Here is a 72,089-nt window from a genome sequence, read left to right as displayed (position 1 = left end):
AAGGTTTTCTCATAGGATCAATCAGTGCTTCTGGAATGGCTGCCAGGACTGAGCCAAAGCACATGTTCAGTATTGAAAGAGGGATGGGGCAAAGGGAGAAACATTTTCAATGGTATCTAATGATGGCTGTCAGCAATTTCTTGATGATTTTTTAAGAGGTCAAAAGTGTTCATTGCTTGGAGAAAGACTTTCTTTGCCTCCGGCTGCAAATAATCCCATGGCTTGTATGACTTTCTAGCATTGCTTCATTTGCCCATTCACATTACCAAGTTAGAGCACTATGATTCCACTTTAACTGCCATTGTAAGCAAGCAGGAAAAATCTTTTTTATTCCAGCAGGCCTTTGAGAATGTTTTTGTTTTCCCCAGAGGAAATAAAGCTTGTATAATTAGTTGGACTTTTCTTTCTTGCAATCAGATTCCATTTTTTCTAATACTATGGTAACTCAAAATCAAATCTGGGTTGTTGTAGGGTTTTTTGGGCTATATGGCCATATTCTAGAGGCATTCTCTCCTGATGTTTCGCCTGCATCTATGGCAAGCATCCTCAGAGGTTGTGAGGTCTGTTGGAACTAGGAAAAGGGGTTTATATATCTGTGGAAAAACCAGGGTGGGACAAAGGACTCTTGTCTGTTGGAGCTAGATGTGAATGCTTCAACTGACCACCTTGATTAGCATTTGATAGCCTGGCAGTGTCTGGAGCAATCTTTTGTTGAGAGGTTATTAGATGTCCCTGATTGTTTTCCCTCTGCTGTTTTGCTGTTTTAATTTTAGAGTTTTTTAATACTGGTAGCCAGATTTTGTTCATCTTCATGGTTTTACGCACTCAGGAATTGATTTCATTTTACTTGAGATCCCCTTATCTTTTTCTGTCGGAGCCTGGCAGAACACCGAAGGCATTGTTTGGCCTGTCTGTTTGGACTAATTTCCTCTCGCCTATCTATTTGCTCAATAAGTCTCGCAGCTGGGCCAGGTGCCCAGTTGTTTTCAAGCCCCAAATCCTGGGAACCCTCTGGTAGCAATTCAGGGAGTACACTATCATCCCCACACCCTTCAGGGACATTCTCATGGGAAACTACACTTTACACAGGGATCTCCTGATCCTTCTCTGCATCAGTATCATTGACCAAACCATTGCCATCTTGAAAGTCATTGGCATCACTTCTCACATCCAAAGCACCCTGATCCTGAAACACAATCACAGGCTGAACTCCAACATCATCCCTCCCACCTATCTAATTGCTCATTAAGTTTTGCAGCTGGGCCAGGTGCCCAGTTGTTTTCAAGCCCCGAATCCTGGGAACCCTCTGGTAGCAATTCAGGGAGTACACTATCATCCCCACACCCTCCAGGGACATTCTCATGGGAAACTACACTTTGCACAGGGATCTCCTGATCCTTCTCTGCATCAGTATCATTGACCAAACCATTGCCATCTTGAAATTCATTGGCATCACTTCCCACATCCAAAGCACCCTGATCCTGAAACACAGTCACAGGCTGAACTCCAACATCACCCCTCTCGCCTATCTATTTGCTCATTAAGTTTTGCAGTTGGGCCAGGTGCCCAGTTGTTTTCAAGCCCCAAATCCTGGGAACCCTCTGGTAGCAATTCAGAGAGTACATTATCATAATCACACTCTTCAGGGACATTCTCATGGGAAACTACACTTTGCACAGGGGTCTCCTGGTCCTTCTCTGCATCAGCATCATTGACCAAACCATTGCCATCTTGAAATTCATTGTCATCACTTCCCACATCCAAAGCACCCTGATCCTGACACACAGTCACAGGCTGAACTCCAACATCACCCCTCTCGCCTATCTATTTGCTCATTAAGTTTTGCAGTTGGGCCAGGTGCCCAGTTGTTTTCAAGCCCCAAATCCTGGGAACCCTCTGGTAGCAATTCAGAGAGTACATTATCATAATCACACTCTTCAGGGACATTCTCATGGGAAACTACACTTTGCACAGGGGTCTCCTGGTCCTTCTCTGCATCAGCATCATTGACCAAACCATTGCCATCTTGAAATTCATTGTCATCACTTCCCACATCCAAAGCACCCTGATCCTGACACACAGTCACAGGCTGAACTCCAACATCACCCCTCTCGCCTATCTATTTGCTCATTAAGTTTTGCAGCTGGGCCAGGTGCCCAGTTGTTTTCAAGCCCCGAATCCTGGGAAACCTCTGGTAGCAATTCAGGGAGTACACTATCATCCCCACACCCTCCAGGGACATTCTCATGGGAAACTACACTTTGCACAAGGTCGCCTGGTCCTCCTCTGTATCAGTATCATTGACCAAACCATTGCCATCTTGAAATTCATTGGCATCACTTCCCACATCCAAAGCACCCTGATCCTGAAACACAATCACAGGCTGAACTCCAACATCACCCTTCCCGCCTATCTATTGCTCATTAAGTTTTGCAGCTGGACCAGGTGCCCAGTTGTTTTCAAGCCCCAAATCCTGGGAAACCTCTGGTAGCAATTCAGGGAGTACACTATCATCATCACACTCTTCAGGGACATTCTCATGGGAAACTACACTTTGCACAGGGGTCTCCTGGTCCTTCTCTGCATCAGCATCATTGACCAAACCATTGCCATCTTGAAATTCATTGGCATCACTTCCCACACCCAAAGCACCCTGATCCTGACACACAGTCACAGGCTGAACTCCAACATCACCCCTCTCGCCTATCTATTTGCTCATTAAGTTTTGCAGCTGGGCCAGGTGCCCAGTTGTTTTCAAGCCCCGAATCCTGGGAAACCTCTGGTAGCAATTCAGGGAGTACACTATCATCCTCACACCCTCCAGGGACATTCTCATGGGAAACTACACTTTGCACAAGGTCGCCTGGTCCTCCTCTGTATCAGTATCATTGACCAAACCATTGCCATCTTGAAATTCATTGGCATCACTTCCCACACCCAAAGCACCCTGATCCTGAAACACAATCACAGGCTGAACTCCAACATCACCCTTCCCGCCTATCTATTGCTCATTAAGTTTTGCAGCTGGACCAGGTGCCCAGTTGTTTTCAAGCCCCAAATCCTGGGAAACCTCTGGTAGCAATTCAGGGAGTACACTATCATCATCACACTCTTCAGGGACATTCTCATGGGAAACTACACTTTGCACAGGGGTCTCCTGGTCCTTCTCTGCATCAGCATCATTGACCAAACCATTGCCATCTTGAAATTCATTGGCATCACTTCCCACATCCAAAGCACCCTGATCCTGACACACAGTCACAGGCTGAACTCCAACATCACCCCTCTCGCCTATCTATTTGCTCATTAAGTTTTGCAGCTGGGCCAGGTGCCCAGTTGTTTTCAAGCCCCGAATCCTGGGAAACCTCTGGTAGCAATTCAGGGAGTACACTATCATCCTCACACCCTCCAGGGACATTCTCATGGGAAACTACACTTTGCACAAGGTCTCCTGGTCCTCCTCTGTATCAGTATCATTGACCAAACCATTGCCATCTTGAAATTCATTGGCATCACTTCCCACATCCAAAGCACCCTGATCCTGAAACACAATCACAGGCTGAACTCCAACATCACCCCTCCCGCCTATCTATTGCTCATTACGTTTTGCAGCTGGGCCAGGTGCCCAGTTGTTTTCAAGCCCCAAATCCTGGGAACCCTCTGGTAGCAATTCAGGGAGTACACTATCATCCCCACACCCTTCAGGGACATTCTCATGTGAAACTACACTTTGCACAGGGGTCTCCTGGTCCTTCTCTGCATCAGTATCATTGACCAAACCATTGCCATCTTGAAATTCATTGGCATCACTTTCCACATCCAAAGCACCCTGATCCTGAAACACAATCACAGGCTGAACTCCAACATCACCCCTCTCGCCTATCTATTTGCTCATTAAGTTTTGCAGCTGGGCCAGGTGCCCAGTTGTTTTCAAGCCCCAAATCCTGGGAAACCTCTGGTAGCAATTCAGGGAGTACACTATCATCCTCACACCCTCCAGGGACATTCTCATGGGAAACTACACTTTGCACAAGGTCTCCTGGTCCTCCTCTGTATCAGTATCATTGACCAAACCATTGCCATCTTGAAATTCATTGGCATCACTTCCCACATCCAAAGCACCCTGATCCTGAAACACAATCACAGGCTGAACTCCAACATCACCCCTCCCGCCTATCTATTTGCTCATTAAGTTTTGCAGCTGGGCCAGGTGCCCAGTTGTTTTCAAGCCCCAAATCCTGGGAACCCCCTGGTAGCAATTCAGGGAGTACACTATCATCCCCACACCCTTCAGGGACATTCTCATGTGAAACTACACTTTGCACAGGGGTCTCCTGGTCCTTCTCTGCATCAATATCATTGACCAAACCATTGCCATCTTGAAATTCATTGGCATCACTTCCCACATCCAAAGCACCCTGATCCTGAAACACAATCACAGGCTGAACTCCAACATCACCCCTCTCTGCAACTGCAGGGGAACATGATGTAGAAAAGCTTTCATTACACGCGAAATGAATGTGCAGGGACCATCAACGAGCTTTTATTGTTACTGCTACATTTTTGCATAAACAGCTGGAGAGCTTGTAAAGAGAGGAAAGCGGAGTTTATTGTAGCACAAAGGTAACCTATTTACCTTTTGACTTCTCGCAAACTTTTATGGAAACGAAGCGGTTTAGGGGAATTCCTTCTCTCCCTCACCTTTCCCGTAAGGAAAACACAGGACTGGAGAAAGGCAATGGCTCTGGTTGACCCTGGCTTTTGGACCATCCATGAGTTGGGAAGCCCAGAGGTGCACGGCGTGCGTTGCAACGTTGGCTGGAAGGAACGCATGCGGTGTGAAGGGGAGACACACATCACAAGCACTCGGGGACACGTGGTGGACATGCGCTGGGGACTGTGGTCGGCGCAGGGCGGCTGCAACACGGAGTGAGAAGCTGCATAAGGCAGAAACTGCCAGGTGCAGAGAAATATTTATGGCTAAGTTAATTCCCCAAGACATTTCAAACATATATGTTCCTCCTCGGAGGGGAAATAAAGACACAAAAGCAGTCTTCTGGGCTGGACGCTGCTCTTCCAGACCACATCAAAAGTAAAGAGCATCTCAAGGTGCATCAATTGCTCTTCTATACAAAGTGTCTTTACAACAGGTATGGACAAACTTTGGCCCTCAAGGTGTTTTGGACTTCGACTCCCACAATTCCTAACAGGCTCAGGCCCTTTCCTTTTCCCCCTCAGCTGCTTAAGCATGGAGAGCTGAAGTTTGCTGATATATGTAAAGAAAGGAGCCACAGAATCAGCTTCAGAGATGTTGCCAAAACTACAACTCCTAAATGTAAAGGTCTATTTTCCCCAAACCCCACCAGTGTTCATGTTTGGGCATATTGAGTATCCCTGCCAAGTTTGGTCCAGATCCATCATTGTTTGAGTCCACAGTGCTCTCTGGGTGTAGGTGAACTACAACTCCAAAACTCAAGGTCAATGCCCTCCAAACCCTTCCAGGGTTTTCTTTTTGTCATGGGAGTTCTGTGTGCCAAGTTTGGTTCAATTCCATTGTTGGTGGAGTTCAGAATGCTCATTGATTGTAGGTGAACTATAAATCCCAGCAACTACAACTCTCAAATATCAGGTTCTATTTACCCAAATTTCACCAGTGTTCATGTTTGGGCATATTGAATATCCATGCCAAATTTGGTCCAGAATCATCATTGTTTCAATCCACACTGCTCTCTCAACAAAGTTGAACTACAACTCCAAAACTCAAGGTCAATGCCCCCCAAATCCTTCCAGGATTTTCTATTGGTCATGGGAGTTCTGTGTGCCAAGTCTGGTTCGACAGTGGTGTTCAGAATGCTCTTTGAGTGTAGGTGAACTATAAATCCCAGCAACTACAACTCCCAAATGACAACATCAATCCCCTGTTCCAATCCCACCAGTATTCAAACTTTTAGCATACCGGGTATTTGTGCCAAATGGGGTCCAGTGAATGAAAACACATCCTGCATATCGGATATTTACATTACGATTCATAACAGGAGCAAAATTACAGTTATAAAGTAACAACAAAAATAATGTCATGGATTGGGGTCACCACAACATGAGGAACTGCATTAAGGAGTCTCAACATTAGAATCCTAGAGTTGGAAGAGACCTCATGGGTCATCCAGTCCAACCCCATTCTGCCAAGAAGCAGGAAATTGCATTCAAAGCACCCCCAACAGATGGCCATCCAGACTCTGCTTAAAAGCCTCCAAAGAAGGAGCCTCCACCACACTCCAGGGCAGAGAGTTCCTCTGCTGAACGGCTCTCACAGTCAGGAAGTTCTTCCTAATGTTCGGATGGATTTTTCTTTCTTGTAGTTTGTAGCCATTGCTCCAATGTGTCCTATTCTCCAGGGCAGCAGAAAACAAGCTTGCTCCCTCCTCCCTACGTTAGAAACCTTTAAAAAGAGTCTCAAGACCTGGCTCTGCCGTTGTGCTTTCGGAGAGTAGCCACATAATTTTATGCTATTGCTCCCTCAACGTTCTTGTCCCAGGAGCCCCCCCCCCCCCCCCAATGTACAAAGGTTTCCTTATTTTTCCTGTCTCTCTGAGTTCTCCCTTAGAATTAGTTCTCTCCCCTTATCTCACCTGGAGTTTTTAAATTATTTTATGTACATGAGGCCCACTCTCTGTCATGTCATGTTTGGTTTCTATGTTCTGTGTATATTGTTTTATATGTCTTGATGTTTTATTATACCTTAATTTTATGTTGATTATTTTACTGCAATTTGTATTTTTACATTGTTGTTTGTTGTTCGGGCTTGGCCCCATGTAAGCCGCTCCGAGTCCCCGTTGGGGAGATGGTGGCGGGGTAGAAATAAAGTTTATTACACTCATTATTATTATTACTTCCTCTCACATATTTATACATGGCTATTATGTCTCCTCTCAGCCTTCTTTTCTTCAGGCTAAACATGCCCAGTTCTTTAAGCCGCTCCTCATAGGGCTTGTTAGTAAGGTTGAGATCCACTGATCTGGAGGAAGGCTACATAAAAGGACATGGGGGTCCAGATTCAGCTCACAGGCCTTGTGCCCTAGGACTTCCAGCATAACTCGATGGCCAACTTTATGGAGAAAACGTTTTAATCCAATCCACTGATACCCAAATGCACAAATGTCAAGCCCACAAATGTGGAGCTGCAACTGTAATGACTTCCACATACTGAGCAGGCAAGAACATTCCTGGTGTCCCATGTTGAGGAAAAGCGAGAGCGGCATCTGAACAACCGAGGAGGTACGTGGAGCATTTTAAATCTCCCATCACCTCGCAGCCCCGTAATTCTTTTTGCCAGGCCCATCAATAAAGGCTCCCAAGATGTCTACCCGGGCGCATGGCAAAACATTTCTCCTTTTAATAAGCACCGGAGCATGGCAGGCTCTTCCTCCTCGCTCCATTACATCACCATTATCAAAGTCGAAAGGAAATTAATTTTGTTTTCCAAAGGCTTGGCGATGGGGCCTGCTCTGCACTTGGCCTGACATCTGCTGTTTTCCTTCGTAGGTCATTCTCCAACGCCGGCTTTTTCCTCCTGACTTTCTTCTCATAACAGTTGATCATGCGGCGCTGTTTGCCAGGGAAATAAAACGTGCGGGGAGATTTCTCACCGGCCCTGTAAAAAACGTGCAAAGCTCACTCTAAAGCTGATAGTCATCGTCTATATTTCACTCTCAAAATAGTTTCGCTGCTTTCCAAAGGAAAAAAGAAGAAGACGGGAAAGGAGGAGGTGGAGGCCGGGGATGACTTCTCACCAAAGTCTGTCAAGCGCCCATAACCTCTCCTGCTCTTTGCTTGAAATTTATTACCCTCTCTGCTGCATTTTGTTTTAACAGATGGGCCTTTATCAGCAGGTTCTGTGGGCAGCCGACCAGTTTCCTCCAGGAATGGGGGAGTGCCTCTATTTACTTGGGCTCTTATCTCTGCACTCCAAGCTCTGTCCGGACCACAACATTCTCGGGAGTTTCATTCTCCTTTATTGATACAGGCGATAAAACACAGAGGATCTTCTGTTCTCCCAAATGCATCCACGGCGGCTTCTCAATAGCCTTCCTTGCATGTGTGGAGGGCCAACGGAGGAGGCGGTAGATGTCACCTCTCGATAGGCCTCTGTTCAGCTCCAGCAAACAGAGAGAATGCCCTCTTGGGGGATCTTGAAAGGAGAGCCACCTTCAAGCTGTCCGCGGTGTCGATGTTTAGCAAATTGTTGGTATGGGTCTCAGTTTTCCCCCTTACCAACCGACCAGCCATTGGAAGGGAGGAAACGGCACACAGCACCCTTGTTGCAACTGCTCCACCAGCTTACAGCAGAGATTTAAAATTGTATGTTCCCAGTTTGCTACCGGGCACAATTCAAAGTGCTGGCTTTAGCCTAAAAAGCCCTAAACCAGTGTTTTTCAACCTGGGGGTTGGAACCCCTGGAGGGGTCATGACGGGGTGTCAGAGGAGTCACCAAAAACCACCAGAAAACACAGTATTTTCTATTGGTCATGGATGAAAAGTAATGTCTCCACCTTCGTAACTCCTCAACCATGGCAGTACTGGTATGCAGCAGGTACTGGCTTGTTCAGTAGACTCTCCTCTACAGGTGGAGGCATTACTTTTCATTCAAGCCTTGTCATTAGCTCCAAGAACCTTTCATATTAAGAATGGATTTCTTTTGTCTTCAATAAATATATTATTTTTGATCCTATGAAGTTGTGGATCTGCAATCCTGTTCCATCCTGTTGAATGGAAACCAACCTTTACTCTTTAAACATAAGTTTCTGCTGGTGATGAACTGTGTTTCTGGCACTCTGCTATATATTTTTGTGGAATCACCACCAAGTGAGGGTTATTTTGAGACTAACAGCTCCTGATTCCCAACAATTTGGAAAAGTGGAAGGCAGCAAGGAAAGAGAAAGACTACCTTACCAATGGATTGGTTCAACTTAAGCCAAGTCCTACAGGGAAAACCAGCTGATCCCTAATCCATCTAAAACACAGACATGTGCTTTTCATCTCAAGAACAGACAAGCATCCCGAGCTCTGAGGATCACGTGGGAAGGAACCCCACTGGACCATTGCAGCACACCCAAATACCTGGGAGTCACTCTGGACCGTGCCCTGACCTACAAGAAGCAATGACTGAATATCAAGCAAAAAGTGGGTGCTAGAAACAATATCATACGAAAGCTTACTGGCACAACCTGGGGATCACAACCAGACACAGTGAAGACAACTGCCCTTGCACTATGCTACTCTGCTGCTGAGTATGCATGCCCAGTGTGGAACGCATCGCACCATGCTAAAACAGTGGACGTGGCTCTTAATGAGACATGCCGCATTATCACGGGGTGTCTGCGCCATACACCACTGGAGAAATTATACTGCTTAGCCGGTATTGCATCACCTGACATCCACCGGGAAGTAGCAGCCAATAGTGAAAGGACCAAGGCAGAGACATCTCCAGCTCATCCCTTGTTTGGGCAGCAGCCAGCACGTCAACAACTTAAAACAATAAATAGTTTTCTAAGATCTACAGAGACACTCGCTGGAACACCTCAGCAAGCGAGAGTCCAAAAGTGGCAGGCTCAAACCCAGAGCCTCAATCAATGGCTAATACCCAATGAGAGACTCTCCCCTGGGCACACAGAAAACTGGGCAACTTGGAAGCCCCTGAACAGACTGCGCTCTGGCACCATGAGATGCAGAGCCAAGCTTCAGAAATGGGGCCACAAAGTGGAATCCAGGACATGCAAGTGTGGAGAAGAGCAAACCACAGACCACCTGCTGCAATGCAACCTGAGCACAAGGGAGGACCTTCTTGCGGCAACACCACAAGCACTCCAAGTGGCCAGATACTGGTCAAAGGACATTTAATCAACTACCAAGCTTGCAAACTCTGTGCCTTTTGTATGTTTGTTTGTTCTGTCAAAAACGTAATACAACTGTTCGGTTGCCTGACACGATAAATAAATAAATAGCCAAGTCCTGAGTTTTCAAGACCTGATGGATGTCTTTCCCTCTTGGACGTCTCCTGCTCATAAGGTCGCCATGAGTTGAGCCAACTTGACAGCCAAGAACCACAACAGGTGTGAGCAAACGGCAGAAACCTGATGCCCACTAACCAGGTGGATTTGGTGGGAGAGCTACAAGGAAATCCCTCCCTTTGGTGTCATTCTTGCAAAAGGTCTTGCTTGCCGTTTCTCAGATGTGAAGGCAACCCCACCCTGAAGCCACTGGAGAACGGAGCAAACAGGCGGAGAAATGAGGCTGCAAATCCCATCCCATCCAGCCTGGCCTTTGGCGTTGCTATGGAATGAGCGCATGCAGGAAACCCGGGTGCAGCAACAAGCATCTCACAACTGTTTCTAGGCTGGGTTTTACATCATACGCCGAGCGTATCAGGCTTCTTGGGAGTGTCCCCCAGCTGCAGAGCTTTCCTCCCATCTCCAGCCCCTTCGAGGGGTCCCCAGCCTTCTTTGTGTTACACTCCGCTCAGGACCATATGCCCTTCTGAAGTGCGGCCATGCTTCAATTACTTCATCTGCGTATAAATTTCATAGTTATTTGAAACACATGCAAAAAAACGCAGATACCAATGTACTCTAAAATTGATTAAATATCTGCCTCATTAAAGTATAAAACCTGCAGCATAAGAGGCCTCACTGGAGTCTTCACTTTGCATTAAGGCTGCTAACCTTGGCCAAGGAAAAGGCTGTTCTCATTTGGCTCACGTTTAAGGGTGCCACATCTGTGCTGGAGCGCCTGGACGGGTTCCATGAGAAGCCGCATTGCAAGAAAGCTTGAGCGGAGTCACCACTGGCCCTATTCTCTCCTTTTGGCAGGGGTCTCCTCGGGAAAGATAGCGTGGATCCAGACCATTGTGCAATCCTGTGGCAGAAGATTTACTGACTGGCACATAAAGCAAATGAGTCAGCCCTTCACGATCACCAAGAATAGAGCAAGCATGGGCCAACTTCAGGGTTCAATATTGTCTCCCATGTTGTTTAACATCTACATGAAGCCACTGGGGGAGATCATCCAGAGTTTTGGGGTGCGATGTCACCTGAACACAGATGATGTCCAACTCTATCACTCCTTGCCACCTGCTACTAAGGAGGCTGTTCAGGTACTGAACTGATGCTTGGCTGCTGTGACGATCTGGATGAGGGCAAACAAATTGAAACTGAATCCAGACAAGACAGAGGTCCTCCTGGTCAGTCGCAAGACCAAACAGGGCATAGGGTTACAGCCTGTGTTGGATGGGGTCACACTCCCCCTGAAGACGCAGGTTCACAGTTTGGGGTTGATCCTGGACTCACCACTGAGCCTTGAACCCCAGGTTTCGGCGGTGACCAGGGTAGCATTCGCACCGTTAAAACTTGTGCGCCAGCTGCACCCATACCTTGGGAAGTCTGACTTGGCCACAGTAGTCCACACTCTGGTTACATACCATATAGACTACTGCAACGTGCTCTACATGGGGTTGCCTTTGAAGACTGTCCGGAAGCTTCAAATGGTCCAACGAATGGCAGCCAGATTATTAACGGGAGCGGCACTCAGGGAGCGTACAACTCCTCTGTTGTGCTGCCAGTTTGTCACTGGGTACAATTCAAAGTGCTGGCTTTAGCCTATAAAGCCCTAAATGGTTCTGGCCCAACTTACATATCTGAATGCATCTCCCCTTATGAACCATCTAGGACAGGGGTCCTCAAACTACGGCCCAGGGGCCAGATCTGGCCCACTGAAGGCATTTATACGGCCCCCAAGGAGGAGGCCTCCCTCTCAGGGGAATCAGTCTTGGCTCTGTTAATGCAGAGCTCATTTCATTCTTTCTGTCCCCCTCACGTTCTATCTCTCTCTCCCTGTTTCAGTCTCTCCCCCTTTCCACTCTCTTTCTCTTTCACCCTTCTCGCTTTCTCCCTCTTTTCTCTCTCCTTTTCTCCTCTTCTTTTTTTATATCCCTGTCTTCTTCTCCTTCTCCTTCGTCGTCCTCCTCCTCCTCCTCGGAGATGAGAGACAGGGCCTTCTCGGTGGTGGCCCCTCAGATGTGGAATGTCTTCCCTCGGGATATTAGATTGCCCACCTCCCTTTTAACAAAGTCAAGTCATGGCTTTTGAACAAGCATTTGCAAAAGCAGAGTAACTGATACAGGAAAATGGAACGACTAGACAATGAGTCCGGACAACGTTTTTAACAAGGAGACACTATTTATATCTTATTGATTTGTTTAGTTTTTATTATATGTTATTTTTTAATTGTATTTATGACATTGTAAGCATTGGAGCCCTTGGTGGCGCAGTGGGTTAAACCCCTGTGTTGGCAGGACTGAAGACCGACAGGTCGCAGGTTCAAATCCAGGGAAAGCACGGATGAGCTCCCTCTATTAGCTCCAGCTCCTCACGCGGGGACATGTGAGAAGCCTCCCACAAGGATGTTAAAACATCACAACATCCGGGCATCCTCTGGGCAACATCCTTGCAGACGGCCAATTCTCTCACACCAGAAGCGACTTGCAGTTTCTCAAGTTGCTCCTGACACGACCAAAAAGATTGTAAGAATTGAATTTTGCCCTGTTAACTGCCTTGAATCGCCTGCGGGCTGAGAAAGGTACAAATACAGTAAATAAATAAACAAACAAACAAAGAAACTTTGAGGTTCTTGTAGGTTTTTTCGGGCTATAGGGCCATGTTCTAGAGGCATTTCTCCTGACGTTTCGCCTGCATCTATGGCAAGCATCCTCAGAGGTAGTGAGGTCTGTTGGAAATAGGAAAATGGGTTTACATATCTGTAAGAAACTTTGACTCTCCAAGTGTTTTGGACTTCAATTCCCACCATTCCTAACAGCCAGTAGGAGTTGAAGTCCAAAACACTTGGAGGGCCGAAGTTGGCCCATGCCTGCTCTAGGTCTTCCAGAATGACTGGAGGAAATTGCAGAAAAACTAAAGGGTAGCTTGGAAGTTTTGAAAGTACAGCCAGGATGGAAAGGGATCTTTGTTATCCCTGCTCTGAATAAACGTAAATCTCAGCTCTTCTCTGGAAACCCCAAAATGAATTCTAAATTAACTTCCCTTGAATCAAACTCCAGTTTCCCTGGAGCCTGGGTCCCTCAATAAAGTCCAGCCCGGAAGCGGTGATGGAAACCACAAGGAAGAGCAAAAGAGTTGCAAAATTAAATGGCCATTTCTTTTGCATGTGAAATTCGGTGTAAAAAACCTTTCCCTATAAATAGTTGCCCGTAAACACAACTGCAGGCAACGTATTTGGTAAATGCCAAGGTCAAAGGCCTTCCAATGTTTACAGCCTTGTAAACTCAAAGGCAAGTAAATTTATGGTTTGAATGGGTTTCTGAGTATTGGCCCACCAGTGTACGTTGCATGAGGGGCCTCATCAATTCCCTCTGCAGCTTTCCCAGGGTTGGAGGACCACCATTTGCTTGTAATTTGAGGTTTAACCTTTTGAATCCATTTCACCAAAAAGGAGTGAGTGCTTTACTATGTCAGTTGTTACTGCTAGGACTTACAGTTGGCCCTCCACATTTGCAGATTTGACTTTTGTGAATTGGCATTTGCAGGTGCATTTATTTATGAATTTGATTTAAAATGTCATCTCCAGGAATCTCTGGGTCTTCCAGTGCAGTTCTATTGTCAAGGTCCACTGCAAAATGAAGAGCCAGTTTGGGGGTCCTCCTGGACTCAGCGCTGACACGTAATGCTCAAGTGTCGGCAGTAGCCGGGAGAGACTTTGCACAGTTAAAGCTTGTGCACCATCTGCGACCGTACCTCGAGAAGTCTGACTTGAACATGGTGTTCCATGCCTTAGTTACCTCAAGACTAGACTACTGTAATGCACTCTACATAGGGCTGCCCTTGAAGATGTTTCAGAAACTACAGCTGGTGCAAAGGTCGGTGGCCAGATTGCTAACTGGAGCTAGTTACAGGAAGCGGTCAATCCCCCTGTTCAAAGAGCTCCACTGGCTACCAATAAGTTTCCAGTCCCAATTCAAGGTGCGGGCTATTACCTATAAAGCTCTAAACAGTTCAGGGCCTGCCTATCTTCGTGACCGTATCCTCCCCTGTGAGCCCACACAATCCTTAAGATCTTCCGGGGATGCTCTTCTCTCCCTCCCACCCCCATCTCAGGCGCAAACGAGAGAAAGGGCATTCTCGGTGATGGCCCCTCATCTCTGAAACTCCCTCCCCAGTGAGATTAGGTTGACACCCTCCCTATCCACACTCCGTAAGGAACTAAAAATGTGGATGTTTCGTTGTGCATTCGACTGACAAGTCCTTTGACAGATGATCTCTAACCATGACCTGAATTCAAATTCCTATATTTGATTGCTACATTTTAAAGTTAAGCTGAAATTATCCTGTTTAATTGCTCTAAAACTATGCTACTATACGTTCTATCCACCTTGACCAGCCTATCCTTTAACTTATTTCGCATATTGCCACCCCCCAAAAAAAGAGTCTGTTGTTGCTTATGATGTTGTTTATTATTGTTTATGCTGTTTTATGCTATTTTAATATGTTATTTCTGTTTTTAGTTGTATGTTGCCTTGGGCATGGCCCCATGTAAGTCACCCCAAATCCCCTCGGGGAGATGGAGGCGGGGTAGAAAAATAAAGTTCTTCTTCTTCTTCTTCTTCTCCTTCTCCTCCTCCTCCTCCTCCTCCTCCTCCTCCTCCTCCTCCTCCTCCTCCTCCTCCTCTTCCTCCTCCTTCTTCTTCCTAGAGAGATTATTTCCTTAGGAATCTCTAGATCCCTCTTATGGTTCTATGGTCAACCTTTGGCAGAAGTTGACCATAGAACTGTGATGAAAGACTTAGGACCCCCATCCCATGGTGAAATTGCACACATTTCTAAACTCATGATATCCCATGCTTCCCATCCCATGATACTCCCCAGCTTCATCTGTCTCCAGGCATATCATCAGTGTTTTCTTTGTTGTGGGATGGGGAAATCACCTGAATTCATGAGCTTCCGCGGTGTTCCCGTTTTTGTCATCGGAATGACACGTACTTGTGGCCATTTCCAGGTCCTTGTTTTCTCTTTTTGCATGCTGCCACCCATAATTGATGTTCCGGTCAGCAGGGAAGAAAACCATCGTCACCTACATTCTTTGTATATATAGGAAAGGGGAAATGCCACTATTCTACCAACTCAAATGATCAACATGTGTAATATGTCATCTATTTCCCTTTCATCAGTGACGAGTGGGAGCCTCCGGTGATGCAGTGGGTTAAACCCCTATGCAGGCAGGACTGGAGACCAACAGGTCACAGGTTTGAATCTGGGGAGAGTGCGGATGAGCTCCCTCTATCAGCTCCAGCTCCTCATGCGGAGACATGAGAGAAGCCTCCCACAAGGATGATAACACATCAAACCATCCAGGCATCCCAAGGACAACATCCTTGCAGATGGCCAATTCTCTCACACCAGAAGCGACTTGCAGTTTCTCAAGTCGCTCCTCACATGACCAAAAAACCCCAAAAACAACGAAGTGACGAGTGATTTTGCATAGAGGTATGGGCACATACGGTGGTTATGTTTGGAAACATGCCACCAAAATCTCGCTGACTCTTCTCCATGAGAAAATGTGTACAGGCAACTCCCAAGTTACAAACAACCGACTTACAAATGAATCCTAGTTAAAAACAGGGATGAGACAAAAGGAAGTGAAAAAAATCTATCCCTCAGAAGGGAAATTCACTCCTCAAAGAGTTTTCATGGAGAAAGGGGATCTCCATTGAAGCTTTAACATCAATTCTTATTCCCACAACATGCCAAATTTTTCAAAATCCAGTTATGACAGGGACAGAAAGTGAGGGGAAATCTTCTGAACAGGGGCACAGACAGCAAAACAAAGGCATATGTATGTATGTATGTATGTATGTATGTATATTATTATTATTATTTCCCCCTCACTAAGTGGCTGAGGGGGAAAAGCAAAGGACCTGGGGCTGTTAGGAATTGTGGGAGTTGAAGTCCAAAACACTCAGGGGGCCAAAATTTGCCCATGCCTGCTATACATAGTGCTAGAAAAACAAAAACAAAAATTTCAGAGACAGAAGGAGAAGAGCAGAGTCTTCAATGATGCACATGCTCAAATGTGTGCTAAGATTAGAGAAAATCAGGTCTCCCTCAAACAGTGGCCCCTAAAAATTGGAAACAGTTCTAAAACTCTTTTTGGAAACACAATGTGGACTTGGAAGCCAAACATATAAATTAAATCTGCAAATCAAAGCAGAAACTTGCAGGTGGTTCTCTGACGCTTCCTGGAGGAAACTAGTATTGCCAACCGATACGTACAGATTGCACCTCTTCATAGAGAAATGTTTGCGATCGCTGGAGCAAAATCTAATCTTTCCTCTGGTATTTTAATAGGAGGTCAAGGAATGCGTTTCCTGATTTAATCCAGACCAAATTCTGAATAAGTCGCTGTTTGGAGAAATTAATCCCTATCACTTTTAGCTGTCTCGGGTTCTAACAAGTCAATGCGGAAAGCACACTGCAGAAAGCCTAAAAAGACAGAATCCAGGTTGCCTTCAGTTCCACCTTTCCTTACTTTGAGAAAGAACCTCCTGCTGTGGAAACCTTGTACGGTGCTAGTCGGCCACATACCACATCAATGGGGCAATATGTCTGTTCTGGTTTTTAGTCTGAACATTAACGTTGCTACCTGATGCACAGACTTTTATTCACCCCCTTTAGCTTAAAGAAATAGGTTCATCACATTGGACAGCTCCCTTGAAGTTCACAGTAAAACCCAGAACAGATTCCCAGATCATGCTGAGGAATGAGACAGCTTCCTGTTTTTTATTTACTAGCGGTCCCTGCCATGCATTGCTGTGGCCCAGTCTGGTGATCTGGAAAATAAAGTAATGAGAAAGCGTTGGTTTCTAAGATATGTAATTTCTTTATGCTTGTGGGTAAACAGTATTTCTTGTTTCTTTGTCAGCATTGATGTAGAGATTGTCTGTTTTCCCTACTCTGGAACATGCAACATATAATTGTTCTTCTTTAAGGGCCACTTTCAAATCTATGATACTATATCTGTCATATGCATATGTGTATGTGTGAATCATATATATCTATATCTATGGCTGTATTGCTATTTGTCAGGAGGGCTTTGATTATGTTTTCTTGCCCTGGTGAAGGGAGTTGGACTGGATGGCCTAAAGGCAGCATTTTTCAACCTGGGGGTAGGGACCCCTGGGGGGGGGTGAAAGGGGGGTGTCTGAGAGGTCACCAAAGACCATCAGAAAACACAGTATTTCCTGTTGGTCATGAGGGGGTTGTGTGGGAAGTTTGGCCCAATTCTATCATTGGTGGGGTTCAGAATGCTCTTTGATTATAGATGAACTATAAATCCCAGCAACCACAACTCCAAATGTCAAGGTCTATTTCCCCAAACTCCACCAGAGTTCACATTTGGGCATATTGAGTATCTGTGCCAAGTTTGGTGCAAATCCATCATTGTTTGAGTCCAGTGCTCTCTGGATGTAGGTGAACTACAACTCCAAAACTTAAGGTAAATGCCCACCAAACCCTTCCAGTAATTTTCTGTTGGTCATGGGATTTCTGTGTGCCAAGTTTGGTTCAATTCCATCATTGGTGGAGTTCAGAATGCTCTTTGATTGTAGGTTTACTATAAATCCCAGCAACTATTACTCCCAAATGAGAAAATCATTTTTTTTAGTGATGGTCACTCTTTGGGTTAGTAGGTGTCTTGTGGACAAATTTGGTGACAATTAGTCCAGTGGTTTTTGAGTTATGATGTTACTCAAAACGAACAGAGCATTTTTATATAGATGTATTTATTATTTATTTACTTACTTACTTCATGTATACCCCACCTTTCTCCACCTCAGGGGACTCAATGCGGTTTACAACTTGCTCCAGAGACTTTTAATGGAAGAATTTATTCAAACTGCAAGAAAGGAGATTCCACATGAACAATTGGGAAGAATGTTATGGAAGCAAGAGTGTGGAATATGCTGCTAGGGAGTGTTGTGGAATCATCTTCTTTGGAGTTTTTTAAACAAAGACTGGATGGCCATCTGTCAGGTGGTCTCTGGTTGCGTCTTTTGGTCTCACGGAAAGCAATTGCACTGGATTGCCCTTAGGGTCTCTTCTAGCTCTATGATTCCATGTTTCCCAGTGACACTGACATTGCAAGTCATTTCTGGTCGCTTGATCTACAGATCTACAGAGACACTCACTGGAACACCTCAGCAAGTAAGAGTCTAAAAGTGGCAGGTTAAAACGCAGCAGCTCAATCAATTGCTGATACCAAATGAGAGACTCCCTCCTGGGCACACAGAAGACTGGGTGACTTGGAAGGCACTGAACAGACTGCGCTCTGGCACCACGAGATGCAGAGCCAACCTTAAGAAATTGGGCCACAAAGTGGAATCCACGTCATGCGAGTGTGGAGAAAAGCAAACCCCAGACCACCTATTACAATGCAACCTGAGCCCTGCCACATGTACAATGGTGGACCTTCTTATAGCAACACCAGAGGCACTCCAAGTGGCCAGCTTTTGTTGTTCATTCGTTCAGTCGTCTCCGACTCTTCGTGACCTCATGGACCAGCCCACGCCAGAGCTCCCTGTCGGCCGTTACCACCCCCAGCTCCCTCAAGGTCAGTCCAGTCACTTCAAGGATGCCATCCATCCATCTTGCCCTTGGTCGGCCCCTCTTTCTTTTGCCTTCCACTTTCCCCAGCATAATCGTCTTCTCTAGGTTTTCCTGTCTCCTCATGATGTGGCCAAAGTACTTCAACTTTGTCTCTAGTATCTTTCCCTCCAGTGAGCAGTCGGGCTTTATTTCCTGGAGGATGGACTGGTTAGATCTTCTCGCAGTCCAAGGCACTCTCAGCACTTTCCTCCAACACCACAGCTCAAAAGCATCGATCTTCCTTTGCTCAGCCTTCCCTAAGGTCCAGCTCTCACATCCGTAGGTTACTACAGGGAAGACCATGGCTTTGACTAGGCGGATCTTTGTTGTTAGTCTGATGTCTCTACTCTTCACTATTTTATCGAGACTGGACATTGCTCTCCTCCCAAGAAGTAAGCGTCTTCTGATTTCCTGGCTACAGTCTGCATCTGCAGTAATCTTTGCCCCTAGAAATACAAAGTCTGTCACGGCCTCCACGGTTTCTCCTTCTATTTTCCAGTTGTCAATCATTCTTGTTGCCATAATCTTGGTTTTTTTGACGTTTAGCTGCAACCCGGCTTTTGCGCTTTCTTCTTTCACCTTGATTAGAAGGCTCCTCAGCTCCTCCTCGCTTTCGGCCATCAGGGTGGTGTCATCTGCATATCTGAGGTTGTTAATGTTTCTTCCAGCAATTTTCACCCCAGCCTTGCATTCATCAAGCCCCGCACATCGCATGATGTGTTCTGCATACAAGTTGAATAGGTTGGGTGAGAGGATGCAGCCTTGCCGTACGCCTTTCCCAATCTTGAACCAGTCTGTTGTTCCATGGTCAGTTCTGACTGTTGCTACTTGGTCCTTGTACAGATTCCTCAGGAGAGAGACAAGGTGGCTTGGGATGCCCATCCCACTAAGAACTTGCCACAATTTATTATGATCCACACAGTCAAAGGCTTTAGAATAGTCAATGAAGCAGAAGTAGATGTTTTTCTGAAACTCCCTGCCTTTCTCCATTATCCAGTGGATATTGGCAATCTGGTCTCTCGTTCCTCTGCCTTTTCTGAACCCAGCTTGAACATCTGGCAACTCTCGCTCCATGTATTGCTGGAGTCTTCCTTGAAGGATCTTGAGCATTACCTTACTGGCATGAGAAATAAGGGCCACTGTACGGAAGTTTGAGCAGTCTTTCGCATTTCCCTTTTTTGGTATGGGGATATAAGTTGATTTTTTCCAGTCTGATGGCCATTCTTGTGTTTTCCATATTTGCTGGCAAATGGCATGCATCACCTTGACAGCATCATCTTTTAAGATTTTAAACAGTTCAGCTGGGATCCCGTCGTCTCCTGCTGCCTTGTTGTTAGCAATGCTTCTTAAGGCCCATTCAACCTCACTCCTCAGGATGTCTGGTTCTAATTCATTCACCACACTGTCAAAACTATCCTCAATATTATTATCCTTCCTATACAGATTTTCTGTATAGTCTCGCCACCGTCTCTTGATCTCTTCAGCTTCTGTTAGGTCCCTGCCATCTTTGTTTCTTATCATACCAATTTTTGCCTGAAATTTACCTCCAATGTTTCTAATTTTCTGGAAGAGGTCTCTTGTCCTTCCTATTCTGTTGTCTTCTTCCACTTCCATGCATTGCTTATTTAAAAATAGTTCCTTATCTCTTCTGGCTAACCTCTGGAATTGCGCATTTAACTGGGCATATCTCCCCTTACTATCACGGTTTCCTTTTGCTTTCCTCCTTTCTTGGGCTACTTCCAGTGTCTCGGCAGACAACCATTTTGCCTTCTTGTTTTTCTTTTTCTTTGGGACGTACTTTGTTGCCGCCTCCTGAACAATGTCGCGGACTTCTGTCCATAGTTCTTCTGGGACTCTGTTTACTAAATCTAGTCCTTCAAATCTGTTCTTCACTTCCACTGTATATTAGCTAGGAATGTTAGTGAGATCATATCTAACTGGTCTGTGTATTTTCCCTGATCTCTTTAGTTTTATTCTAAATTGAGCAATAAGAAGTTCGTGATCTGAGCTACAGTCAGCCCCAGGTCTTGTTTTCACCGACTGGATGGATGTCCGCCACCTTTGGCTGCAAAGGATGTAGTCAATCTGATTTCGGTGTTGACCATCTGGTGAGGTCCATGTATAAAGCCGTCTTTTAGGTTGTTGGAAGAGATTATTCGTTATACACAGTGAGTTTTCCTGGCAAAATTCTATCAGCCTGCGTCCCGCTTCATTTTGTTCTCCCAGACCATGCTTGCCTGTGATCCCTGTTGTCATTTGACTTCCCACCTTGGCATTCCAGTCTCCTGTAATGAAAATAATGTCTCTTTTTGGTGTATTATCCAGTAGGTCCTGCAGATCCTCATAGAACTGATCTACTTCTGCTTCTTCAGCAGCTGTGGTTGGGGCGTATATTTGGATCACTGTAATGTTGAAAGGCTTTCCTTGCACTCGAATTGAGATCATTCTGTCATTTTTTGGGTTGTATCCAAGCACCGCTTTAGCAAATTTCTTATTAATTATGAAGGCTACTCCATTTCTTCGATGTTCCTCTTGTCCGCAGTAGTAGATCTGGTGGTCATCTGATGTGAAGTGGCCCATTCCAGTCCATTTCAGTTCGCTGACCCCCAGAATGTCTATCTTTAGTCTTGACATCTCACCAATAACAACATCCAATTTGCCCTGGCTCATAGATCTTACATTCCAGGTTCCTATGGTGTGTTGATCTTTAGAGCATCGGATTCGTCGTTCGCCTCCAGTACCGTCGGCCGCTAGCCTTCCTTTCGGCTTTGAGCTAGCTGCGTCATCACATCTGGGGCTAGTTGAACTTATCCTCTGCTCCTCCCCAGTAGCATTTTGGCCATCTTCCGACCTGGGAGTCCCATCTTCCAATGGCATACCGACATATCTCTGGTTGTACTGGTCCATTTAGTTTTCTTGGCAAGGATACTGGAGTGGTTTGCCATTGCCTTCCCCAGCTACTGGACATTTAATAGAATGCCAAGTTTGCAAACTTTGTGGTTTTTTTTAAATACAACTGTTTGGTTCGCTCCTGATACAATAAATAAATACTGACATTGCACCCCACTGTCCATTCCAGATATTTCCAGTGAATGTTCTAGGCCAGGGCATCTCAATTGTTTGATATGGTGAACCAGTATCTTCTCTCCCCCTTACAATGAGTCCCCCTTGTGGGGAGAAGGGCGGGATAGAAATATACGAAATAAATAAAATATTTGCATCCATTGACTGCAATTATTCCTTCCCCCCCCCCTCCCCCGGAAGCTTTCCTGGACCATTGATTGGCTCATGCACCAGTAACAGAACATCATCATCATATTTAATTACTTATAATCGCCCTCCATCCGAGATGCTCTAGGCAATTTACAAGCTAAATTGTAAAAGATAAAAATACATACATACAGAAATTAATAATTAACATAGATCAAATGCTCTAGTGAAAAGCCAGGTCTTAAGTGCTAGAATAAAAGGCTCTAATGCAGCAATCCTTGTAGTCCCATTGTCATATGATCACATGAAGGGACTATAGATGCTGCATTTACAGCACAAAGCTCATTTCTTTTCATTTGTGTCTTTGCACTTTTCCAAAGGGATTTTGCAAGAAGTAAAGTGTGGCAAAGTACAACTGCAGCCAGGGTCCCACTTGAGCTATTTAATCCAGCTTGGCAAACCTGCAAATACAAATTGTCCCTTCCTTGGCATGAAATCTGGACCTGCTTCAAGCCCCGTCCACGCTGCTGTATAAAATCCCATGTTATCGGCTTTGAACTGGTTTATATGTCAGTGTGGACCCATTGTGGATTATCTGCCTTGATATTCTGGGTTATATGGCTGGGTGGAAGAGCCCCAACTTACATCAAGAATTGCACCCGTGAAAAAAGGCCTTGTTTGGTTGTCTGTTGTGTTTGCTGGGCAGCATGTCTTGCTCTGCAGGTACAAGCATTCCTGGGGGATACGAGCAGAAGTCGAGGTAATCAACATATTTGTTTCATTACGACCTCTTTAAACACGTAAAAAATTTCTTTATTAAAAAAAGGAAAAACCCAGCCCAACCAACTGTAAGCTGACCTCCAGCCAAAGTACACATTAATTATCCAGCTTAAGTCAGGCGGATGCTCAAGGAAAAGGGAGATAAAGTTACCCTCAGCTGGATACTTTGTAGTTAGCACAAATGTAATATAAAGCGTACCAGAGTTTGTCAAGTGTCTGTCTGGATTTTCAGTTTTCATTAGTGCTCTAATTAAAACCACATTTCGCGACTATATTACCTATAACAAGAAAGGAATGAGGAATGAGGTTGTCAAGGTCAGCCACTCGCTGCTCTTTAGGCTGAGGATCTGCAGGCCACGGGGCTGGGCTTCGGGGGAAGGCAAGCAGGCCACGAAAAGAAAGCCCTTGTGCTGGTCAAAAAGGACGGAGCCCTGAGCTCACTTCCTTCCAGTCACCCACAGAACATGTTTATCAGAACGGCCAAGGTGAAAGAGGTGGAGGCGGACAGCCGCCGACAGGCGGAAACGGAGGGCTTCCTGGACCCACGTCTTATGACCCTTGGGCTCAACAAGGAGGAACAGACCGGGCTTGCTTTGGGCTGGTCTTACTAGGAGCTTGGCCCTACAACTCATTTTGGATCAGCAATGAAAGTTGTAGACAACAGGGCATTGTCACTGCTGGAGAAAAAGAAGGAGATGTATACCACTGGCTGTTAGGAATTGTGGGAGTTGAAGTCAAAAAAACTGGGAGGGCCCAAGTTGGTCCATGGCTGATCTACACTGTATTATTACACTATGTGACACTATTTTTGTTTATGGGTTATAAATGGCATTTCCAAATTGGTTCTATCATACAAACATATGAAACTGCAAAAACTTTGTTTGTGCAAGACAGCCATCCTGCTGTAGCACATTTTGCTCTAGTTTTTCAATGAATCTCAATCAATTCAACATAGTTTGTGGCGGTCACAAAAATGAAATTTCTGGAGTAGAACAGCTACTTTTAAAGTAAGGACTGCACAATTAAACAGGAAATGACACTTTCAAGCCAGGAACAAAACTATACTATGTAACAATTTTTTTTTCAAATTTTGTTACATAGTATAGTAATAGCAGTAGTAGTTATAATCATCATCATTTGTGGCTGTTTCTTTCCATTCTCCCTTTTCTTCATACACTTTATCCCCTTCTTTCTCTTCTTTGTTTCTTTCCTTCTTCCCTTTGCATTTCCTCAGGCCCAAACAGGTTTAAACCCACAATGATCTGAAATTATCATTATTATTTGTAATACCAATAGTAGTATATTTATTTATATACCATTTTGATTTCTCTAAAAGAGACTGAAGCAATTTAAGTTGGACAATGAAGAGTCTTGTGTGCCACATTTGGTCCAGAACCATCAAGTCATGTAGGAGCTTTTGTGATACAAACCAAACAATGAACATACATACATGCATGCATACATAAATACATACAGATTTTTAAAACTTATCCTCAATTATTCCTCTATTTTTAAAATGAAACAAACTAGTACCATTTTAAAAAATGCATGGAATCTAGATTTTTGGGAAATGTGAATTCTCATGAAAAGTATAGCAAGTTGCATGGGATGACATACCTTATTCACACATTTAATGTTGCAAGGACTGTGAGAAAGAAAGAAAATTTTGTAACAGATGAAATACATGCCAATGGGGGGAAAATCCATAATGGGCCGAGACGTGATTGTAGATCACTTCCTTGATAAGAATCTTTGTTTTCTAAACCTTCTGATACTTCCCTTTGGCTCCTAAAAGAAACAATCTTGAGATAGTAATGAGATTTAAGATAGGAATGGGTCCTGGTGACAGCAATCCTGGCAGAACCATCCTGAGGGAATAAAGGCACATATTTACCAAGGGATGTACTACTACCATCCTTTGGGATTTAAGGTTTGAGAATCAAAGCTGTGCTATGAAATATGTAGGTGGAGAAGGATATTATTCCCACTACATCAAAGAATTCTTTGCACAGCCCAGCTAAAGATTAAGCACTTTCTCAAATGGATTACAATGAGAATGGTCCCAACTTCTTGTTGTCTGTCTTCTTCTTATCCAACTTTAGATTGGCTCACCAAAAATAGTCTAAATCTTTATTCATTTGGAAGTCATCACTTGGACCAACAAAGAATATCAAACACATATAAAACACTGTGAATGTAGCATTTGATTTTGAACACATTTTCCTTCTGTAACAACATGCTGGCCAAAAGAATGGATGAAAGAACAATGTTTCTAAAACCTTAATTAATTTATTTATTTACTTATATAAATGTAAATAGAGGAATAGCAGAAAAGGTACTATTGTATCGCTTCCAAGTTTGGGTCTGGTCCTAGACTTTAAAGAAAATGGCATTTGATTGAAAAGCTGAAGAATGATGCTGAAATGTTTGTTTGAGATGTCAGTCTCTTTTAAAACCACTATTTTAGAAGGAACTTACATTTATAAAGCAAAGGTGCCCTCTAGTGTTAAAGGAATATTGTTGCTTCTGGAATCAGTCCCCACTGGGTGCATCCACTCTGCAAAATTAATGCAGTTTGATGCCACTTAGAATCATAGAATCAAAGAGTTGGAAGAGACCTCATGGGCCATCCAGTCCAACCCCCTGCCAAGAAGCAGGAATGTTGCATTCAAATCACCCCTGACAGATGCCCATCCAGCCTCTGTTTAAAAGCTTCCAAAGAAGGAGCCTCCACCACACTCCGGGGCAGAGAGTTCCACTGCTGAACGACTCACAGTCAGGAAGTTCTTCCTCATGTTTAAATGGAATCTCCTTTCTTATAGTTTGAAGCCATTGTTCCATTGCGTCCTAGTCTCCAGGGAAGCAGAAAACAAGCTTTCTTCCTCCTCCCTGTGGCTTCCTCTCACATATTTATACATGGCTATCATTATAATTGCCATGGCTTTATAATATGGAAGCATAAGGAGTTGTAGTTTTACAAGGTTATTTTGGGATGGATAGACAGAAAATAGACACAGAGAGGGGGGGAATTATATTACTTTTAGCACTGAGTTAGTATTTCCATATAATGTTATAATGCTCTTCAGAATAACTGATACTTATGTCTGCATCCAGGATTTATGCCTGAGTTGACATGTCATGCAGAGGATTGTGTTTCTAATTTAAATACCCATTATCAGCCTGTCTGGAAATAAATGTGCGCCTAAGATTTGTTCACTCACCCTGTGCCTTTCAGACACATATTTTTCCACTTCACTAGTTGTGATCTCTTGCACCAAATGCACAATGATCAGAAATGCAATCCATCAGACTATTAATATCTCATTCTCTCTCTTTCTAGATACACACACACACACCTCTGAAAGCAAACCATAGGCTTGTTAGGCAGGAAATCATAGTCCCAGGGATTCTGTCCCTGTATGTTCTCATAATGAAAACTGGAGTAGGATATTTTTTTTGTTTGGTGGGTATAAAAATGTTTTGGAAGAGAGGTTTATTTTGTTAAACCTCTGTAGTAGTAGTAGTTGTTGTTGTTCTGCTTTCTAAGATCCAAAATGTTTTATATTCCACTTAGGATTGCCAGAAAGAAAACTGAAGAAAACATCTGCACCTTTTGGTTGTGCAAAAAGGAGAATTTCATTAAGTATTTATGGATCTATGATGAGCAAAACCTTCTGAAATCTTTCAGTATATCATGGTGGTTCCCAGGTTGCATGATGAGCAAAACCTCCTGAAATATCCTCTGCTTTGTTGTTCTTAACTGCCTTCAAATTAACTTCAATATATGACAACCTCCAAGTCATTCTATCCTCAGGCTTCCTTTGCTGAGTCCATCCATCTGGAACACAGTCTTCCTCTTCCTTCTGCCTTCTACCTGACCAGGGATTTTCTGAATTAACTTTTGAAATATGTGTTGTTGTTGTTTTATAGCAATCCTATGGTAGTCTTTCAAAAAGAAGCCTCCAAGTCTTTGACTTATCATGGCCCCATAAAGGAAAGACCTCCAAGTGACTTTGTCACTAACAGTGCAGCTCAGTTGAAGGCATTCAGTCGGAATCACTGGGGTGTTATGTGGTTTGCAGGCTGTATGGCGGTGTTCTGGTAGCATTTTCTCCTGAAGTTTCACCTGCATCTGTGGCTGGCATCTTCAGAGGATCTGATGGTGGTCAAGCAAGTAAAGTATATATACCTGTGGAATGTCCAGGGTGGAAGAAGCAATGTCTATTTACCAAGTGAGAAGGGTGCAATACGACAAGCTACCTCCACTGCTTACAAATTTATCATTATTATTATTAAATATTTCTCACAAAACCTCCAAGTAAACCCTGGAGATATATTGATATAATGACAATCATAATCATCACCACCATCCTAGGAACTTGGGAAGTATCTGACGTGTGATCCAATACAACAGCTAGTATAATGATCTTGTTTGCTGTTGTGTTTAAAATAATAATAATAATAATAATAATAATAATAATAATAATAATAAGGCCATATAGCCTTTGCAGAAGCATACACACTTGGCCTGTCATTGAACATCGAGAAAACCAAAGTGCTCTTCCAGCAGTCACCAGCCAATCCCTCTCCAATGCCAGAAATACAGCTTAACGGTGTAACATAAGAAAATGTGGACCATTTCTGCTCCCTTGGCAGCCACCTCTCCACCAAAGTCAACATCGACACCAAAATACAACACCGACTGAGCTCTGCGAGTGCAGCATTTTTCCAAATGAAGCAGAGTGTTTGAGGACCGGGACAGCCATAGGGAGACAAAGGTGCTTGTTTATAAAGCTATTGTCCTCCCAACCCTGCTGTACGCCTGCGAGACACTGGGGAGCACAAGGGGTAGCACAACTGGGGAAAGGAAAAAAAGTAATTATATGAATTATAGAGATTGTTTTTGTAATGAAATGAATATAAATGCAATAAAAATTATTAGGTGTTTAGAAAAAAGAGAGGAGAACAAGTTGAATCGCTGTAAAGAATCTGGCTTAAAGAAAAGAATGAAGTAGTTTTTGTTAAGACTTATACATCTTTATTTCCTACTTTTCTTTCACTATATTGTTCCACCTCTTTTTATGTATATAGCATTTCTTTTGTGGTTAATAAAAAAAATTTAAAAAGAGAGAGACACTATCTACAGACGTCACATGCACCTCCCAGAACGATTCCAACAGCGCTGCCTCTGAAAAATCCTGCAAATCTTGTTTTCTGCTTCCTTGGAGACTAGGACGCTAAGCAATGGCTTCAAACTGCCATGATGACTCAATGCTATGACACCCTGGGATTAGTAGTTTGGTGATGAAAGGAGATTCTATCTGAACATGAGGAAGAACTTCCTGACTGTGAGAGCCGTTCAGCAGTGGAACTCTCTACCCCAGAGTGTGGTGGAGGCTCCTTCTTTGGAAGCTTTTAAACAGAGGCTGGATGGCCATCTGTCAGGGGTGATTTGAATGCAATATTTCTGGCTGATACCCAAACAGAGGATGGTTGGCTCTGCATCTTGTGGTGCCAGAGCGCAGTCTGTTCAGTGCCTTCCAAGTCGCCCAGTCTTCTGTGTGCCCAGGGGGGAGTCTCTCATCCAATCTCAGCCATTGGTTGAGGTTCTGGGTTTGAGCCTGCCACTTTTGGACTCTCGCTTGCTGAGCTGTTCCAGCGAGTATCTCTGTAGATCTTAGAAAACTATTTCTTGATTTAAGTCGTTGGCGTGCTGGCTGATACCCAAACAGAGGATGGTTGGCTCTGCATCTCATGGTGCCAGAGCACAGTCTGTTCAGTACCTTCCAAGTCGCCCAGTTTTCTGTGTGCACAGGAGGGAATCTCTCATCCAATCTCAGCCATTGATTGAGGTTCTGGGTTTGAGCCTGCCACTTTTGGACTCTCACTTGCTGGGGTGTTCCAGCGAGTGTCTCTGTAGATCTTAGAAAACTATTTCTTGGTTTAAGTCACTGGCGTGCTGGCTGATACCCAAACAGAGGATGGTTGGCTCTGCATCTTGTGGTGCCAGAGCGCAGTCTGTTCAGGGGCTTCCAAGTCGCCCAGTTTTCTGTGTGCCCAGGAGGGAGTCTCTTCTCATCCAATCTCAGCCATTGATTGAGGTTCTGGATTTGAGCCTGCCACTTTTGGACTCTCGCTTGCTGAGCTGTTCCAGCGAGTATCTCTGTACATCTTAGAAAACTATTTCTTGATTTAAGACGTTGGCGTGCTGGCTGATACCCAAACAAGGGATGGTTGGCTCTGCATCTTGTGGTGCCGGAGCGCAGTCTGTTCAGCGCCTTCCAAGTTGCCCAGTCCTCTATGTGTCCAAGGGGGAGTCTCTCATTTGGTATCTTCAGTGCCTTCCAAGTCGCCCTGTTTTCTGTGTGCCCAGGAGGGAGTCTTTCATTCAATCTCAGCCATTGATTGAGGTTCTGGTTTTAAGCCTGCCACTTTTGGACTCTCACTTGCTGAGGTGTTCCAGCGAGTGTCTCTGTAGATCTTAGAAAACTATTTCTTGATTTAAGTCGTTGGCGTGCTGGCTGATACCCAAACAGAGGATGGTTGGCTCTGCATCTTGTGGCCATATAGCCCGAAAAACCTACAACAACCCAGTGATTGTGGCCATGAAAGCCTTGGACAATCAATAAATTTCACTTTAAACATCATTAATGTGGAATTCTGGGCTTTGCAGTTTAGATTGGCCACTCTCTTGAGGAGTCTCCTTCCTGAACTGCAAATCCCTTCACTCATTAACCCTCAAAGTAGAACAGAAACGCTTTAACTGAGGAGTTGTCAGGTTTAGGGAGAAAACCAAAACAGCGCCTCAGAGTCACCATCCAATAAGAAGCCTCCTTTCAAGTCCGAGAACGAAAACAAGGAGGAGGGGTAAATATCCCGCGTCTCCTGATAGGCTGAGAGGCAAAAGAGTTCCAGATTCCCCGCCCCGCCTACGCTGGAAACCGTTGGTTGAGATCAACGGTCAGCGCATTTTTGAAAAAGCAGATGGCGCGGGCGCGCGCCTCCGAGGTGAGGCGGGAGCTGCCGTTTCCTAGCAACGCAGAGGGCAGGAGGGGAGCAGCCAATCACGTCCTGCTTGCTTGGATATTTTTTTTGGCGGGAGATTCGTCCTGTTCATCACTCTCTTTACCTGAGCCTGGCAAGTTCATTTCAAAGTGTGGATGCAAAGAAACTAAAGGCCCTTCCACACAGCCCTACATCCCAGAATATCCTGGCAAAAAATCCCATAATATGAGTGTGGACTCAGATAATTTTATTTATTTATTTATTGGTCCTGTCAGGGCAACCAGTCAGTTATATTACATTTCTAAAAGAACAAAGCAAACAAACAGACAGAATACAAAATGTGTGAGTTTGGTAGTTGATTAAATGTCCTTTGACCAGTATCTGGCCACTTGGAGTGCTTCTGGTGTTGCTGCAAGAAGGTCCTCCATTGTGCCTGTGGCAGGGCTCAGGTTGGATTGCAGCAGGTGGTCAGTGGTTTGCTCTTCTCCACACTCGCATGTCGTGGATTCCACTTTCTTAAGGTTCCCTCTGCATCTCGTGGTGCCAGAGCGCAGTCTGTTCAGCGCCTTCCAAGTCGCCCAGTCTTCTGTGTGCCCAGGAGGGAGTCTCTCATCAGCCATTGATTGAGGTGCTGGGTTTGAGCCTGCCACTTTTGGACTCTTGCTTGCTGAGGTGTTCCAGCGAGTGTCTCTGTAGATCTTAGAAAACTATGTCTAGATTTAAGTTGTTGACATGCTGGCTGATACCCAAACAGGGATGAGCTGGAGATGTCTCTGCCTTGGTCCTTTCACTATTGGCTGCTATTTCCCGGCGGATGTCCTTTGAACAGTATCTGGCCACTTGGAGTGCCTCTGGTGTTGCTGCAAGAAGGTCCTCCATCGTACGTGTGGCAGGGCTCAGGTTGCATTGCAGAAGGTGGTCAGTGGTTTGCTCTTCTCCGCACTCGCATGTCGTGGATTCCACTTTGTGGCCCCATTTCTTAAGGTTGGCTCTGCATCTCGTGGTGCCAGAGCGCAGTCTGTTCAGCGCCTTCCAAGTCGCCCAGTCCTCTGTGTGCCCAGGGGGGAGTCTCTCATTTGCTATCAGCCATTGGTTGAGGTTCTGGGTTTGAGCCTGCCACTTTTGGACTCTCAGCGAGTGTCTCTGTAGATCTTAGAAAACTATTTCTAGATTTAAGTCGTTGACGTGCTGGCTGATACCCAAACAGGGGGTGAGCTGGAGATGTCTCTGCTTTGGTCCTTTCACTATTGGCCGCTACTTCCCGGCGGATGTCAGGTGGTGCAATGCCGGCTAAGCAGTGTAATGTCTCCAGTGGTGTAGGGCGCAGACACCCTGTGATAATGCGGCATGTCTCATTAAGAGCCACATCCACTGTTTTAGCGTGTTGAGATGTGTTCCACACTGGGCATGCATACTCAGCAGCAGAGTAGCATAGCGCAAGGGCAGATGTCTTCACTGTATCTGGTTGTGATCCCCAGGTTGTGCCAGTCAGCTTTCGTATGATATTATTTCTAGCACCCACTTTTTGCTTGATGTTCAGGCAGTGCTTCTTGTAGGTAAGAGCACGGTCCAGAGTGACTCCCAGGTATTTGGGTGTGCTGCAATGCTCCAGTGGGATTCCTTCCCAGGTAATAATCCTCAGAGCTCGGGATGCTTGTCTGTTCTTAAGGTGAAAGGCACCTGTCTGTGTTTTAGATGGATTAGGGATCAGCTGGTTTTCCCTGTAAGAGGCAGTAAGAGCACCTAGAGCTTCGGAGAGCTTCTGTTCTACCATCTCAAAGCTCCCTGCTTGAGTGGTAATGGCACGATCATCAGCATAGGTGAAACTCTCTGTCCCTTCTGGCAGTGGCTGGGATATAGGCCCTGATTCTGGGATATAGGCCCTGAGTTCCAAACAAGTGCAGCAGAGTGGCTATTATTAGTATTCATGACCACAAACATTATTATTATTATTATTGTTATTATTATTATTATTACTATTATAGTTACTAGCTGTGCCTGCCACGCATTGCTGTGGCCAACCTTCTCTCCCTCTTTCTCTCCTTTCCCTCCTTCCTTCGCTCCCTTTCCTTCCTTCCCTTTTCTTCTTTCCTTCTCTCCTTCCTTCCTTCTCTACCTCTTTCCTTCCTCCCTTTTTCTTTTCCTTCCCTTTCTCTTTCTTCCTTCTCTGCCTCTTTCCTTCCTTCGCTTTTTGCTTTCATCCTTCCTTTCGTCTTTCCTTCCTTCCCTCTCTTTCTCTTCTTCTTTCGCTCCCTTTCCTTCCTTACCTTTTTTTCTTTCCTTCTCTCCTTCCTTCTTTCTCTACCAATTTCTTTCCATCCCTCTTCTTTTCCTCTTTCTCTCCTTTCTTCTCTGCCTCTTCCCTTCCTTCCTTCCTTCCTTCCTTCCTTCCTTCCTTCCTTCCTTCCTTCCTTCCTTCCTTCCTTCCTTCGCTCTTTGCTTCTATGCTTCCTTCCTTCCTTCCTTCCTTCCTTCCTTCCTTCCTTCCTTCCTTCCTTCCTTCCTTCTTTTCCCCTTCCTCTTCCATCCCTTTTTTCTGTATGTCATTTATATTTTGGGGGGGAAGGTTTTTTTAGGGGGGGGGGTATGAGTGATGGACACTCATTGGTCTGTTAGGAGTGTTGTGTCCAAATTTCGTGTCATTTCGTCCAGTGGTTTTTGAGTTATGTTAATCCCACAAACGAACATTACATTTTTATTTATATAGACTAGCCGTCCCCAATTCTATCGTTGGTGGGGTTCAGAATGCTCTGTGATTATAGGTGAACTATAAATCCCAGCAACTACAACTCCCAAATGACAAAATCAATTTTTTAAGTGAAGGACATACATTAGGTTCTTAAGTGTCTTGTGTCCAAATTTGGTGTCATTTATTCCAGTGGTTTTTGAGTTATGTTAACCCCACAAACGAACATTACATTTTTATTTATATAGATAATGTATTATTATGTTATATAATTGTATTATATTATTGTTATATTTACTAGTTATATTCATTTATATACCGCTTTTTTACTCTTAAGAGTCTTACTTAAGTCTCCAGCATTTGGGTACTTAACCAAACCAGCCTATTATTATTATTCTCATATTTATATAATTATGTTATAATAATATATTAATATAATTCTATTATAACAATGTACTATTGTATTTTACAATTATATGATTCTACTTTAATGATGTGTTGCTATGAGGGTTGAATGAAAAGTAATGCCTCCACCTTTGTAACTCCTCAACAGATGGCAGTACTGGTATGCGGCAGGTACTGGCTTGTTCAGTAGACTCTCCTCAACAGTTCCATTTTGGCGGGAAGCTTTAGATTTGAAAGGTTGTGTTGCTAACGTGCGAAGTATGGAACCCTGCGCAGGTGGTCAATCAATGTGACTTAAGCAACGTGCACTCATTGAATTCTTGACAGCAGAAGGTGTCACCCCAAAGGAGATACATCAGAGAATGCAGGCTGTTTGTGGTGATTGTGTTGATGAGAGTACTGTGCATTTCTGATGAATCTCCTTTGGGGTGACACTGATAGATAGATAGATAGATAGGATTGTAAACCTTTGGGAGGACCCAATGTTTCTGGGCTGCTTTACTTTAAAGCGCCATGCACATTCACATTGATGGTTGGAAGAAAAGCAAGTGGGTGTTTTCTTTTTTACTTAAGACTTCTGCAATGGAGACGAATGAGTTTGATTCATCCGACGAAGAACCCTCGGAGAAGGAAGAGACACCTTTCCAAGTATCTTGGTAAGCAGAAAACATGATTTGGGATCAGTTGCTATCACTGGGGTTGCATCATTGTGGAATGAATCTGGTTTGAGGTTGCTGTGATGACTCAGTGCTATGAAACCCTGGGATTTGTAGTTTGGTGATGTACTAGCACTCTTTGACAGAGAAGGTGAAAGAATGTGCAGAACTACAACTCCCAGGATCCCAGAATATTGAGCCATGGCAGTTATAGTGGTGCCAAACTGCAATAATCCTACAGTGTAGAGCAGGCATGAGCAAACTTTGTCTTCAACTTCCACAATTCTTAACAACCAGTGGGAGTTGAAGTCCTAAACACCTAGGGGGCCGAAGTTTGCCTATGCCTTGTGTAGATCATTTGAATGCAGTAGTAAATGTTCCCTTTCTTTCTTAACCTTTTCCAAATTCTTCGTCTTTTTAGGCTTGCCCTCTCACCAGTTTATTCTCAGTTTCTGGGAATATGTGCGCTACCAGGTAATTTTGTGTTTATTAATTTATTTTGAATGCAAGTAAATCTAAATTTCAAAACAGATGCACTCAGTGTCACATTTTACTCTCCTGCTAGCAAATTAAAACGGTTTTATGTTTTGCATCATAGTCACACTGGAGATATCATATTAATAAAATCCATGAATAATCAAATCTCACAATAACGGAAGGTTAGCTACATTGAGTCCCATTAATGGTAGAATTAATTAATTGGGCCGGGCTTTAGCGCAGCTGGTAAATCGCCAGCAATGATAAGATCTATTATTTATTATTTATTAATGCACTTGTATACCGCTAATATCTCAGCCTAAATCGGCGACTCATTGCGGTTTACAACATTTAAAAAACAATATTCAGTTAAAAGCATAAAACACATATACAGTACAAATTATTGGGCCACCAATAACAATCCTATGCATCTCATAACTGGAATCGTAATCCAAAATTCATCGTCCGTGTATAACCAATCCTTAGTCATCACAATTCGTTACAACGGATTAACCGAATGCTTGTTTAAACATCCATGTCTTCAATCTTTTCCGAAACACCATCAGCGAAGGGGCTGATCGTACCTCTATGGGGAGGGTGTTCCAAAGCCGGGGGGCCACCACAGAAAAGGCCCTATCTCTCGTCCCCGCCAGCCGAGCTTGAGAAGCAGGCGGGATCGAGAGCAGGGTCTCCCCGGAAGATCTCAAACTCCTGGTGGGTTCATAGGCAGAGATGCAGTCAGATAGGTAGCTTGGGCCGGAACCGTTTAGGGCTTTAAAGGCCAACGCCAGCACTTTGAATTCAGCCCGGTAGCAGATCGGTAGCCAGTGGAGTTGGCGCAACAGGGGGGTTGTATGCTCCCTGCGCTCCGCTCCTGTTAAAATCATGGCTGCCGAGCGTTGGACTAGTTGGAGCTTCCGAGCTGTCTTCAAAGGCAACCCCACGTAGAGAGCGTTGCAGTAGTCTAAACGGGATGTAACCAGAGCGTGGACTACCGTGGCCAAGTCAGACTTCCCAAGGTATGGGCGCAGCTGGCGCACAAGCTTTAGCTACCAACCAAAATGTTGCCTGTTCGAAGCCCTGGGTCGGCGTGAGCTCCCGACTGTTAGCCCAGCTTGCTGTTTACCTAAACAATTCGAAAACAGCTTGAGCTTTAAATAGAGTAATTAGATACCACTAAAACAAGCGGGGGAGGTATTTTACATCACCATAAAGAAAAAGATCAGAAAATGCCCAACAACCAAATGGAAGGAGGAAGTCTTTATAGCTCTTTAACATGGAGGGTGGAGCGATAGCACCCCCACCCCGTGGCTGGATTCGAGCACCACCTCCAAGGCGTCAAAAAAGCTGGATGTCAACACAACATACTTCCTTTATGTTCTGTGTCTCTGTTCTGACTATCCAAAACGGCATGTTTGCCATATATGTGTATTGTGATCTGCCCTGAACTCCCTCAGAGAAATTGGGTGGAGATAGGGTGGGATAGCCGCTCTGAGTCCTGTTCCCCCCCCCCTCCCCCGGGGTTGAGAAGGGTGGGGTAAAATTCTGTAAATAAATACATATAAATAATGTATTCTTATTATTATTGAAATGTTATGTGATTTCCGCTCCGCTAAAACCTTTCCAAATGGCCAGATAAGACACTGACTGGTTGAAGGTAAAATCAGAGGAATTTATTCACCTTTATATTAATATTTGCTAAAAGAACATTTGCCTTGACGTTTTCACCAAGATTAATACCTATTTCTCCTCCGTACATCTGTCCTGAATCATTTTAGGTTGCCGATTCAAAAATATAAGAAGAAGCCTTCAGAAAGACATAGGTAATTGTACGTCAATCCAATAGGTTCTTTCTATCACTCTTCAATGAAGTAGGATGCATGTAGACTGTATCATGAACGCAGTTTGACACCACTTTGTGGTCATAACTGTCAAAGAGTCTGTGCACCTCAGCAAACTACAAATCCTATCATTCCATAGCACTGCGCCATAACAAAGTGGTGTCCAACTGCATTAATTCTATGGTATTCGGGCATGGGCAAACTTGGGCCCTCCAGGTGTTTTGGACTTCAACTCCCACAATTCCTAACAGTCAGTAGACTGTTCCACAGGGCATACAAAATACTGATATTCTATTTTGCCTTGGTTAGACCATTCTGATTCTGGGCACCACAATTCAAGAGATATATTGATAAGTTGGATTGTGTCCAGAGGAGGGCGACTAAAATGATCAAGGGTCTGAAGAACAAGCCCTATGAAGAGCGGCTTAAAGATCTGGGCATGTTTAGCCTGAAGAAGAGAAGGCTGAGAGGAGATATGATAGCCATGTATAAATATGTGAGAGGAAGCCACAGGGAGGAGGAGGGAGCAAGCTTGTTTTCTGCTTCCCTGGAGACTAGGACGCAATAGAACTACAAGAAAGGAGATTCCATCTGAACATGAGGAAGAACTTCCTGACTGTGAGAGCCATTCAGCAGTGGAACTCTCTGCCCCGGAGTGTGGTGAAGGCTCCTTCTTTTAAACAGAGGCTGTATGGCCATCTGTCAGGGGTGCTTTGATGCAATTTTCCTGCTTCTTGGCAGGGGGTTGGACTGGATGGCCCAGGAGGTCTCTTCCAACTCTATGATTCTATGAAAAGGTAGGCAGCAATGAATCCAAACACAACTGTGGTAAAGAAGCCGCCAATGAAGCCTTCCAGGTTTTTTCCGTCGTGTTGTCGTTGTCAAGGTCTATTGCTTGAGTTATTTATTGATGTATTGTTGTTGTTGTTTATTGATGTATTGGGTCTCGGCCTCTTGTACGCCGCACTGAGTCCTTCGGGAGATGGTAGCAGGTTATAAATAAAGGATTATTATTATTATTATTATTATTATTATTATTATTATTATTATTTTGGGGAGACAGCTTAATTAATGGAGTTCTGCCAAAAAAGAATCCAAAACTATAAGCTGCAATATCGTTGTAAATGACATTTGAGATTGGAACCAGAAACCAGATCATGCCTTCAAACAGATTTTGGATGACAAGATGGGATTGAGTTACAGTGATCAGCAAAGTGACGTGAGTCCATGTGAACATGTAAAACTGTAGACGATAATGCCATAGAGGAGCTTGAGATTCTTAAGAGCAATGTTCTCTCAAGTAAAAAAGGTTATTCGTTCATTTAGATAGGGACTGTGAGCAAATCAGAGGAAATTTCACCAGATTTTTGGGAAGCTAGATAAACTCAAAAAAGAAAGATGGAAGAGTCTCTGCAGACCCATGTCCTCAGAACAAAGTGAGGAACCAGCTTTGAGAAATATAAAAAAAGTATAAAGTGTTAAAGGAAGCCAGCTGAAGCCATGAGTGAATAAAAACCCCAGCCTTTCACATAAATGGTCACTAGATGTGGAGCCCTGGAGAGATATTTCCATAATTGGGGCTTCACAAAGAAGGACTTTTTTGTGTTTAATGTCTGAGGGCCCGTGGAGAAATATCTCAAAAGCAAAACAAAAGTAAAGTATATCCACAGGGTAATATAGGATGGGCTCAAAGGAACTGAAGTGGTGTCAAAGTACTCTAATTGTGCAGTGTTGATGCACCCACAATGCATGAACAGGTTCCCATGGGCGTCTTAGTTAATTGCATGCGTTTAAAACTAATGATTGAGAGAGCAATTAAATATCCACAAATGTATGCAAAGGGAATATGCTTCAAAGAAGGAAAAAAAGTGTGTGCTGTTTAGATTATGTTCATGTTTTGCTGCAAACAGTATCTTACCAGAACCATTTTCTCTTCTATCTTGCTTCCTATCACTTTCACTCAGGAATAAGGACAAAATAATAAAAAAAACCCAAAGAAAATGCAAAAAAACAGATTTTCATGATACATATTACTATAACTAAGCAGTTATCTGACTAATCACTGACATACTACAAAATGAAACCTAAAACTAACTTGGCACATACCTACATTAACATACACATACTGAACACACAACTACCAAAACTATTCTATAAATCTCAAACACCTTGTTGGGCAGTTTTTATCCCGCATTATCCTGCTCCCTTTTGATAATACTATATAACCACACCTCTACTTTAATGACATTCCTCTAATTCATAAATCCAACAATTTGATGCGGAGCATCTCCCCCCCCCCCCCCCCCAAGTATTTGTAGTTCGCCAAGGGCCGGACAATGGATTCTGTTGCTTCCTGACCTAGCACACATAACTGGGTTCCTGTTTCCTCTCTGTGAATTCCCTGGCTTGTGCACTGGACCCTGGCCCCTGATCAGGGAAATGTAGTTTCCCAAAAGGACATTGCTTCACAGATCGCAACCCGGAAGCCCCCCTTTGAACTCTCTTGCTTGCCCTCTCCTATTGACTTTCTGCTCCACATCCCGGACTGTTTTCAGCCACACTTTTGGACACAAACCTCAGACCAGGCTAGCTTGGAGGGACAAGCAGCCTCAGCCTACATGCGCCTTCACCAAGGAGACTATGATTCCAACAAGAATGAAATGCATTTATTATTGTTGTCCTTAATAAACTTTGCTGGGTTGGGGATGGGGATCCATTTGTGAAATATATGAAGAATGTAAAACTTGTAATGTGTATAATGGATATCTATCTATGAAATGTGCCCTGACCCTCTTCCCCACCTTCCTCCCTCTGAACTTTGCCCCAGAAAAGGAATGTGACCTGAGGTTACTGATTAAGAGGAAATCCTATTTCCTCAAAGGTAAATCCATATTTGCATCTGCATGGCCGCAGTTGATCTTATCTCGGGGCTCATTTTCAGAGGCCAGACAATGGGCTGAGAGATAAGTCAACCAAACCCCGGAAAAAAGGATGATTAACTCAACTTTTGGTATTTGTGCAGCTCCTTTGTTTACAGGGCTCCCCTGTTTACAGAGTTTTGAGATCCAAATACCATCATCAGCCCCTTTTCATATTTCCTCCAGATCTCATCAACAGACCAGGAAACTCTTTTGTTTCTCCTGTCTGCCACCTCTTGACAAACACAAAGGCTTGGAAATCAGCTGACGGACGCCTCCGGGGCGTCCCGCCTCCCCTAAGCTGTCAAACTGAGTCCCGCCTCCTGGCTGCTGATTGGTCCATCTTCGGAGGTGCTAGGAAGGCTCCAATTGGCCCCCTGGAAGCAGCAACACTCGCCGATTGGAGGAGAGGCGGGACATACGGCCAAGCCTCCTCCCAGCTGTTCCAGGGCCAGCCAATCAGGGTGAAGCCAGCTGACGGAGGGTGGGTGGGAGTTTCAAACTGTTTTTCCTTTGTTCTGTGTGTATAAAAATGCTGGAAAACCTCTGTACCGTATGCTTATGGTGGAATTATCCCTGTAACGCATCCTTTTCAGCTGAATCGCAGAAATAAACGCTTCGGTCACTGATACCTCTTCAGCCTCGGGTGAGATTAATTTTTAATATTTTTGCATCTTTGGATTGGCGTTCGCTGGCTGCTCACCGAGGTCAAGGACCCCTTTTGCGGTCTTCTGGGACCCCCCCCCCCTCACCGGGAGGGCCCCCCTAAAAGAGCTCGATAACAAATTGACATTTAAAAGTTTGTCAAAAGATTTCCCCTTCTCTCTCTTGCTGCTGTTACTAATGGCTTCTTGTTTTGCAAATAATCCACCTTAAGAATTTGCTGCCTCATTAATATGTAGATATTGTTCACCAAAATGAGTTGATCCAAAACCTTTTTTTTTCTCTTTTTTTTTTTTTTTTTTTTGCATCCTGCTCTGAGACGCTTTTTCCTTGCCAAAAGATCAAATACTGGCACAGAGTTTCCATTTCAAATTAAGCTAGCTCTTAACTGATAGAGGATGGGGTAAAAAAATGGATTGCTTGCTCCACAACCAAGTGTTTTCCAAAATATGGCTTGAAAAACTAATTGGTGTTCTAATGGTCTCTCTCTCTCTCTCTCTCTCTCTCTCTCTCTCTGTGTGTGTGTGTGTGTGTGTGTGTGTATGTCTATATATATATATATATGCAGAGGAATTGAAGAGCTATGGGATACAGGACATATTTGTACTCTGTACCAGAGGAGAGCTCTCCAAATGCCGAGTCCCACACCTTTTGGCAACATATCAAGACCATGGGTTCATTGTGCACCATCACCCTATCCCTGATGGAGAGGCGCCAGACTTTGCCCAATGCTGTGTGATCCTCAACGAACTTAGGAGCTGCCTGGAATATAATCGGAAGACCTTAATACAGTGAGTTCCTGTATGCCTATCTTGTCTTATTTATTTATTTATTATTTACTATATTTATACCCCGCCCTTCTCACCCCGAAGGGGACTCAAGGTGGCTTACAAACTACAGAGAAAATTAAATGCCACATCATGCACCTAACAATAAACATACCATATAAAATTATAAAACAAACAATTAATACAGATTAAAAGCCAACAAAGTGTCACATCATAATTTCCTAACTTCATAGTTTTCCCATAGTTGTTATACAGACTCCCGAGTTAGAATGATATAGTAACTAGACTCCTCTTGCCCTGCCTCAGTTTTTATAGCTGCACCCTTCTGGAGTTGGTTAGTCTGACCAGCTGGAAATGGCCTGGGGTTGCAGACTTCCTCACGAGGAACCCCAAAGGCAGGAGCAGGAGAGCTTGCTGGAGATGTTCTGGCCTCTTCTATAGCAGCCTCAGCTAATATGTACATATGACCCTGTGCAGGTACAGCTGTACCAGGAGCTCCAGTTTTGTTTGCTTTGCATTGAATGTTTGTTGCAGTCCTAAGTTTCAGGGACTCCGCAGATAGGTAGCTTCTTTTGGCTGCAATCATAGGGCAAGCCACCTGTCAATTATAGTTAGGTTCCCTGGTCCCTCCCCCTTTTGGGGTTTTGGAGGGAATAGGAGCCAGTTTGGGTTCAGTTCACACAGAGAAGCTTTCCATGCAGGACATAATACCAAGAGCTCCTGTAGAAAGCTTCATCTTCTACAGCTTGGCCAGGGTTATACAGCCCACAGCTTAGCCGAGGATCATACAGCCTTACAGCTCCTTTGCTGAAGGACTTCAGTCAGCCATCACAGAAACCTGAATTCTTTTCCCCCTGGAAGTCTACAAAGCTCTGCTTGGTAAGGGTCACTCACAGAAGCCAGAAGCAGTTGGTACCGGGTGCAGGGGCTCTATGCCAAAAGAGGTAAAGACAGACTGCCCAGATTAGAAGTTAAGGATTTCCCCGTCAGTTACAGTTATGAAGATAGTGCCTGTTCCCTGTGGACAAGATTGAGAGAGCTCCAATAGATTGTTAAGAAAGCCTTAAAGTACCTGTTTGATTTCATTAATAAAGAACTTTGTTGGACTTACTTTAAGCCTCTACAGAACTTTGTTTAAGGAAATCCAAGGGCCTTTAATCTGAGGCAGCCCCGGCGTCCCGTTGGGCACACAGAATTTATGTCCTATCTACAGTCTTATGCACAGGCCCAGTGTGCGACAGCACAGACCCAAATATATGCAGTCAGCCCTCCACATTCGCTGGGGTTGGGAGCACAGGATCCCCATGAAAGTGCAAAACTGCAAGTAAAGAAATTGCTCTCCTTCCCAAACACTTGCTAGTTGGATGCATCTAAGCCAGCAGGCATAGACAAGCATTGGCCCTCCTCCAGGTGTTTTGGACTACAGCTCCCACAATTTCTAACAGCCCGTGCCTGCTCCAGAGAATCCAAGATTCTTAAACCAAGCAGGTGCCATAACAGTAGGACAGCGAAATCCGAACAAGAAAGAGCCTTAACAGTAAAACTCTTTTAAAGAGTTTTAACATTTGCTGAGATTAAGGGCACAGGACACATGTGAAAGTTAAAAAAAAACATAAATAAAAAATCCTAGCACTTTCTAGGTGTCTAAAAGACATCACTTTCCACTGCAAGTTAACCATAGAATTGCACTTGAGGACCTAGAGATTCCTAGTGAGAAATTTTGTCTAGAAATGTCTTATTCCTCCAGAAATTGACCACAAAATCACACTGGAGGAGTGAGATATTCCTAGAGAGAAATACAATCCGCAAAAATCAAAACCACAAATGTAGCAAAACAACTGTACAATAAGTTTGTTCATTTTTTTTTAAAAAATGTCTAATACTTTTTTTTAAATTTCCAGCTGTTATGGAGGACTTGGACGATCCTGCCTGAGTAAGCAAAAAAATAAATAAATATGAATATACATTGAGCATTATTGTGTTAACGTAATATCATTTGCAATGTTCTCCTGGAGAAATGGTTCATTCAGGAATATTGTAGTGGTGGCGATGATGAAGATTTTATCTAGTGATTATATATAGGGCATGTGTGAAAGAAAAGATAAGGAGAAGTAAATAGGCTTTGGGTCTAACCTATCTTCGAGATTGCATCTCCTCCTATGAACCAGGGTGAGCATTAAGATCTACTGGGAAGGCCTTTCTTTCAGTCCCACCACCTTCTCAAGCACGATTGGTGTGGACGAGAGAGAGGGCCTTCTCAGTGGTGGCTCCCCGGCTCTGGGATACCCTCCCTAAAGAAATTAGATTAGCCTCCTCTCTTCAGGCCTTCCAGCTGAGTCTCAAAACATGGCTCTTCAGACAAGCCTTTGATCCTGAATAATCCATGGCCAATGTGATAAATCATTGATAGTACTGGCCCACACTTTGATTGATTGTTATGACAGATAGCCAGGTGGCAGATTACACTGCATTTTAGGAATTTCATAATTTTCAAATTTTTATAATTTTATTAATGAGATTTTTATGTGCTGTTGATTATACATGTCATTGTATTTATACTTGTGCATTGTTGTCTGCATGTGGCACTTGGAGCGCTTCTGTGAGCCGCCCCGAGTCCCTTTGGGGAGGTGGTGGCGGGGTATAAATAAATATTATTATAATTATTATTTTTAATGCAGGCTCACAGAGATTGGATGGGCATCTATTGGGAGAGTTTTGTATCTTCCTGCTTGGCAAAAGAGGGGTGGTCCCTAGGGTCTCTTTCAGATCTATTTATTTACTTATTTGAAACATTTAAATTCCGGCCTTCTCATTCCGAAGGGCACAACATATATACAGCAAGCATTCCATGCTGGGACATAAAATAACTATAAATATCCACAAACACTAAAATCATTTATGTCTATTTTAAAATCAGTTGTTTAAAACCATCTCAAAATACCATCTATTTGATTCTACTTTACCTAAGTTTCCTTTTTTTTTAAAATCTCCCCAGTGACATAGAGAAGGGATGCTACTTGGAGGGAGGACCACATGCCTAAAAATCCAGATTTCCTGTAATAACAGGGAAATCCTATTAACAGAAAATGTCTTGTCCTTTGCAGTAGCTGCTTGTCTCCTGCTTCAGCTCTTTGACTCGGTTTCCCCCCAGCAGGCCTTAGACAGCCTGAGAGACTTGAGAGGTCCAGGCGCAATACAAACCATAAAGGTATGGGTAAGGCTGATGGAACTGAGATAGGAAAGTTTTGTTGGAGGGGTGGGCTTGGTACAAAGTGTTTATTCTGTCATTATAATTGAATATGTTGGCAAAAAAACCCCCTCAAATTCACTATTTTTCTGAATCACAAGGTCACACAAAAATCTGTTGTTACTGCAAGACTTTTGTCAATATTCAGCCTTTTATCATTTTGTATGACTTTCCCGATGTCTGCATGTGTTTTCTTGTAACTAAATTTAGAATGCTTCACAAAAAGCATGATCTCCTGTTCTCCTTTACCAACTGCCAAGGACTTTTTGACAATGGAGAGGAGGAGCTGAAGCCTTTACCCCTTAGCTGTAGCTCACCAAGAGACTAGAAGACACCCACATTGAAAAGACCAAATATAAACCCCAAAGGAATCTTTCATACCTTGAGAAGCCTGATGTAGCCACAGTAATTCATGCCCTTGTTACATCCCTAAAAGATGCACTCTATATGGGGTTACCTTTGAAGACTGTTTGGAAACTCCAACTAGTCCAATGGGCAGCAGACAACATACATAACTGAGCAACATATAGGGAGTATACCACCACCCGGTTGTATCAGCTCCACTGGCCGCCGATCCATTTCCGAGCACAATTCAGAGTGCTGGTCTTGACCTATAAAGCCATTTACAGTTCCGGCCCAGCTTACTTGTCCGAACATATCTCCCTCTACGTCCCGCTTTGGACTTTACGATCAACCAGGGAGGCCCTGTTCTCGGTCCCGCCTTCTTCGGAAATGCGTTTAGTGGTGATGAGAGACAGGGCCTTCTCGGTGATGCCCCCCCCCCCCCCGCCGCCTCTGGAACACCTTCCCCAGTGAGAGTAAGTCAGCTCCATCCCTCCTCTCCTTCAGGAAGAAGCTTAAATCATGCTTCTAGGGCAAGGCATTTGGGGAGCAGGCTTGATAGCGATTGCAATGTTTACGTGAACTTACAACGGACAGGCTCTGGACAACGTCTTTGGATGCTGAATTAGATTGGATTTGGCAAAACATTGGAAATAAGATCGCATCCCAACAATAGAACAATGGCTTGATAAACTTTCTGATATAAAGGATATGGATAAGTTGACTTTTCTTTTGAAAAACAGTGCAGGTAGACCAATGAAACAAACAAAATGGGCAGTGTTTGAGGAGTATGAAAGAAGACATATGGACATAAAGTCTACTAAAGAAATAGAAAGACATTGACGGACAAACTAGACAGGGAAGGATGATAATCGGGGATGGATACACCCCTGGATAAATTCAGGGAGAACTTTATATAAGGGGACTATAAACAGCCTGAAAATAGAATGGAATAGAATGGAAGTCAGTTTTTATCCATTTATTTATAGTTCTGTATTTTTTTCTTTTTTTCTCTTTTGTGTGTGTTTTGGACCCATTTCCCCCCCCCCCCATGTTCCCACACTTCTGCACACCCCTCCCATCCTTTTTTTAAATTATATTATTGAAAACTGAATAAAGATAATTTAAAAAATAGATTGGATTTGGCTACATGGTTGTTCATAATGTTTTTTAACTTGTTTTATTTAATGTGTGATGTTGTGATATATTGTGTAGGTATTTTATATGTGCTGGCACTGAATTGTTGCCGTTGTAAGCCGCCCTGAGTCCCCCTTCGGGGACTGAGAAGGACGGGGTACAAATGTTGGAAATAAATAAATACTCACCTCAACGCTTGTGGTAGCAGAGTGCCCAAATACTGCTCATTCAACCAAAATCATTTCTGCTTTTTTTCCCACAGCAGTACAACTATCTCCATGATTTTCGGGAGATTTTGGCGGCCCACATGCTGACAGAAGGCATACTAGGAAGATCAGTATCTCGGTAATGCCAAAAGAAAGTGGACTTGCTCTGACTCTTAGATTGCCGTAACAGAAAGTGAATCTGTCTCCATGTCTCTTGGGAACTTTTAATTACCAGCTAATTGCCTTGGAAGTTTCTTTGCTAGGAAAAAGAATAATACTTGTAAAGAGGAGGGGAGTATGTATAAAGATTGAATTCATAAATGACAGGGAGATGTGGAGCAGAATATATAATAAACATAATCTATTTAATGTTTTGATTTTATTTTATCTTTTTCTATCTCTTGCCTACTTCTGATAAGTTTGGTGGTGTCTGTCTGCTGTTGTCCTATTTTTTGAGATTCGCAGCAAGCCCTGACTGAATCAGGCAGCTTTAGCTTTACGCTGGTTGTTCAACTTTTGGTTGGATCGTTTGAAGACACACTGGCAACCACTGGTGTTCCAGGTGACATCTTTTGAACAATGCATTGCTCTGACCAATTCCCTGCAAAATGTCCTCAGAAGCACTTTTACTACCCCTTGGGTCGCTCGCCCTACATCATCCTTTAAAACCCTTCTGCTTAGATACATCCTACCTCTGTTCACGCCGTGTTTATTCTAAAATTTTAATCTATTACATCTGGCCCGGCCTTAAGGTTTTTGAATTTTTGTGTGTTACTGTTTATATGTGAGTTATATTAATTGTATTGTTTTATTTGCTTACTGTTTTGTTGTTTTACTGATGTGTTGTTGGGTTTGGCTTCATGTAAGCTGCCCCGAGTCCCCTTGGGGAGATGGTGGCGGGGTATAAAGTATAGAATCATAGAATCAAAGAGTTGGAAGAGACCTCATGGGCCTTCCAGTCCAACTCCATTCTGCCAAGAAGCAGGAATATTGCATTCAAATCACCCCTGACAGATGGCCATCCAGCCCGTTTAAAAGCTTCCAAAGAAGGAGCCTCCACCACACTCCAGGGCAGAGAGTTCCACTGCTGAACGGCTCTCACAGTCAGGAAGTTCTTCCTCATGTTCAGATGGAATCTCCTCTCTTGTAGTTTGAAGCCATTGCTCCGCGTCCTAGTCTCCAAGGAAGCAGAAAACAAGCTTGCTCCCTCCTCCCTGTGGCTTCCTCTCACATACTTATCATCATCATCATCATCATCTCCCTATCTAGGTATTTCAATAGACATTGCAAAATACTGCAATCTGTAAGCTTCTCCCTTGAACCTACACTAGTACACCTTGTGGGGTGACTTTTCAGACCTAAATTTTATTTATTTTATTATTTTGATCTAAACCCCAAAGTGAAGCTATTGTGAGGTTTCACAGCATTATTTATTTAGAGGCGGTTCCTCGCTGCCTTCCTCTGACACTGTGACTTGCCCCAATATCATCTCATGAGCTCCATGCCTGAGTGGAGATTCAAACTCTGGTCTCCAGAGTCATATTCCAATGCTCAAGCCATTACACCACTCTAGTTTTCTTGGGACACATACCCATAATTTTACTAAACAAGCTGAAGCATGTCCCTTCCAGAAGATCTGTTCTCAGACTCGTTCCATATTCTGTCTGAAATGGCAAATGAACTGCTTGCTTTGCAGTGATTATATAAGCAGCACTATTGTGAAAAGGCAGGAAACAGTGGAATTCTTGCATAGATTGCTCTAAGGCGGGGGGGGGGGGGGGGGAAGCATCACAGGATGGTACCAAGTCAAGGAGCCGTCTTTTGCTTTCTTTATTACTAGCAGAGGCAGGAAGCTTGAGAGATATACGTATCTCTATAATTTTACAGAACGGTTTAACTCAGGCATGGGCAAACCTGGGCCCTCCAGATGTTTTGGACTACAACTCCCACAATTCCTAATAGCCTGTTAGGAATTGTGGAAGTTAAAGTCCAAAACACCTGGAGGGCCCAGGTTTGCCCATGCCTGGGTTAACTACAGTGGCATGGTTTTACAGATGCAAGAAGTATTTTTTCCTTCTGACTGTAGCATGACCCATTGCACTGAATCTTACTGCAAACCCACAGCCTTCAGTAATAGCTTTAGCTGGGTGCACATTATTATTATTATTATTATTATTATTATTATTATTATTATTAGAAACAACAAGATTAGTACACTGCAAACAGGATCACTCTGCTGGCTGTTGTATTGGATCACATGTCGGATACTTCCCACGTGTCCTGGACTGTGTGATGTATTGGCCAATAATGCATGCAGATCCCAGTAGGGTGGCCTTTTGCAGCTCACAGATGGTAATTTTGTCAGCACCAATTGTTTTTAAGTGCAGGCCAAGGTCTTTAGGGACTGCACCCAGTGTCCCGATCACCACTGGGACCACCTTGACTGGCTTGTGCCAGAGTTTGATCTTTAAATCCTCCTATCCTATCAGGTTTCCAGTTGTTTCTCTTCTATCCTGCTGTTGTCTGGGATTGCAACACTGACGCATCCATACTTTGTTTTTTACACGATCGTGAGGTCAGGAGTATTATTATTATTAAGAAAGGCCCTGAAAAGGTCAGGTATACTGGCCCATATGGTTCCCTGTTCACAGTCCACGATCCTTCTTCATGGATCAGGCATTATAATAAATAACTTCAAAATAAATAACCCAATTTGACTTTTCTGCTGTTATTACATAACTAAAAACATACAATGCTTCAAAGTTTTGTTTACAAACTTTATATACATTGAGCCTATCAAACCAGATATATCTCCTGTTCCATTTGAACTTTCCTAGATTGTAAATGTTTCCAGATATGAGATTACCTTTATTTGTAAGGAGCCGTCCCCTGCCACATGTTCCTGTGGCCCAGTCTGTGTATATGTGTTTTGTGTGTAGATATATGTATGTGTGTATAAATATTTGTGTAGATGTGTATATATGTTTGTTTGCGTATATATATGTGGTTTTGTGCATGTGTTGAAATGTTTTTTGGCTTTAAGTCTCTTCTGCTGTGTTTTTCAGTGTTTTCATGAGTGCTGGTCACTTGTTGGCCTGATAGGTGTCTTGTGTCCAAATTTGGTGTCAATTCCTCCAATGGTTTTTGGGTTATGTTAATCCCACAAACAAACATTACATTTTTATTTATGTAGATAATACATTTCTGCTGAAATTGTACAAAAATTCTATAGAAAGTCATTTTAATGTGACACTTAATTATTTGTGTTATATGGGGACCTTGTGTTTATGTTGAACCATATTTTGTGTTTTGAACTGCAAATATCGAACTGCAAAAACTAACATTACATGTTTATTTATATAGTTATGTGCCTCCAAGTTATTATGTATGATGTTTCTAGCATGGAGTTTTCTTGGCAGGGTTTGTTCAGAGGAAGTTTGCCAAAGCCTGAGCGAATGTGATTTTCCCATGGTCATCCATTGCATTTCAGTATTGACGCAACTCCAGGTCTCCCCAGTTCTAGTTCAGCACTCACACTACTACATTACTCAGATTACTTTTATTGGGACAAGTTACTATCAAACTGTAGGTTTTGTTCTGACTTACAGACTAAACATAACAACTCTATTTGATTCCCAGGCAGCTGCTCATCTTTGATTTTAAATTCCATACCCTTCTTGGTCGAGATATTTCAATAGATACTGCTTCTTATGGTCAGCTTGTTAAACATCATCTTCCTACGGCTGAAATTCACTGCTCTTTTCCATTCGAAAATGTGCAATGCCGATTTCAGTTGATCAGTGCATATTCATTTAGAAGCAAATAATACATTTTTCAGGTACATTTCCAGCTTCTTTACAACAATGACTTTATGGATTCTATTCATAACTTCCCATCCTTGAAGCATATAGTCTATATTCTCTAACCCCAACACATTTTAGAACTAGAATATAGTGTTAAAGATGTTATGTGCATGTAGAAATTGGAATGCAAACTATCCTATGAATAAAAGCAGAGTGTTTCAAGAGAGGCACAAGTCAAGGCAGTTTCATAGCAGCACCTAATTACCTATTGAACAATTTGAGGACACAGTGGAGGAAGAAGCTTAGCAGGTGTCACCCCCACATAGAAAAACAGACTGAGCATCCCTTATCCAAAATGCTTGGACCTAGAACTGATTTGGATTTGTTTGTTTTGAATACTTGCATATATATAACAACATATCTTGAATATCCGTTGATGTTTCACATACAAATAGCTTGAAAGTAATTTTGCACAATATTAAAAAAATAATTTTGTGCACGAAACCAAGTTTGCATACAACACTGGCCCAGCAAAAGGGGTTGCATCTCAGATGATTTTTGAGTAGATCAGAATTCCAGATAAGAGGTGCTCAAACTATACGATATTTTTTTAAAAAAACTAATATATAGATACTACACTTCATTACACAAAGAATAGGCATGATTCTTTTTATAACTTCACAGTAGCTTCTTTCTACATGCCACCGACTAACCTATACTTAACTGGAGTATTTGAAGACGGCAGCTGTATACCTAGATTCATGACTATCAAAACGGAATATGGTCTCCTCTGTATGAGATGCCTCCATTTCACCCTTATTTCATCCCATCTTTATTAACCAAGAAAACTGGTTAATTTTCTGAAATATATAATAAGCTTGACTTCATTGGACCTGAGATAAGTGCAAAGCCAAATGTTCGGCTTTAAGCTGTCCCTTGTACTCCAGAAGTCTTCTGTTCCAAAGAGCATGAATAAGACGACTTCTACTACAGATAACTTCTAAGTTCAATCTGCAGTGCTGTACTTGATACCTCCCCAAGAACATTCATGATCCAAATTGATTTAAAAATACAAGCCAAGGGTGAACATTACGCATCTCTTGCAGAGTAAAAGTATAACTTTTGCCAAAAACTGTTGTCAAGGGTCAGAACAAAGTTCACCTTTGTATGATTTTCAGTGGACCTTAAGGCATCCACTGAAAACTGGTCAACTGTCTTCTACCTTGCTGTTCAACTATTTAGCACAAGCTGTTCGAAGCTGCCACTCATGGAAACCGAACAGTACTGTTTAATAGCAATGCATTAAAAATCACAATTTTACAGTTGCACACAGTGTTGACAAAAACCTAAGCAGGTAAACTAATTTCTGTCTTTGAGACTTTTATTGTATTGCACTAAGGAACAGCAAAGATATATACCCAACTGTGTTGCAAGTGTGCCTCTCTTTGCAGTTCTACCTTTTGTTACCAGGTTTGATTCAGGTTAAATGGTACTTTGAGACCGGGACACAGTATGCTCTTTGAAAATGTATACTTTGCTTTCCCAGCATAGCCACATACCACAGAAAATTGAAACATGGGGTTATCGACTTCATTACTTGCTGTAAACATGGAAAGTTTGAGTCATGCACATTACAGGGACAGAATATCCAAGTAGTAAAAAACAGAACTACAACTCTTCCTGTGATTGTACTCATGTATTCATCTATAAGACACATAAAGGTTACCTAAGATATAACATACAGAAAAGCGTTCAGTCCTTCAGAAGCACTTGGTACCTACAGCTGACAGCTAGATGGGAGTCCATGGGCCAACTGAGCCACTAAAATGTCCAGTAAAGAAAAGAAAACAAAACAAAACAAAACAAAGCCCTCTATTATACTAAGGACAGTATTTAATACAATTATAACCAAAGGGATAGCTGTTCCTTATGGAGTGCAGGGTCAAAACTGTCCAAAGCCAGTGCCAACTTCTTTACATTAACTTATTACTGTAATACTTGTCACTTTATACGTCCCAGGAATATATATTTTTTAAAAGTCTTTCCATAAGTATTAAAGTTTAGACACATTTTGGGATGGGGAAGAAGAGAGGATGTCATTTCCCCCTACTGAAACCGTGATCACTGGATTCCATAACTTAATCTTGATACCAGATTCTTCGAAAATAATCCATTGTTTTGTTGTGGCTTTTCTGCATGCACGTTGCTGGAAACAAGTCCATCAGACGTCACCATTTAAGAGCTCACCAAAACATAAATCATGCTGTGGAGGAAAGGAGAAGCAGTCAATATGCACATTTGTACCGGATACATTTAAAATTTGTATTACCTAGGCATCCTAGTGACAAACCTTCAACCCTAAAATTATGGAGTAAGCAGAAAGCAGAGTTTTATGGGTGCACCCATTAGCCCCCTACCAAGGAAAGCCTCTAAAACACACAGTATCTATCCAAAAGTGCGGTAACAACTGCAGCCATCATTCTGAACTTCTGCTGATTGTGGCCTTATCTTCTTCCACCAGAAATGTAACAGATGTCTTGAAGATACGTTTTCATTCCTTGATTCCAGCTCATTTTAGCTCAAGAAGTAGTGGCTGCTGGTTCATAGAGTAGAATAGAATACCACACCATCCTGAACACATGTCTAATTTTGGAAGCTAAACAGGGTCAAGTTGGTTTAATACCATATTTTTGTGTAGTAGTCACCTTCTTATGTCTTTGTTCCGGCAATGAAAAAAAAACTACATACTGCTGGCAGTGAAGGAAGACAGCTTCCCTGCTGTAATGAATTCCCGGAAGCAGTGATGGGCTGAATGATGGAAACCAAAGGGTCCTAATCTGGGGTTGGAGGGTTATCAATCAGTCCCTGAAAGGGCTATACTTCCCCTGAAAGACTGTTTTCATTACTTGGGGGAACTTCTGCATCTCTTTGTTAAAAATGGGTGTAAGAGGCATAGACTCTTAGCCTTTTGATTTTAATTTCCAGGAGGCACCAGATCCTGCCTGATCTAAATAGAGTCAGCCTTGGTTCTTCCAAATATGCCAGGTGAAATGCATGATATCACCATACATCAACAGGCAACTTGAAGGGGGACCTATATCCACATTATGAGACCAGCTTTCATAAATTTTCTGTGCTCTTACCTCCAAGAAGCATTGCCTGAACATCAAGCAAAAAGTGGGTGCTAGAAACAATATCATACAAAAGCTGACAGGCACAACCTGGGAATCACAACCAGATACAGTGAAGACATCTGCCCTTGCGCTGTGCTACTCTGCTGCTGAGTATGCATGCCCAGTGTGGAACACATCTCACCACACTAAAACAGTGGATGTGGCTCTGAATGAGACATGCCGCATTATCACGGGGTGTCTGCGCCCTACACCACTGGAGAAATTACACTGCTTAGCCGGTACTGCATCACCTGACATCCGCCGGGAAGTAGCAGCCAATAGTGAAAGGACCAAGGCAGAGACATCTCCAGCTCATCCCCTGTTTGGGTATCAGCCAGCACGTCAACGACTTAAATCCAGACATAGTTTTCTAAGATCTACAGAGACACTCGCTGGAATACCTCAGCAAGCGAGAGTCCAAAAGTGGCAGGCTCAAACCCAGAACCTCAACCAATGGCTGATATCAAATGAGAGACTCCCCCCTGGGCACAGAAAACTGGGCGACTTGGAAGGCGCTGAACAGACTGCGCTCTGGCACCACGAGGTGCAGAGCCAACCTTCAGAAATGGGGCTACGAAGTGGAATCCAAGACATGCGAATGTGGAGAAGAGCAAACCACTGACCACCTGCTGCAATGCAACCTGAGCCCAGCCACATGCACAATGGGGGACCTCCTTGCGGCAACACCAGAGGCACTCCAAGTGGCCAGATACTGGTCAAAGGACATTTAATCAACTACCAAACTCACACATTTTGTATTTTCTCTGTTTGTTTGCTTTGTTCTATTAGAAATGTAATATAATTGACTGGCTGCCCTGACACGACAAATAAATAAAAGAAATTTTCCACCGTCTGGGAAACAATATTCCATTTTGTATAATTAAATATAAATACATATAATTGATCACTTACCCATATAGGTAGTAAAAAAAGGATAGAAGGTAAAATGCTAGTTTGCACCATCCCTCCTTCTGGCAATATGCTAAAATATCTGCATTCATTATGGTTGTTGGGTCATAAAGTCCTGGTCCACTCATCACAGGCCTACTCATATACCTGAAAAAGTGAATTCGCATTTTTAAAAACAACAAAAAATGGGGAAAGAGGATGTTTCTAGAAAATGTACCTGCGACAAATGTGATCATACACATTCTATATTACGTAATATTATTTTACTATTTATTTCTACTCTGCTTTTCTCTCAGGAATCGAGACCCAAAATGGCTCGTTCTATCAGAAACATGATTCTCTTTCATATATAGTGTTAATAAATATATAAGCATGTCTTTATTTGGCAATGAGAAAAATATACATCCGCATTCACAAAATTGGGGATTTCACCCCTGTCACCTTGCAAGGTTTTCAACCTATGAATGCATGAACTGAACAGAGCTTCAGCCAAAAGTAAATGCACAAATTTAGTGAAGCATAAGCCTAACTGGCAAACCTACTAAATAATCCATCTTGCGAGACCCATCATAACAAAGATAATGCATTCATCCCTTATAAACGAAGGCCATGTATTTGGGAGTTGGCAACCAGATAAAGACATAAAGTTCTCCCTTACAATTAGTTCTCCCCCCTTATCTCACCCGGAGTTTTTAAATCCTTTTATTCACATGCGGCCCGCTCTCTGTCATTATGTTTGGTTCCTATGTTTTGTGTATATTGTTTTACAGGTTTTGATGTTTTACATTTTAATGTTATGTTGTTTATTTTACTGCAATTTGTATTGTTATTTTGTAGTTTGTTGTTCGGGCTTGGCCCCATGTAAGCCGCTCCGATTCCCCGTTGGGGAGATGGTGGTGGGGTATAAATAAAGATTATTATTATTATTATTACTAGCCATCCCCTGCCACGCGTTGCTGTGGCCCACATGGGGGTTCTGTGTGGGAGGTTTGGCCCAATTCTATCGTTGGTGGGGTTCAGAATGCTCTGTGATTGTAGGTGAACTATAAATCCCAGTGAACTATAAATTCCAGCAAATACAACTCCCAAATGACAAAATCAATTTTTTGAGTGAAGGACATACATTGGGTTGTTAGGTGTCTTGTGTCCAAATTTGGTGTCAATTGGCCCACTGGTTTTTGAGTTCTATTAATCCCACAAATGAACATTACATTTTTATTTATATAGATTATTATTATTATTATTATTATTATTATTATTATTATTTGATGGTATGTCCCTCTAATTTCATTACCGATAGCCATTTCTGAACAAAAACATATTATTTATAATAATGCTTTATGATGTTAAAAGCATTGGAGCAAAGAAATCAGAATTTTATCACCTTTGCCACCTTCCTCTGGATCTGTTCTATGAGGAATAATTGAAAAAGTTGGGTATGTTTAGCCTGGAGATGACTGAGAGGTAATACGATAAGAAAATTAGCCAAATTATACAGAAGGTGAATAAAGTTTGATTTCTGATGCTCCAGAAGGTTGGACCCAAACCTTTGGATTCCAATTATTAAAAAGAGAGATATTTCAGAGGTGGTACAAGCAGCCTTGAATTCATGGCTTGCCTTTTTGGGGTTGGTTTTTTAAAAAAGATGTTGGATGGTCATCCATTAGTGATGCTTTCAGGGGTCCTCAAACTTTTTAAACAGAGGGCCAGGTCACAGTCCCTCAAACTGTTGGAGGGTTGAATTATAATTTGAAAAAAACATGAATGAATTCCTATGCACAGTGCACACATCTTATTTGTAGTGCAAGAAAACACTTAAAAATAATACAATAATTAAAATGAAGAACAATTTTAATAAACATAAACTTATTAGTATTTCAATAGGAAGTGTGAGCCTGCTTTTGGCTGATGAGATAGGGTTGTTTTGTTGTTGTGTGCTTTCAAGTCGTTTCAGACTTAGGTTGACCCTGAGCGAGGGTCGGGTAAATGACCTTGGGGGGCCGTATCCGGCCCCCGGGCCATAGTTTGAGGACCCCTGCTTTATATCCTGATGTCCTGGAGAAGCAGGAGGTTAGACCCTAAAAGTACCTTCCAAGTCTATTATTTTATGATCCCATAATAAAAGGTAGGAACACCTATGAGTGAAATGTAATATGCTTCTTATGTAACTGTTCGTGCATGAGGACAGATAATAGGCAGTCATTTTCATCTTGCTTTGCTCCCAAAAGGTATCCTGAACATAGACAGCAATAGATTAGACAGATTTTAGTTTGAGGCTTCTATCTCCATATATATTTCTAAAGGGGAACACAGCCTCAATAGAAGATGTGAAGAAAGAGCTTTGGGTTTTAATTAGGCCTCAATCATGAGCAATGAAAACCAAAAAGAGACAATGTATTGTCGAAAGCTTTCATGGCCAGAATTACTAGGTTGTTGTAGGTTTTTTCGGGCTATATGGCCATGTTCTAGAGGCATTTTCTCCTGATGTTCCACCTGCATCTATGGCAAGCATCCTCAGAGGTAGTGAGGTCTGTTGGAATTAGGACAATGGGTTTATATATCTGTGGAATATATATCTGTGGAATGCCCCACCCTGGTCATTCCACAGATATATAAACCAATTTTGCTAGTTCCAACAGACCTCACCATCTCTGAGGATACCTGCCATAGATGCAGGCGAAACGTCAGGAGAAAATGCCTCTAGAACATGGCCATATAGCCCGAAAAACCTACAACAACCTATCAAAAAGAGACGTTCTCTCTACTGATTTTGGAAGGGAAAAAGGTATACAGAGTGTACAGAATACCTTTGAACAGAGAAGTGAACAGAGAAGTGTCCTAATTTAAATTACAGTCTGGGCCATTTCCTGACAATAAGAGGTGGAGACACATTTTCCTTTAAGTGAAACACAAAGACACAAATTGCTGGGTAACATGCAAATGCATACATTGAATAACCATGACCACATTACTCTTCATAAACCATTCCCAGTAATACCTCCAAATGTGGTAAGCCAATAACGGCATATTGAGTCCCAGCGTGAGCCACTCTGTTGCACACAGAAACATAACACAGAAGAACGCATGGATAAGGTACTCCGGAAGTACAAGCTGCAAAGAAGACACATAGGTCAGACCATTCTGTTTCAACATTTAGGATATCAGGGTGACACTACATTTCAGTAACTGAAATCATTGTTTAGAGGGGGAAAGAAGAAGAAAGGTAGAACAAGCAAAGCTGTCAGAAGACATAAGAAGCCAGTGAATCTCAAAACACAGTAAGACTCCTGTATCTGTGGAGGATACAGTCCAGGCGAGGCCATCATTACATGAAACCACAGGTATGACCAGACACCATTACATTAGCTCACTTCCAATCCCAGCATACCATACAGTTACACTGGAAGACCTAGAACAGTGGTTCTCAACCAGTGGGTCCCCAAGTGTTTTGGCCTACAACTTCCAGAAATCCCAGCCAGTTTTCCAGCTGTTAGGATTTCTGGGAATTGTAGGCCAAAACATCTGGAGACCCACAGGTTGAGAACCACTGACCTAGAAATTCCTAGAGGTAAACTCTGTAGGAATTATCTAGATTATCTAATACAACTCTATGCTTACTGAATGTTATTGTTCTGTGCTGTAATGACAGGTTGCAAATTGAATACACATTTGATCACCATTTATACAATTTACAACCATTGGAAGGCGAATTATATAGGATACTATTAAATTAACTGAGCACTTGTAAACATCTTAATTTATTTGAACTTTCATCCTAGGAAAAATCAGGTTTACTCTGGGTCAGTGGTTTTCAACCTGTGGTGTCTTGGCCTACAACTCCCAGAAATCTGTTAGTTTACCAGCTGTTATGATTTCTGAGAGTTGAAGGCCAAAACATGTGAGGACCCATAGGTTGAGAACTGTCAGAAATATTATTAATTAGGTATTTTTTAATTACAAAAATGTGAGTCAAGCACTGAAAGGGTTAAATGAATGCAATGACTCAGAAAATGCTGCAGTTCTATATAAGCAGGTGTGTCTGTAGCTTAGTAGCCATCTGTCTGAGGTAAACCTCAGTGGGAGAAAGGTCTCAGTCTGTGAAAAGGCCTCACAGTGAGAGGTGGGTCTTAGTCTGTGAGAGAAGCCTCTGTGTGAGGTAGGCCTTAGTCCAGTGGTTCTCAACCTGTGGGTCCCCAGGTGTTTTGGCCTAAAACTCCCAGAAATCCCAACCAGTTTAACAGCTGTTAGGATTTCTGCGAGTTGAAGGCCAAAACATCTGGGGACCCACAGGCTGAGAACCACTGCCTTAGTCTGTGATGTTACAGTAAGTTGTAGCAGGACCAACTGTGTGTGTTGAAGAAAAAAACCTTATGATTGTAATTATTATGTGCAGCTGGTAATGTAGGTGAACCAGCAATCTTGGACCACACCTGATAGGGTATAACTGTATGAGTTTTTAGAATACAGTTCTGGAGAGCTCTTTCTCTGAGGAGATCTCTGCTCTGAGGAGCAGGTTGGAGAGAAGCCGTTGCACGACCCTAAAGGAGGCTATGATGGAATAGCTGTTTGCTCAAGGTTTATGTTTTGCTTTCTCATTGAACTTAAGATGAAGATGCCTTATTTTGTGTTACTTACAAAGACTATGTAAGTTTGTTTTTTGTATGCAACATTGCAAGTTTATATTTTATCTCTGCTATTAAGAGTAAAGATTTTTCTGTTCATTTCTACTCTTGTCTGTGTGTCTTGTGCATGGGACACGGCTAAGATCTGCTTGCTTCGCAGCATATGAGAAAGCTGAGTGTGAGTAGCTTTGGTGAAAGAAGCCCAGGTTAAGGCCTCATGTGTAAAGCTACAATGTGAAGCTCCTGTGTAATTTTGGTGTAAGAAGAGGCTCTGTGAGAGTGAAGCACCCCAGCATGGAAGGAATGAAGGAAGTATAAAAAACTTTAGTTGTATTATAGAAACCTTGTTCTTGTAAATAGTGTAACCATATTATTTTACTACAAAGAAAAGCCTCTTATGGAAGAGATAGCATTAGTCTGTGTTTTTGTTCTTTTTATCACTTTGGGCTACTGGTGCTGGGTCACACTGCTGCTAAGAAGTTACTCTGCTGTACATTTATGAGGAGGGTCTTTTGTTAATAAAAGCCCACTCACCTAACAAGAACCACTGCTCTAGGGACTTTGTATCTTTCTCTCCACAGTGTAGTAGCAGATGGTCCTACAGGTGGAACATTACTGCTTATTTCTAGTGAACTGCCTTCAAATCACATTTTACAGATGGGATTCCAGCTGCCTAAAGACAAGCAGCTACCACCTCACTAAAGCAAGTAGGGGTTAAAACGTTGTGTATGCAAGGCTAAACAATACACCAATTTAAAGTGAAGTAAACACACAGCCCAAAAGATGGCAGGCTGCAAAACTTTTCATTTCCAGAGATCCTGAAGTAGCAAGACTTGTTTACTACATCTCCCGTTTAGGTTCAAGGCCTCTATCCTAGAAATGATATCTCCGAAAGTCATGATTATTTAGCTTACCGAGATAATTTGTTAAAATGATTCTGAAATGTGTTTGTCTTCAAAGTAAAGGCTGAGCCTTCCTATTCTGGAAATCTGAAATACAGTGCTCCCTCGCTGTTTTGCAGTTCACTTTCCACGAGCTCGCTTTTTCGTAGGTAGGGTTGAGAATTAAATGCACAAAATGTGTAAAAAAATATTTAAAATATACTAGCTGTACCCGCCATGCGTTGCTGTGGCCAACCTTCCCTCTTTCTCTCCTTCTTTCCCTCCTTCCTTCCTTCCCGTCTTTCTTTCTCTTCTTCCTTCTCTATCTTTCTTTCCCCCTTTTTCTTTCTCTTCTGCTGTCTCTTTCCTTCCCTCCCTCTTTCTCTACATCTTCCCCCTTCCTTCGCTCCCTCTTTCCTTCCTTCTTTCCCTTTTTTCTTTCCTTCTCCCCTTCCTTCCTTCTCTAACTTTCCTTCCTTCCCCCTTTTTCTTTCCCTACCTCTTTCTCTTCTTTCTTCCTTCTCTACCTCTTTCCTTCCTTCTCTTTGCTTCCATGCTTCCTTCTCCCTTTCCTTCTTTCTTTCCCTCTCTCCCTCCCTCTTTCTTTTCTTTCTTTTTTCCCCTTCCCTCCATCTTTGTTCCCTTTTTTCTGTATTGTCATTTATCTTTTCATCATTTAGATTTTTGGGGCATTTTAAGCCCCTTCTGCTGTGTTTTTCAGTGTTTTTATGAGTGAAGGACATACATTGGGTTGTTAGGTGTCTTGTGTCCAAATTTGGTGTCAATTCCCCCAGTGGTTTTTGAGTTCTGTTAATTCCACAAACGATCATTACATATTTATTTATATAGATGTAGTGCCCATACTTCACGGATTTTCACTTATTGCGGGGTTCCTGAAATGGAGCCCCTGCAATAAGTGAGGGAACACTGTACTCCTAAAACCAAAATTTCTTGCCACCAGCCAAAAAAAAAAAAAGCACTAATTTTGAAGTGCAGAAGAGATCAAACGGCTGGAAAAGTACATCAAACTCATTATCCTGAATCAAGGATAGATGTTTCAAGCCCTGATTTACCTATTTCATCATACTTTCAAGTGAAATGTGTATCTAAAGCGTATGCTCTGTTTGCACAGGAGCCTATGAAAAGCCTCACTCCAGAATTGGCAGCCATCAGCCATATAGGATAACAGATCTGAGGAGCCTGGGTGTATCAAAGGCTACAGATACTGATATGCTCAGTGTGAAATGTGCAAGCCTTGCAATTTGCACAGAAAAGTCCCTCAACATGACAGCTACTGCTAGAAAGTCATTAGACATGTGAATTATTTCTCATTAAACGTTCTGCATATCCTTCTGAGACATTGGTTTCACCCATATCGAGAATGTATTTACAGCAACAATATGCAATCACATGAAAGTCCAATGACTCTCACCTACATATTTTAATCACAATTTAACAAACGTATAGCTCAGAGAAGCACATGTTCAACATGCATATGGTAATAATATCTTGTTGGTTAAACGTCTGTGATAAAGGAATGCATAAATGTAGTGAACATTTTTCTCACCCTCCCACATCAAATGAGAAATGGCCGAGTAGGGTAAACTGTTCCATGCACAGTTATTGCATGCACTCCTTTCCGCACGCCCACTTTGAGAAAGTAACTCTCTATCGTGTTGTCGAAGGCTTTCATGGATGGAATGACTGGGTTGCTTTGAGTTTTTTGGGCTGTATGGCCATGTTCCAGAAGCATTTTCTCCTGATGTTTTGCCCACATCTATGGCAGGCATCCTCAAAAGTTGTAAAGACTTAGGGTTAACCCTATACGGTTCCGGTCCAGCGTACCTGTCCGAACGTATCTCCTTCTACGTCCCACCTCAGAGTTTAAGATCGTCTGGAGAGGCCCTGCTCTCGGGCCCGCCTTTGTCTCAAACACGCTTGGTGGGGACGAGGGACAGGGCCTTCTCGGTGGTGGCCCCCCGCCTGTGGAATTTGCTCCCTAGGAAAATTAGGTCATCGTCATCCCTCCTCACCTTTAGAAAAAAAAGTTAAAACGTGGCTGTGGGACTAGGCCTTCGGGCAATCAGATTAAAGGACAATTGATAATGTTTGACTATGGCATGGAAGAGGATATGGATAAGTTAAGCGGAGTATTCATTCGTAGACGGCTCGCTAAACAGCCACCAGACGGGCAATAGCTAATCAGAGTGTAAGTATACTGTTTTAATCTTTATTTATTAATGTTCATGTTTAATTGTTATATTTGTTATTCTGTATTTTATGATGCGGCATTGAATTATTGCCAATTGTAAGCCGCCCGGAGCCACCCCAGGGGTTGAGAAGGGCGGGGAAGAAATGTTCGAAATAAATAAATAAATAAATAAGGCCGAAGGCTTTCATGGCTGGAATCACTATGTTCTTGTGGGTTTTTTCGGGCTATATGGCCATGTTCTAGAGGCATTTTCTCCTGACGTTTCGCCTGCATCTATGGCAAGCATCCTCAGAGGTAGTGAGGATACTTGCCATAGATGCAGGCGCAACGTCAGGAGAAAATGCCTCTAGAACATGGCCAATAGCCCGAAAAAACCCACAAGAACCTAAATAAATTAGGGTTAGGGCTGTGAAGACTTCACAACTTCTGAGGATGCCTGCCATAGATGTGGGCAAAATGTCAGGAGAGAGTGCTTCTGGCACATAGCCATACAGCCCGAAAGACTCAGCAACCCAGTAACTCTCCATCAGTCACACTGACACAATTGTCATTTTAAGAAAATACATTTGATTTCAGGATAGAGAATATTTCCTACTGCTTCCATTTGGATCAATACTGGGAGGATAATTTGGCTACTCTGTAAAATCCTTTAGTTCAATACTTCTCAGGCTATTGTGTAGGGTAATTTTTCCCTCTAATATACAAGGGACAGTGCCATATTTGTGCTCATTGGCTATTAGTTTCACTATTTCCTAGAAACTCTCCATGGAGTGGCACTGGGCCATTACTCTGTAGTGCTTCTGTTGTAGTAGCTGAATTTAGTCTTAGTAAGTCTATGCCAAAAGAAGAGTGGAAAGAAGAAGCAACCTTTTCTCTACTTTCTCAATCAAATCTCAAGATCTGGCTAAAGGCAAAGGTGACACGTGAAGAATCAAAACACGTTATTTGAGGTTACCATTCTCCTATGCAGATACCGGCATCTTGCTGGTATCTATAAAATGAGGATTTTCCTTCTTTTGTTCGCTATCTGAAAAGTTCCATCTATTTAAACACCTAACAGAGCAAATATGCCCATACCACACCATTTCCAGAACCAGGATTTGAATCCCACCAGGAAGGGCTACCTCAAAAGAGGCATTTATGGGTTGGAAGGAACCCCTGTACTTGAAACTGAATGGTTTTAAGAAATGTAGACGGTGGATCTCACAAAGCCTGGTGTAATCCAAATCATATATTGCAGATGCAATATTTATTTATTTTATTTTATTTGACATATTTATATTCCACCCTTCTCACCCCGACTCAGGGCAGAGCACAGCATATATACAGCAAACGTTCAATGCCAGGACATGAAATCAAAATATTTGTCTCAATATTAAAATACACTGTGTAAAACTGTCTCGGTCAATTATTACTATTTATTCCATTATTATTTTGATCACGAATTATTTATTATATTTATTATTACTGTTTATTAGGTTATTATTTTCATTATAAACTATTTATATTTGGGCTGTTGTAGGTTTTTTCGGGCTATATGCTCTAGAGGCATTTTCTCCTGACGTTTCGCCTGCATCTATGGCAAGCATCCTCAGAAGTAGTGAGGTCTGTTGGAATTAGGAAAATGGGTTTATCCTCAGAGGTAGTGAGGTATTTATATTTATTAGGTTATTATCTATCACATTATAAATTATTAGCAGTTTTATAATTATTGGGTTGCTTTGAGATCTCCGGGCTGCCTGGCCATATTCCAGCAGCACTCTCTCCTGGCGTTTACCCCACATCAACGGCAGGCATCCTCAGAGTTTGGGAGGTCTGATAGAAAACTGCCCCCCCCCCCCCCGTTGCCTTCTCAGCTTTGGAATTATTACTATTATTACTATATTTACAATTATTAAATTATACAAACCATGTACTGTACATACTCGAGTATTATCCTAGTTTTTCAGTTCTATTTTTAGGCTGAAAAAGTCTTCCCCGGCTTATACTCGAGTCAATATTATTTATTATTTTACTTTGTTGTTGTTGTTATTATTACATTCATTATTTTACTCTATTTATTATTGTTATTATTACATTTATTTTTTAACTCTATTATTATTATTTTACTCTATTTATTATTATTGGAGTACATGTAAGCATATTTACATTGAAGGAGGTTAGAATAATGGTTTAATCAGAGTTGGAGAGTCTTATCTTGAATTACAGTTTTATGTAAGTATTCAAAAACATTTAACCTACTGATGCCTAAATTAATATAATTTTATTATTTTGAAATTTACCAGTAGCTGCTGCTTTTCCCACCCTCGGCTTATACTCGAGTCAATACATTTTCCCAGTTTTTTGTGGTAAAATTAGGTGCCTCGGCTTATATTCGGGTCTGCTTATACTCGAGTATATACAGTACTTACAAATTACGGAACCAGCCTTAGGACAGAGTATTTAACACACCCCACCATAAATTCCCTGGAACATGATTCAGATCTACACTACTACCAAACAAAGTTCTCATCTCAACTGAACTAGATTTGTAAAAGGAGCCTCACATTAAAAATGAATGTTTTAAGCAGAGGCTGGATGGGATGGCTATCTGCAAGGAGTGCTCTGATTCTGTGCTTTTGCATGGCACGGAGTTGGACTGAATGGCACTTGTGCTCTCTTCCAACTCTGTGATTCCATAATACTTGGTACCAAGGCCTAATGGCAAGCGTGGATTAATTATAAAAGAATGTAAACATGCAACAGTTTTCCCCATCTCCTTTTAAGCAACTGAACTTACGATGCACAAAGTCCATGAGGTTAATAACACCACCCCTGAACTGACAAAAAGACAAGCAGATGAACAAGCACACGGATCAAAATAATCATACAGATGTCCCCAACAAATGCAAAACAAATCAGAGAGTGGCATTAAGACATTAAACTAAGAAGCAGTACACACCTTTAATGCAATTTTGACTCTTTTAATCTTTTTAACCTTTTCAACTGTCTTTGTGCCGAAAATGTAAAAAGCAGATTGAAAGAATGTTAGTACGACCACTTGCAAGATCACTGGCAGAAAAGCAAGTCAGAATTTCAAGGTACAGGAAATAAAGGAGAGCAGAGGCAGGATCCTGCCAAGAAAATCTAAAATCTATCAGATAGATTAATGAAACAACATTTTACTAGGGTATGTTAAATGAGTATTAAGTACAAATATATACTCAAGCTGGGAATTAAGGCAAACAGTTCTCTCGCGTGGAAAACTTACAGGGTTAAGTGTATTACACTGGTCTATCGGGTTCTTGTAGTCGGTCTTCAGCTCATCAAAAGCTATAATCTAGAATAAAATCACAGTTGTTAGGCAACACACCAAGAACAGGTCAGCTGTAGTGGGTAAAAACTTCCAAAGCCATTACAACATACAAAGATTAGGTCCTAGAGGCAAATTCAGACATTCAGACCAAATATACAATCAACCTTCCAAATATGTGGGGTTCACTGCAACATTGATTATTTGTAGGATTAATTAATATATGGCCTCACTAATAATCTCCAGTCCCCGGTGGCACAACGGGTTAAATCACTGAGCTCGTGAACTTGCTGAAAGGTCGGTGGTTTGAATCCGGGGAGCAGAATGAGCTCCCACTGTTAGCCTCAGCTTCTGCCAACCTAGCAGTTCGAAACATGCAAATGTGAGTAGATCAATAGGAACGTAACGGCGCTCCGTGCAGTCATGCCGGCCACATGACCTTGGAGGTATCTATGGACAACGCGACTCTTTGGCTTAGAAATGGAGATGAGCACTACCTCCAGAATCTGACACGACTAGACTTAATGTCAAGGAAAAATGTTTACCTATATGTGTGTGTGTGTGTGTGTGTGTGTGTGTGTGTGTGTGTGTGTAAAATACAAATGCAAATCAAAACTTTACTGAAAACGTTATCAGAATTTGCAAGGCTTGCTGAATAGGCTGGTTTTCCTTTTTATGAAGGACAGGCCATCTCCAAGTTACAAATATCAAACTTACAAACGACTCATAGTTAAGGTCAGACAACAAGAAGTGTGAGAAATCTACCCTCGGAAGGGAAATCCACTCCTGGAAGAGTTACTTAGGTGATCCCTTGTAGCTCGAGGATGATGGTTTTAGGTCTGAAATTACTTAAAAGCACACAACAACAACCTAAATCCTATCTCATCAGCCAAAAGCAGGCCCACACTTCCCATTGAAATACTAATAAGTTTATATTTGTTAAAATTGTTCTTCATTATAATTATTGTATTGTTTTTAAGTGTTTTGTGCTACAAATAAGATATGTGCAGTGTGCACAGGAATTCATTCATGCTTTTTTCAAATTATAATCTGGCCCTCCAACTGTTTGAGGGACTGTGACCTGGCCCTCTGTTTAAAAAGTTTGAGGACCGCTGACCTAGAGGGTCCTAGAATGAACATCTAGGAATCTCTTAAGTTGTCAAGGGCTTTCCCAGCCAGAATCACTGGGTTGCTGTAAGTTTTTTGGGCTTTATGGCCATGTTCCAGAAGCATTCTCTCCTGACATTTCTCCCACATCCATGGCAGGCATCCTCAGAGGTTGAGGACCTCACAACCTCTGAGGATGCCTGCCATAGATGGAAGGCGAAACTTCAGGAGATAATGCTTCTGGAACATGGCCATAAAGCCCAAAAAACTTACAACAACCCAATCTCTAAGTCTTCCAACACAACTCTTATGGTTAAACATTAGATGGAAAATGACCATGGAGTTGAACTGGAAGAATTAGAACTTCCTACAGAGATGCTGTCTCTAGTTTAAAAACTTTTCAAAAGTAATGTTTTCCACTTTTGTGGGGGTCAGGTGCTCATAACCCCAGCAAATGTAGAAGGCGAGCTGTACTGTACAATGTTCATTCCCTGTATCTGCACAAAGTGAGATAAAAATAAAGTAAATAAATAAAATACTGAATGACCTTCTCAAATAATACTGAGCAGTTAAGTTCCTTAAAGAACAGATTTCGTCCATCTAACCCCCCTTCCAAAATTGTAGTGTTCCTGGCTCTCTTCTCATGCCTGAGAAGGACAGTTCAGTTCGCAGTTTTGTTTTCAATGATCTAAAGGAACTGAATGGAGGTGAAGCATGATCACTCTTTCAGGTTCAAAGGGGAAGCTCAGTTTGATGGTCCACTAGCAGTTAACAATAGCATCTTCTCTACGGCCACAAGATAGCCAGAACAGTGTGCTACTTCATAAAATAATAGGCATTTTAAACACATTTTACCTTAATGCTACATAGGAAAGACTTTCCAGTTCTTGATGGTGTAATCCCAGCCCAAATTATACTCCTATGTGTATTTAGAAGATGATGGCAATTAGAAAAGAGAACTGAAAGGAAACTCTGATAGTATCCCAAGCAATGCTTAATCCTTTCTGTTGAAATTGTCCACATGCTTGTGGATTTCAATGGCTTCTCTGTGTAGTCTGACAAGTCTACATAGGGACCACCAAACGCAGCGCCCAGACATGCATCAAGGAACATGAATGGCACTGCAGACTACTTCAACCAGAGAAGTCAGCCATAGCAGAGCACCTGATGAACCAACCTGGACACAGCATATTATTTGAGAACACAGAAATGCTGGACCACACCAACAACCACCATGTCAGACTACACAGAGAAGCCATTGAAATCCACAAGCATGTGGACAATTTCAACAGAAAGGAAGAGACCATGAAAATGAACAAAATCTGGCTACCAGTATTAAAAAACTCTAAAATTACAACAGCAAAACAACAGAGAGGAAACAACCAGGCACATCTTAACACCTACCAGCAAGAGATTTTCCCAGGCTCAGGCAGGCCTTCAAATGCTAATGAAGGTGATCAGCTGAAACATTCACACCTAACTGCAGCAGGGAAGACCTCCTTGCCCCACCCCAGCCATTCCACAGATATATAAACCCATTGTCCTAATTCCAACAGACCTCACTACCTCTGAGGATGCTTGCCATAGATGCAGGCGAAACGTCAGGAGAAATGCCTCTAGAACATGGCTCTATAGCCCGAAAAAACCCACAAAAACCTAGTGATTCCAGCCATGAAAGCCTTCGACAATACATTAAAAAAACTTTTTAAAAAAACCTAAAAGAACACCTCTTTAGGAATCTCTGGCATGATTTATGGTCGGCCTCCAGCAGAGTCCCACAGGAGAAACTAGAGATTTCTGCAGGGAGCATATTAATTAAATCTGTAAAAATTAATCCAGCATATGTGAGTTGTAATTCCCCTGCCTATTATCCCTCCTTTCTTATTATCTTTACCCTTTCTTTGTCCTCTTTTTCCGTTTCTTAAGCAATTCTTCCCAGATACTCTTGGAAAGGATATTATACTGAAGATGGGACACAGAAGGTGTGTAAACAAAGGCTGATCACCCCTTTGTTAGGAGGACTTTGATTATGTATTCCTACATGGTAGAAAGGGATGGGACTACACCAGGCGTGGGAAAGCTTTGGTCTTCCAGGTATTTTGGACTTCGACTCCCACAATTCCTACCAGCTGTTAGGAATTATGGGAGTTGAAGTCCAAAACACCTGGAGGACCAAAGTTTGCCCATGCCTGGACAAGGTGATCCTTATTATTTCTTTCAACTCTATGTTTTCATGATTCAAATGTCAGGAAAGGAGATTCCACCTGAGCATGAGGAAGAACTTCCTGACTACAAGAAGAGCTGTTCAACAGTGGAACTCTCTGTTCGGAGTATGATGGAAGCTCCTTTCTTAATGGCTGAAACAGAGGCTGGGTAGCCATCTGTCGGGGGTGCTTTAGTTGTGCTTTTTTTGCCTGACAGAATGGGTGGCTCTTGGAGCCTCGTCAAAGTCTACATTTCCTACGTCTCTTCTCCCATTTGAGACCTTTGCTTCCACCTCAGTGTCTGCTTTCAGAACTTCCAATACAATTCCACCAAAAAAAGCACTTGGACAATTTCAACAGACAGGAAGAAACCATGAAAATGAACAAAATCTAGTTACCAGCATTTAAAAACACCAGAATCAAGGCAGTCAATAAAGAACACCACTCAGAAACAGGAGAACTCCTGACAGCAACCAACCAAGTGCCAGTGAACACCTCCCAAAGGTTGCATCCAGGCAACAACAGCTAGGCTACCTCAATGCAGGCACTCTCACTGATAGACTTTGCAGCTTCAGGACTACTCAATGCTCTACAAGTTTCCTAATTGCAACAGTCACACATGCCTTTAACAGGCAGGGGTTCTTTCTCCCACCCTGGAGGGTGCCTCCAGGAAGCAACAGCCAGGCTACCTCTATGCAGGCACCCTTACTGATAAGACTTTGCAGCTTCAGGACTACTCAATGCTCAATCTAGCTCAGTGCTCTATAAGTTTCCTAATTGCAAGTCACACGTGCCTTAAACAGACAGGGGTTCTTTCTCCCACACTGCACATCATCCCACGGAGGATGCCTCCATGCAACAACAGCAAGGCCACCTCTATGCAAGCATCCTCACTGATAGACTTCGCAGCGTCATGACTACTCAATGCTCTACAAGTTTCCTAACTACAACTGTCACACATGCCTTAAACAGACTGGGGTTCTTTCTCCCACATTGCACATCATTCCACGGAGGATGCCTCCATGCAACAACAGCCAGGCCACCTCTATGCAGGCACCCTTACTGATAAGACTTTGAAGCGTCATGACTACTCAATGCTCTACAAGTTTTCTAACTACAACAGTCACACATGCCTTAAACAGACAGAGGTTCTTTCTCCCACCCTGGAGGGTGCCTCCATGCAACAACAGCTGGGCCACCTCCATGCAGGCACCTTCACTGATAGACTTTGCAGCGTCAAGATACTCAAGTTTCCTAAATGCAACAGTCACACGTGCTATAAACAGACAGGAGTTCTTTCTCCCACCCTGGAGGATCCCTCCAAATTAGGAAACATGTAGAGTATTGAGTAGTCCTGAAGCTGCAAAGTCAGTCAGTGAGTAGTTGTGAAGCTACAAAGTCTATCAATGAGGGTGCCTGCATCGAGGTGGCCTGGCTGTTGTTGCCTGGAGGCACCCTCCGTGGAATGATGTGCAGGGTGGGAGTTTCTCCCACCTTGGAGGATGCCCCCAGGCAACAACAGCCAGGCCACCTCTACGAAGGCACCCTCACTGCTAAGACTTTGAAGCATCATGACTACTCAATGCTATACAGGTTTCCTAACTACAATCACACATGCCTTAAACAGAATGGGGTTCTTTCTCCCACCCTGGACATCATTCCACGGAGGGTGCCTCCAGTTAACAACAGCTCTATGCAGGCTCTCTCACTGATAGACTTTGCAGCTTCATGACTACTCAATGCTCTACAAGTTTCCCAAATGCAACACTCACACATGCCTTAAACAGACAGAGGTTCTTTCTCCCACCGTGAAATATGCCTCCAGGCAACAACAGCCAGGCCACTTCTATGCAGGCACTCTCACTGATAGACTTTGAAGCTTCATGACTACTCAATGCTCTACAAGTTTCCTAATTGCAACAGTCACAAATGCCTTAAACAGACAAGGGTTCTTTCTCCCACCCTGGAGGGTGCCTCCAGGCAACAACAGCCTGGCCACCTCTATGCAGGCACCCTTACTGATAAGACTTTGCAACTTCAGGACTACTCAATGCTCTACAAGTTTCCTAATTGCAACACTCACACATGCCTCAAACAGACAGGCTACCTCGATGCAGGCACCCTCACTGATAGACTTTGCAGCTTCATGACTACTCAATGCTCTACAGGTTTCCTAACTGCAACAGTCACACATGCCTTAAACAGACAGAGGTTCTTTCTACCACATTGCACATCATTCCACAGAGGATGCCTCCAGGCAACAACAGCAAGGCCACCTCTATACAGGCACCCTCACTGATAGACTTTGTATCTTCACAACTACTCAATGCCCTACAAGTTTCCTAATTGCAGCACTGACACATGACTTAAACAGACAGGGGTTCTTTCTCCCACCCTGGAGGATTCCTCCAGGCAACAACAGCAGGCCACCTCTATACAGAGACCTTCACTGACTGACTTTGCAGCTTCGTGACTATTCAATTCTCTACAAGCTTCCTAATTGGAACTGCCACACCTCCTTTAAACAGACAGGGGTTCTTTCTCCCAACCTAAAAGGTGCCTCCAGGCAACAACAGCCAAGCTACCTCTATGCAGAGACCTTCACTGACTGACTTTGCAGCTTCGTGACTATTCAATGCTCTACAAGCTTCCTAATTGGAATTGCCACACCTGCTTTAAACAGACAGGGGTTCTTTCTCCCAACCTGAAAGGTGCCTCCAGGCAACAACAGCCAAACTACCTCTATGCAGACACTATCACTGATAGACTTTGCAGCTTCACAACTACTCAATGCCCTACAAGTTTCCTAATTGGAACAGTCACACATGCCTTAAACAGGAAGGGGTTCTTTCTCCCACCTTGGAGGATGCCTCCAGGCAACAACAGCAAGGCCACCTCTATGCAGGCACCATCACTGATAGACTTTGTAGACTACTCAATGCTCTGCAAGTTTCCCAAATGCAACAGCCTCACATGCCTTAAACAGACAGGGGTTCCTTCTCCCACCCTGGAGGGTGCCTCCAGGCAACAACAGCCAGGCCACCTCTATGCAGAGACCCTCACTGACTGACTTTGCAAACGAGGTGGCCACTCAATGCTATTCAAGGTTGCCAATGGCAACACCCACACCTGCTTCAAGCAGACAAGGTTTCTTCCCCAAATCCTCTTAAAGAGACACACACAACCCCTTTTCCCTGCTGGAGGAGAGCCCCACCACCACCACCTTCTCCTTGGCCCCGCCACTCACGTGCCAGATGGCGAAGAAGATGAGGGCGGCGGTGAGGAGCAAGGCCAGCATGTAGCAGAAGGCCGCGAACGTGAACGCCATGATGGCGGCGGCGCTGAGAGGAGGAGGAGGAGGAGGAGGAGGAAGCGCAAGGCACGCCGGGAAGGAAACAACGCCGAGCGAAGGGAAAGCCCTGATTGGTTCTTGGACCCTGAAGGGGAGGAAGACGATACTGCGCAGGCGCGGCGGGAGCCCCTAGCGGCGAATGGCGGAATTGTGGCACCACACAAGCTGTTTTAAATCTCGAGAAAAGGGATACTGCGCAGGCGCGGCGGGAGCCTCTAGCGGCGAATGGCGGCATTGCGGCTGCACACAAGCTGTTTTAAATCTCCAGAGAAAAGGGACACTGCGCAGGCGCGGCGGGAGCCCCTAGCGGCGAATGGCGGCATTGCGGCAGCACACAAGCTGTTCTAAATCTCCAGAGAAAAAGGGACACTGCGCAGGCGCGGCGGGAGCCCCTAGCGGCGAATGGCGGCATTGCGGCTGCACACAAGCTGTTCTAAATCGCCAGAGAAAAGGGACACTGCGCAGGCGCGGCGGGAGCCCCTAGCGGCGAATGCCGGCACTGCGGCAGCACACAAGCTGTTCCAAATCGCCAGAGAAAAGGGATACTGCGCAGGCGCAGAAGGAGCCTCACTCTCGAGGAGTAATGATGCTCCGCAGCGGCCACTAGCGGCGGAAGGAGAGAAAAGAGACACTGCGCAGGCGTAGCTCTCAACTAAGAATAATAACCCGCAGCGGCCACTAGCGGCGGAAGGTGGAATTGCGAGTGCTTTTAAAAAATCTATATAACATCTATATAGATTTTATCTGCACGCAGGGCGTTCCACAGCCGAGGGGCCACCACTGAGAAGTCCCTGTGTCTCGTCCCCGCCAAGCGCGCCTGTGATGCAGGCGGCACAGAGAGCAGGGCCTCCCCAGATGATATATATGCGCAAACAGACATATACGCATATACACAAATATATGGGCTCGAAGCCAACCTTAAACACTCTGGCATAGACACTGAGAACTGGGAAGCCCTGGCCCTTGAGCGCTCCAGATGGAGGTCAGCTGTAACCAGCAGTGCTGCAGGAATTTGAAGAGGCACAAATGGATGGCGAAAGAGAGAAATGTGCCAAGAGAAAGGCGTGTCAAGCCAACCCCGACCGAGACCGCCTTCCACCTGGAAAGCAATGCCCTCACTGCTGGAGAAGATGCAGATCAAGAATAGGGCTCCACAGTCATCTACGAATCCACCAGAAAACTGATCCTGGAAGACTATCCTACTCGGCCAACGAGGGATTGCCTAAGTAAAATAAGTAACACAAATATATGCACACACATATACATACACAAAACACATATACACAGAATGGGACAGCTAGTATATAAAACATGTAATGTTCATTTGTGGGAGAAACATAACTCAGAAACCACTGGATGGATTGACATGAAATTTTGACACAATATATCTAATAGTTCAAAGAGTGTTCATCACCCCTAAAAACACACAAAAAAACTCAGCAGAACGGACTCCAACCCCCCCCCCCAAA

General features: G+C 43.1%; 2 protein-coding genes across 3 annotated transcripts; one reads left to right on the top strand and one right to left on the bottom strand.

Moving 5' to 3' along the window:
* Window positions 1–29,629: 29,629 nt before the first annotated feature.
* Window positions 29,630–45,375, top strand: CDKN3 (cyclin dependent kinase inhibitor 3). The gene is made up of 8 exons (XM_067463231.1): window positions 29,630–29,702; window positions 33,364–33,446; window positions 33,868–33,920; window positions 35,702–35,746; window positions 39,914–40,136; window positions 42,035–42,066; window positions 43,238–43,341; window positions 45,122–45,375. The coding sequence occupies exons 1-8, from the start codon at window positions 29,679–29,681 to the stop codon at window positions 45,206–45,208; spliced, it is 651 nt and encodes a 216-aa protein (XP_067319332.1). The 5' UTR covers window positions 29,630–29,678; the 3' UTR covers window positions 45,209–45,375.
* Window positions 45,376–48,609: 3,234 nt separating this feature from the next.
* On the bottom strand, window positions 48,610–70,651 carry CNIH1 (cornichon family member 1). 2 transcript variants are annotated; one of them, XM_060753327.2, is made up of 6 exons: window positions 70,516–70,651; window positions 63,916–63,984; window positions 63,607–63,654; window positions 55,949–56,061; window positions 52,954–53,097; window positions 48,610–51,131 (listed from the first exon to the last, which is right to left on the bottom strand). In XM_060753327.2, exons 1-6 carry the CDS (start codon window positions 70,594–70,596, stop codon window positions 51,104–51,106), a joined length of 483 nt encoding a protein of 160 aa, XP_060609310.1. In that variant the 5' UTR covers window positions 70,597–70,651; the 3' UTR covers window positions 48,610–51,103. The 2 variants fall into 2 exon arrangements, with proteins under 2 accessions (XP_060609310.1, XP_060609320.1); XM_060753337.2 differs by lacking the exon at window positions 63,607–63,654.
* Between the last annotated feature and the right edge of the window lie 1,438 nt (window positions 70,652–72,089).

Source organism: Anolis sagrei, chromosome 1, assembly GCF_037176765.1.
Source record: "Anolis sagrei isolate rAnoSag1 chromosome 1, rAnoSag1.mat, whole genome shotgun sequence".
Lineage (NCBI taxonomy): Eukaryota > Metazoa > Chordata > Lepidosauria > Squamata > Dactyloidae > Anolis > Anolis sagrei.
Note: the sequence above shows the minus strand (reverse complement) of the source record. Positions and strands in the feature narration are given on the sequence as shown.

Coding starts and splice junctions, on each gene's coding strand:
- CDKN3 (XM_067463231.1), top strand. CDS start 29,679: ATGGCGCGGGCGCGCGCCTCCGAG. Junction 33,447..33,867: donor ACACCTTTCCAAGTATCTTG/GTAAGCAGAAAA, acceptor TCGTCTTTTTAG/GCTTGCCCTCTCACCAGTTT. Junction 43,342..45,121: donor GCGCAATACAAACCATAAAG/GTATGGGTAAGG, acceptor TTTTTCCCACAG/CAGTACAACTATCTCCATGA.
- CNIH1 (XM_060753327.2), bottom strand. CDS start 70,596: ATGGCGTTCACGTTCGCGGCCTTCTGCTACATGCTGGCCTTGCTCCTC. Junction 63,655..63,915: donor AGTGTAATACACTTAACCCT/GTAAGTTTTCCA, acceptor TTCGGCACAAAG/ACAGTTGAAAAGGTTAAAAA. Junction 56,062..63,606: donor GAGTCAAAATTGCATTAAAG/GTGTGTACTGCT, acceptor TCTTCTTTGCAG/CTTGTACTTCCGGAGTACCT.